This window comes from Lygodium microphyllum, chromosome 11 (genome assembly GCF_053477565.2).
Source record: "Lygodium microphyllum isolate KBCC chromosome 11, Lygodium_microphyllum_v1.1.10, whole genome shotgun sequence".
NCBI classification, from domain to species: Eukaryota; Viridiplantae; Streptophyta; class Polypodiopsida; order Schizaeales; family Lygodiaceae; genus Lygodium; species Lygodium microphyllum.
In genome coordinates, this window is record NC_141145.1 from 44,626,063 (window position 1) to 44,698,151 (window position 72,089).

A 72,089-nucleotide genomic window follows, 5' to 3' on the forward strand; every position below is an offset into this window, starting at 1 on the left:
GTGAGATTGACTTGGTGTATGTCAACACACAGGATCAGTTAGCTGACATCTTCACGAAGGCATTGGGTATAGAGAAGCTTCAAAAGTTTCGAAGCTTACTTGGAGTTGCAGAGATGCAGTTGAGCTTGAGGGGGAGTGTTGAGATGACAAGCTCAACACATGCGGACATTGATGATGGGCCGCCTGGTTAGATGGGCCCACACGTCTACACTTAGCACATCGGTGGTCATTATGACTCACACATGGCCACTGACTCATTACTTATTATATTCAGGTTGTTACGCCTATTTACAGCTAGCATAGTTATAGCGCCACTCGACTAGCGTAGTCGGTTATGCATTGTTTGACTTAGTAGGCAACTTTTCTTTATGTTGTATCTTATCTATACTTTGTGTATATTGTAAAGTGTGTGGAAGAAGAAGAAGAAATTAGCAAGAAAACGTTTTGGCCTCCATCTCTCTTATTGTCTCTTGAGTGAGCTTCTCCTTGTGCATTCTGTGTGTGTTCGGCGCATCATCTTGAGCAAATCCCCCCACCACGCGATTCCTGACATTCTGCAACTCTAAATAAAGGCAACCTTGTAACCAATCCTCTGGACTGCATTAATTTCAGTCTTTGTATATTTGCATGTCCAATAAGTTTATGCCATATTTCAATATCTGCAACTACTCCTTTTCGTTTAGTATACATAGCAACATCCATTGCAGGAATTCCAGCATCTAAAGTGAACATTCGGACAAATCTACTTCCTTTTGCGACCAACCTACACTTATCATTAAAGTCTTCTACAAAAAAACCTTTTGCATTGAATTAGACCTACAACCCCTGCTCTACCATTTGGCCAACATACACTAGAAGGATTTAAAGTCCTGCATCTCTCCAAACCATTCAACATGACTGGTCATATGATTAGATGCACCTGAATCGACATACCATACATCATCATGTGTCCCCTTTCCTATAACTGCATTCATCATATGCTGCATAACAAACAGATGCTCATTTTTGTCTTCATTCTATCATGAAGACAATGCATAGTTTCCTTCTGTAATTTACCATTGTGAATATCATTCTTCTTAGCATAGCAATGGGCTGCAACATGGCCTGTTTTGCCACAATAATGGCAAACAATAGTAGAATTTTCAGAATCTCTATTCTGCCACCCACCTCTTCCTCTAGAGCTCCCCCTATCTCTAAAGTTTCATTGGCCTCCTCAAACCTGCATTTCACCAAATTACTGATTGAACCTGTTTTGCTAGCTATCGCTACCACGTCCCATACGAGGGCCTCTTGAAGAGGATCTACCACGTCCCCTTCCTAAACTAGAGTAAAATTCTTGAACCTGTTCACCATTTTTTTTAGATGAATCACCTTGCATATTGATCTTTCGATAATCATGAGAGAGATCAACTCATCAAAATCTGGAAATGGCTTCCATACATATACTAAAGTAACAAATGATTTCCATGCATTCTCATTGTTAAGGCCACTCAAAGTGGAGGAAACCAAATCAACATCATCAAGCATTGCATCAATCGCTGCTAAAGCATCTACCATACTCATTGACAAACATTTTCCCTTTCTTCAAGGCATTCAACTCTTGCTTTAGTTGAATCTTTCGTGCCTTTGTATTTACTGAAAACATGCTCTCAAAAATTGTCCAAGCTGCATGTGAAGTTTCTACATTTCTAATATGTTCCAACATCATATTATCAATGACTGCAGGTAGCCAGTACATCACCTTTTTATCTTTTGCATTCCATTCTTTCCATGCTTTTAATTCATTTGCAGTCGCAGGGATACTCAACTCTGGCTCCTTTTCTTCACTTGAAACAAACTTACAAAGGCCCTTTCCAATGAGGAAGTTCGTCACACGGAACTTCCATGAAGGGTAGTTGTTCTTATCGAGCTTCTCAATAATGGGATTTCCATTGTTCTTTGCCATTATCACAAACAAGGATACAACAAAACAAGCTAGTCTTCTGCAATCTTTCACAACATGTGCACAACAATACACCAAGCAACCTTTTTCACTGATTGCTCAATAGTACATGTAATCTACAACCTGTTTGCAGATAAACCTTATGTTTGCTTCCTAAAAACACGTAAAAAATTACAGATTCAAAATTTGTAACCTGTACACCCACTTTCGGTGAATACAGCCGAAATCACAGTGTACCTTGAAACTGTTGTCTGCAACCTTGCGGCTCTGAAATGGAGCCTGAAACGGCCTCAAACACCCAAAAAAACTGCAGAAAATCCTTAAAGGGTTAATGTGCAAAGAATACAATGTTGTGCTTGCACACCAAATCTCACAGCAATCTAAGATTTTTGCTCTACTCTGCTTCTGATGCCTCCACAGGCATTATCCAAGAGAGAGAGTGGAAGAATGGGAGAGATTCTTACCCATTTCTTGCTTGCTTAAACCTTGCTTCTTCTCCTTCACTTTATCCTTCAAAATTAGCCTTCTTAGTGGCGTGACTCTGATACCATGTTAAGAATTGCGTGATGGGGGGATTTGCTTGAGCTGTTGTGCCAAACACACACTATATACACAAGAGGAAGCTCACTCAAGAACACAAGAAGAGAGATGGAGGCCAAAACGTTTTCTTGCTGATTTTTTCTTCTTCTTCCACATACTACACAATGTATACAAAGTATAGATAAGATACAACATAAAGGAAAGTGGCCTTCTAAGTCAAATAGTGCATAACCAACTACACTAATCGACTGGCACTATAACCTTGCTAGGTGTAGGTAGGTGTAACAAACTAAATATAATAAGTGATAAGTCAGTGGCCATGTGAGTGTCATAATGACCACCAACATGCTAATTGTAGACATGCAGACCTATCTAGCCAAGTGGTCCATCATCAATGTCCACACGCGTTGAGCTTGCTATCTCAACCCTTGGCTGGTAAGTGGTTCTTGCCACAATGCACACATTGGATATGTGGGCGCATTGGTTATGTCCATCCTAATCTCTACTAGCTCTTGTCCAGAGTCAGTGTCCTTCCCTTTATCCTGCGCACTTGGGCCTACTCTCTCACTTGGCATTGAGGCCCTCTCAAAAATCCTAGTACTAGACTCTCCTCGATTCAAGCCTCTGGAGCTTCTTTCCTTGAGCTAGTCATCCACTTTAATAGCTTTCTCAAAGACCCTTGCTAGTGCATCTCGTTGTTGCAAGCTTGAGTTGCCAGCCAAGGCTTTGTAGAGCTCTTCACTTTGTATTCCATTGGTGAATACCGTGGATACCACTCTTTCGGTTGGTCTCTCGCCCATTGGGATTCTCTTGAAGAGGCTCCTCACCTGGGTCACGTAATCTTGCATATCCTTTTTATCTCTTTGCTTGACGTTTATGAGTCGCACTAACAGGTTGTTGAAGTACCCAAGTTTGAAAAATCTATTGATGAAGAGATTTTTTAAGCCATTGAAATTGGCATGCTTTTTGTAGCATCCAAACTTGTGTACCAAGTCTGGCCCTTGTCACCTAAGCACAGTCCGAAAGCTTGGGCATGTTGAGTAGGATCGGTTAGGCCGTTGGCCTCGCAGACCTGCTCAAAACGTTCCATAAAGCTATATGGATCGTTGTTTGCTAGGTATTTGTCTAGCTGCTTTGCCACCACGGGGATTTTCAAATGGCTCTTAGAGCCTTGGTTTAGAATTTAAAAATAAGGTTAATATTAAAAAGATTAAACCTTATTATTTCTGATTGCACGAAAGCTATGATTGCCTTGCAGGTCTAGGCGAGATCGATCAAACATCTGCAAGGAAATCGTGATAGAGGTTGATGGGTCGTCTGATCCCTTATTTAGAACACCCATATTTAGAATAGAGGTATCATCAGGGAAAGCTCATTTGGTGGAGCAAAGGATACAAGGTGATTGAGCAAGAAGGCGGGACATTTATTTGGGAGATCAAGGTCTTCTGCCATCAATGCCTACAAATTTTGACGAGCATCCCTGTTGAATTCAAAGACGATGGAGGGATGGAGCCTACAGTCCACCCATTGAATATGCTGAATTTCGATTACCATAATTACGAGTAGAGTTCAGGATGGCGGGATATGTAAACCATTTATGGACGTACACCTTGTACTTTGATGGGGCATCCAGGGGTGCATGCAAAAAAGGAAGTGTAGGAGTTGTCATCCGAGACCCCCGACGACGCATTGTCATGAAGTTAGCTGCTTATCTCGGGATGAATTTTACCAATAATATGGCCGAATACAAAGCCCTGATTATGGGTTTGAATATTGCAAAGAAGGGTGGTATCCGTCAGTTATTGGTGAAAGGGGACTCTCAGTTGGTTTTAAATCAACTCAATGGGACGTACATGGTACGAAACCCCATCTTTTGTATGTACCATCATACTGCCATAGCCCTGCTAGACGAATTCGATAGAGTGTCTTTTCAGCTGATTCCACGGAATTGGAATCAGTTTGCCGATTCTTTGGCTAATTTTGCGTATGAATAATACCTCTTCTTTAATTGTGGCCCATGTCCCGATATATCTATTGATGGTGAGACAGGACCCGGTCGTTTGTGGGGTATGCTTTCTGAACATGCCCTCTTTGGCAGACGATGGTTGATTTGGGTGATACATAGGGTAAGCGAGACTCATCTGCCTTTATTATCTTGGACCCATAGACTGATTAGACGACATGTGATGCGAACACCTCTTGCGATATACGCAGGAGGGATAGGTCATAATATAATGCACCTAGTTTAGGGCTACGAGCCTCTGTTCCCCTGGGAATGGTATGCTTTGATGTCTATCATAGTTGTTTCCAGGAGGATATTATGTAGTATTGTTTTATTTCATTAGGCCAAGAGGGCCGATTCAGTTTTGTAGTAAAGTGTTTGATTTCATTAGGCCAAGAGGGCCATTTCCCCGTCTAGTGCGGGTGCGTTTAATGGGATTTTTTGGTTTAAGTGTTGTGCTGGACAGGTTTCGTGTTTCGTGGAATTTGGTGGAGCCTTTGCTGCGATGGAAGCTTCTTGTGGCCAATCCAGGTGATATCTCTCCTTTACGAGTACCTTTCTTTCCTGTTATATGTGTATTTGTGCTTGTCGAGGGGATATATTTTTGTTGGGGACCGGCAACCAAGGCATGAAGTCCCAGGTTTAGGCTAAGTATGTTTGAGGGAGGTCGGAGTAGTCATTGCCTCCTGTAAAGACATTGTCAGGCATCGAAAGACCTGTTTTAGAAGGAAGTCCTAGTGGCCCTGTCCTGCTAGCCTGCTAGGCAGCCATTCTAGGAGTTCTTGTTAGTAGTGAGGCAGTTAGAGAAGCCTGCCAGAAGATAATAATGATGATGCCCAGAAACTCTGTACATCCTAAAAGATGAATATAAATACGAAGGTGTGTAAAAGGGGTTCTAACCCCTCTCAAAGAAAAGAAAAGAAATGAAAATATATAAACAGTTGATCATTGCCTTGCGAAGGCCTGGTAGGTTCCTGGGGACGAATCAGACCCGGGGCCGATACCTTGTCTTCCTAGGGGTGGCTTCTTGCCAAATATAATACCAAAACAAGGAAGGTTGGAGTGAAAATAAAAGTGAGCGTTAGAAAAGGATTAAGTGTCGCCTTGCGAGGACTTGGTAGGTTCTTGGGTGCCGAGACAGGTCCTGAGGCCGATGCCCTGTTCTCCTTGGGTCACTACGCTCAGCTCCCTCCTTTTTACATGCCCAAGTATGTTCATCCAATACAAACCCTAAAAGAAGAAATGTACTGCAAGAAAATACTCTTTGATCAGGCTATAGGAGTCCTCGCCTTGTAGGAGCTCCTAGTTGTGTTGTCTTTAGTTGGTAAGTAGTGCAGCCTACCACTTAGGGCAACCTCTTGGATAGGGTTTTTGGTTGGCTGTGTTGAAGCAGCTGGTTCGTGACTCACTTCGGATCTTCTATTAGATGATGCTAGGCCTACTCCTTGTGGATATCATGCCTTGGTTCTGTCCAGGGGTAGGGGAAGCATTGTGCTGAGTTTTAGTATATAATTATTTTGTATCAGTTTGATGCTTCTTTGGTTGTTTATGCGCAGATATGTTTGTGGATTCAACGGGCTGAGTCGCCCTATCCCGTGGTCACCAATGAGAGCGAAATTTAGGTGATGGGAAGTGCTTAAAAACAGCTAAAAATTATGAATATCAAGGGAAAAATATTCACTGTCAAAGGCGGCGGCTCGATCTAGGAAGATTTTAAGCGTCAAAGTGCTTTGAAGGCGCCCGAGCGACACTTGTTGATTTTTCATAATTTTTCAGACAGTCGTGCGGGTTGACACGAGCTACTGGCCAATGCAGGATGCTAAGCCGGACGCCCAGGATTTTTCAGAGCTCGATTCCGAGTCCAGACGGCGGAATGGCCAAGAAACCGGTCAAGATTTGAAAAGGTGGACCAAAGTTTGGCCAAAATGGGCATGACCCTTGGGAGCCCAAATTAAAAATGTAGCATGAAACTTTTGAGGAGAGAGATGGAAAAAATGTGAGGAGGATGGAGGCGCCATCACGCCCGAAATTTGCGCTCCATGCTCTTGATGGTGATCTCCAGTCTCAATGCAACCCATGTCAATCATCATTGGCCCTCATTCCCTCTTGGATGCTGATCATTTCGCCGCCCTTCGCTCGCGCAATGATGCCCTCTTTGAAGATCTCTGATTTCAGTCTTTCTCTCTCCTCCCTCTCTCTCTTCTAAAGGCAAGTTCATGTGGGAAGAAGGAAGAAGAAAGAATGATGGAGGCTTGTTCGGCATGGATCGGATTGCTCCACGGGCTGGAGATGGTGATTGGTGATTGTGCTGGACATGAAGTGCTGCTGATTTCCAAATTTACAGCCATGGATATGAAACCCGAAACACGCAAATAAGCGGTAATTTAAAATTTTCAAAGGAAATTTGAGCTTTTATGGTTTTTGATTGATGAAATGTTGTTCATGTGGGATAAAAATTGTTCATGTTGCTTTTTTCCATGAGTTCTTGCTGGTCATAATCAAAAAATCAAGAAAATATGCATCTTGTGGTTCAAAATAATATGCTAAAACACGAAAAACATGAAAAAACAAGGGAAAATGATGGTTTTTGGCATAAAAATGGGAAAGTAAATAGGAACATCAACTAAACTTTCATTTTTCTGCAAGAAGGAACTAAGGGCCATAGCCCATAACCTATCTTGAATTTTCAGTAATTAAAAATTGCAGGAAAATACAAGAAAAGGGTGGAAAAACCCTAAAAAATAGGGGAAAAATACATTTTGGGTTTCGAAAAATAAGGATAAATAAGAGCAATGTTTGTGAATGTTTGTGGGGATTGAAGCATGAGGATTTGCCTCAGTTCAACCCCACCTTCTTGTTCTAATGTGTCTTTTTCCGGTTTTTTCACATAAAATGATGGTAAAATGCCCATAAACCTATCCAACGATGCAATATTTAAACGGGGAAGGGTAGAGAAGTTGAAATATGTCTAAATGACGTGTGAAATGATGGGAAAGTTGCTGATTTCCATGCATAGCATTTAGGACGGATGATAATTAAAATTAAGAGCTTAGTAGCACGAGGATCACCTCGGTGCTAGGCCCATGCAACGAAGCACGAACGGTAGTTGGAAACCATTAAAAGAATGTTTTTGCACTTGTGCACGATACTGTTTTGCTAAATGTTTGAGCACTAGGCATCCACCAAATGTATAGAGCATGAAAAAGAATTTAAAAGTATCAGTGATCAGCTCCTGGACATGCATTGCAATTGGTTTATTAGGATATGACCTACGATGAGAGGCAGTGAGGTACCCATGCTATAGGCTAGTCGTGGGGTCTAGGGGAAAGAGAAGTAAGGACAATGGTACATTCTTGGACACGTTTATTTGGTACCTTGAGCGACTTTTGTGCGATGTGTCTATTTGTTGAGTGACGCACTGAGGGGCCAATCCCCAAGGTGTAGGAGAGTCGCATAGGGTTGACGGCATTCAGTCATAGGAGGAACCCCATGTGTATGTGATTCGAGCCTTTTGGCTATGTGAAAGGGACTCCCTCTGAGGAGTAATATTGGGTAAGGATCAGTTGGACTACAACGTATACAAACGCAATGTTTAGGAAGACAGAGATTTTGATAGACGCTCCTGGCCGCGAGGCCGAGGGGTTGTCTTGTGCGTAGTGGCGAGGCCCGGCTAGTGCATGAGCCAGTGCCGGCCCGTTTTTTGGTCCATCAGTGGTGCGTCTACCGGGAGCCGCTTAAAATTGGCGGTTCTCGAATCTTGGTTGTTTAGGGACAAACTAGCAGTTTATGCCAAAGGATACAGAGATTGATCCGTTATTTATTGATAAGCATCGTCTAGCAGAAATCCAAAAGCAAGAAAGAGACGAAAGAGCTAGGCGACATGCTGAAATTTTTAGGAGATATTCCCCTAAGCGTAGCCGTACTGAACCCTTACGAGGGAGTGGATCTAGTGGTCTTGGAGCCACAAGCAGCAAGTTAGAAGAAGGTGGAAGCTCTAGTGCTCCCCTTTCTACCACAAGCCAGTCTACATCAAGTGCGGGAAGTGTAACCCCACCGTCCCCTATTCCTAGTGCAAATCCAATCCTCGTCATGGCGCAGCCTATTGCAATTCCAGCAGGAACGACGGATTTTCCAGCTTTAGGTTACCCGCTACCCATTTTTAATGGGTTAGTCGAGGAAGATGCGGAACTCCACATTAGGGAGTTTCAAAAGCTGATGTTTAACTGTCGCATTCAAGAGGAAGGACATTTAATGATGTTCTTCAATATGACTCTCAAAGGAAGAGCCGCTATATGGTATCATGGTTTAGAAGCTGGAACCATATTGAACATTGATGCATTTTATGGAGCTTTTCGAAGGGAGTTTGCCCCTGAGAGGGGTGGGCAATATTGGTTGCGTGTACTCAACGTGACCCGCCAAGAACCACACGAGGATATTCGTGCTTATGTGAAGAAGATAAAAGAGGTTTTCCGTAAGTTGGACACCTCTATTCCTATCCCCGCAGCTGCCCAGTTGCAATATTTCCTACATGGTTTGGACTTTAATATCCAATTGCAGTTGAGTAGTGTTCCCTTGGGGGATATAGATACTACCATTACACGAGCACAAGAGGTGGAATCCCGACTACAAGCAGCCTATGCTTCTCGAGGCAATTCAAACATGGGTTTAGTATTGGGAAATAATATGGCAATGGCCAATGGCAGTAGTGGCCAAGGGATAGCAATGGCTAACCCTAATGGGAGAGGGAACATGATGCAGAATGTCCCTTTATTACCAGCTCCCCCTAGCATGTCGATGCCTACGGGCAGTCAAATGGCTCCAAATGGTGGAGGCCAGGCGGTTAATTCTAATACCATGCCTGTGGCTCAACAACCAGTGCCTAATCGAATTGTTAGGCCGATGGAACGACAGGGTAATGACCAAGGCTATGAGTCGAGTTCTTCCAATGTTCTTGGCGAGGTTAAGGACATGATGAAGCATTATACCGACATGATTACGGAGCAGTATCGACAAATAGCCGTGGATGTCAACTTCCTTAAAAAACAACAAAATTTGATAGGAAGTAGATACCCAGAGGAGGGTGCACCGTCGAGGTTTAGTTGCAAATGGTGTGGCGGGCAGCACTATCCAAGAAATTGCCCAAATGTTAAGTGCGACATCTGTGGAAAATCCGGCCATTTAGCAGCTACTTGCTGGAGTAAGATCAGTTCCCTCCAGCGAGGAAGTCGGCAACCAGGGCCTGTTAATCATCGTGCCCAAGGAAATGATTCCCAGTGAGAGGACGGGCCTAAACAAATACTTCAATGACCAAAGACTACAGTGGAGGAGCTACCAAGTGGTAGTGGGGTTAGTTTGATTGAAGCTGTACGCGTTAATGATGGTGAAACCTCTAATTTGCGAGCTGTACTTACAAGAGGTCAAAAGGGTAGAGGAGCCGACAAGGATAAGCTTGTCGACGGAAACCCTAAACAAGGCGACAAAGGAACACAAGTTTTGGACCCTTCCATGGAAGGGGGACCTTTGAAGCCCGTAGAAAGTAAAGCCGATAAGGAACCACCAAAGAAGAAGGTGAAAGTTAAGAAAGAGGCAATAAAGCCAGTTCAGCGACCTAAAGAGCAGATGGTTTGGCGTGAAAAGCGAGCTCTATCGAACTATCATGAATTCGATTTGGCGAGCTCTCTTTGCGAAGTCAAGCCGGATGTGAATCTCTTACAGCTTATTAAGCTTTCCCCAGGAGTACGTAAGGAATTTAGAAAGATCCTACGTACCGGGTATATCGTAGAACCTTTGGGTATTGCGCGAGTTGGTGATGACTGGTTTGAGCATGCTGAGAAGCATTGCCCAAGGGTTGCAGCCTATGTCGATGGGATATTAGTAGATTATGCCATTGTCGACACGGGATCATCGGTTAACATTATGAGTTCTGAACTGATGGAAAGGTTGGGTCTTGCGATCCAGAAAGATACCTCCACAATTCCTAGAATGGAAGATGATAGTTTGAGACAGCCGAAAGGCTGCATTACTAAGGTCCATGTCACTGTTGCAAATGTAGAATGCATGTTGGACTTTAGGGTGATTCGTTTTGCAGGCCGGCCAAGTTACCAAGTATTACTCGGACGACCTTGGATCTTGCAAGTGGATTGCCAAGTGGATATACCCGCCGGTCGGCTAATATTCGGCAGAGGTGCCCAGCGTGTGGTGGTTGATGCTTATCCTGAGTCCTCGCAGAGTGAGAGAGCTCCTCTATCTTCTACAGAATTGGAGACATTAGAAGATTTATCTGCCAGTGAGACATCATCGAGTGATGAGTCCAAAGAGGGATCCACCACGTAAGACATCTATCAGATCACTTTGAATGAGCCGATAGAGGGCCAAGATCGTATAAGAGATGCAGATGTTATTGAGCTAGACCTTGGTACGCCTGATGATTCGCGGCCAATCAAATTAGGTTCTATGCTCAGCTCAGTAGAAAGGGAGGACTATGTGGCCTTGATCCAGGAATTCCGTGATATCTTTTCCTGGAGTTATGATGAGTTGAGAGGCATCCCTCCTAGTCTTGCTGTTCATACAATTCCTTTGAAAGAGGGCAGTCGTCCTGTACGGCAGAAAGTAAGGCGTATGCCTTTTGAACTGAGGGACGGCCTGTTTGAAGAGTTACAGAAGCTTCGAAAAGCGGGTTTGATTTTTCCTGTGCAACACACGGAATGATGTTCGCCGGTTGTGATAAGGAAGAAGAAGAATAATCAAATCCGAGTATGTGTAGACTTTAGGGAGCTGAATAAGCAGACAGTTAAGGACTACTACCCGCTGCCATTTATTGACCAGATTTTGGATCAATTAGTGGGTAGGGCGATATATTCATTTATGGATTGCTTTGCAGGATATAACCAGATGGCAATTGTAGAAGAGGACAAGTTGAAAACAACTTTCATCACTGTATTTGGTACTTTTGCGTACCATGTGATGGCCTTTGGTTTATGCAATGCACCTAGTTCGTGGCAACGAACAGCAGATAAGACATTCGGTGACATATCCCCTGAAGAGTTGAAGGTGTTTATTGATGACTTAGGGGCTTCCACCGTGAGAGAAAGGCAGTTGATCATTCTAAGAAAATGCTTCGAGCACTGTAGACAATTTTGCATCGCCCTAAACCCACGAAAGTGTGTTTTTGGAGTACCTTATGGACTATTGCTGGGTCATGTGGTCAGTTCGGTAGGAATTGCGACAGACCCCGAGAAGGTCAAAGTTATAGTTGCCATGGGTCCACCACGCACTCCGAAAGAGGTTCATAGCTTTCTGTCTTCGGTTGGTTACTACCGTAGATTCATCAACGCCTTAGCAGAAAGAACGTTGCCGCTTACAAATTTATTGTCCTTTAGCTGTTCGTTTGTATGGGGTGACCCTTGTAAGGTAGCATTTGAGGATGTGAAACAGGAGCTAGCAAGAGCGCCCGTTTTAAAAGCACCTAAAAGAGGTGAGGTGTTCTATATATTTTCGGCAGCCACCATGCATAGTATCAGCTGCTGTTTAGCCTAAATTTGGGAAGAGAAGTGGTACCACCCGATTGCTTTTGCTAGTCGGAAGTTAGGGGTATCCGAAATCAATTATACTTACATGGAGAAATTGTGTCTAGCAATGGTCTTTGGAACCAAGAAATTCAGGCATTATATTCTCTATGAGAAAGTCGTGCTTTATACGAAGGTGGAGGGACTTCGACTATTGATGAATAAGTTACAGCCGCCTGATCGTCTAGCAAAGTGGTTAATCACTTTGCAGGAATTTGATTATGAAATCAAGAGTAAGCCACCAAGGTTGCAAGGCATCGTGGAATGTCTAGTGGACTTTGGGGAGCCGAAAGAATCTGTGGCTGAAGGTAGTGACATGGAGTTGTTGTTTAAAATAGACACAGCATCTATTCCCTCCTGGTATGCTGCAATAACGCATTATTTATCAACAGGAGAGGCGGGATCCGAATTATCTAAGGCTGAGAAAAGGAAAATTAAGCAACAAGTGTTAAAGTTTGCTTTGATCGCAGGTACATTATATCAGCAAGGGGTTGATGACATCTATCGCCGATGTGTGATGCCTGACGAGGTGCCATTTATTTTGGAAGAGTGCCATGATTCTGCTTGCGGTGGCCATTGTGTTGGACGGCTTACGGCACAAAAGGCTTTAAGAGCAGGTTATTGGTGGCCTTCCATCTTCCAGGATGCATTTGCGTATGTTAAGAGATGCGATATTTGCCAACGACATGATAGTCGAGAGAATAGGAAACGCCCACTCACCCCTATTATGGCAATACTTCCATTTGAGAAGTGGGGAATAGACTTTGTGGGTCCTATTACTCCGTCGTCGACTACGCAAAAGAGGTACATCATTGTCGCAATTGACTACTTCACAAAGTGGTCAGAAGCACGTGCAACAAGGAAAGATGATGCTAAAGAAACTGCTAGTTTCCTTTTAGAGCAGATAATATGCCGGTTTGGTCCGCCGAAAGAATTAGTGTCAGACCACGGAACCCATTTCCTGAATAAAGTGATTAAGGGTTTGACAGAGATGTGGCAAATCAAGCATAACAAGACAACCCCATATAATCCGCAAGCCAATGGGCAAGTTGAAAGCACCAACAAGCATCTTGTGGGCATCCTGTCCAAAATTGTGTCGGAAAAGAAACGGGATTGGGATAAAAAGTTATGCGTGGCAGTGTGGGCCTACAATACGACCTTCAAACGAGCCACTGGCCATACCCCGTTCAAGCTAGTATATGGGGAGGAGTGTGTCTTGCCTTTAGAGATTGAGCTGCCGACCATTCGGTTTGCCATCAATCATTCTTTGAGCGATGAAGATGCACTTTTTGAGCGCTTGACGACACTGGCACATTTAGATGAGCTTAAACTACAGAGCTTATTGCACCAAGAAGTGGCGAAGCGCCGAATGAAGCAGTTACACGACCTCTAACCCTGCTAGTAGTGATGTTGCTCATGTTGCAGCCCTTTGCTCTATTGCCATGTTATCTAGCAATCGCTACTCAGTGTGAGGTCTCCCTCTAGCACTCTCTTGATCTCCAATCAATTTCTCCTTACTAGGGCTAGCACTCTTTGGATCTCTCACATTTCCAAAATCTGGCGCAAGATCCTATGTAGCTAGGCCTTGTAGAGCCCTATGAGCCAGCTTCCTCTCTTCCTCGAGTTCTGCTATGACGCTCTTCATAGGTCTATCACGGTGTTCTAGCCGGGTTTAAACTCTGTATTTGTGCACTAACTATTGGAGTCTCATGAAAATCAGATAGGTCTAGCTCTTCATTGCTTCTATGGCCTGAGCTATCGTCTTCCATGTTCAGAGCTTTGTGGTTTGCCAAGTTGTTGATCAAGTTGATAAGACTGAGTAGATTTGCTTCTATGATAGTGCCTATCGTTGTTGCATCCGGATTTTTGGTTGTGTTCTTTGCTTGGGCCTACCTTTGGGGATTCGATCACCCATCTATGTCTTTGGGTCTTCTCTTACTAGTGGGTTCCTTCAAGTTCTTAAGTCTGGGTGAGTTCCTTGTTAATTACAACGAGTCCTCAACTTACTCTCACTCTGTGCGTGTGTGTGATCTTTTTCATTCATTGTGTGAAATCGAGCTTTTAGCTCTTTTCAAGTGTGCTTTGAGTGATGGAAATCAAAGTGGGTGAGAAAACAAAGTGTGTGCAACTCTGATACTCTTGTCTACGGGTTGGCGTGATAGGGTCATGTGTTCGGTTCCTAGCTGTTCTAGCTAGCTTCTCGGATTTTTTACTACGCTATCCCGTTTGGCTCACGTCCACGGTCGAGTTGGGGTCTTGCAATCAGCCCACAACACTAGACACCATTCCAAACTACTCAGCCACGATTTCTAGGTCTATAACTACTTGTGAGGCATTTGGTAGGTTCTTCCGGCGTGCGAATCACACTTCTCGTTAGCCGCGGTTTGTCAAATTTCTAGATTTTCTTTCTCAAGCTGTGTCCGATTCTAGGAATTGGACAAGGTCGGGTTCGATTGTCACAATCGAATAGGTGTGTCTGTTCGGATAGCTCGAGTTGGTCCGATTTTGGTGGTTCGATTCGATTTTTGTGTGTCCAATTCTGGGAGTCCGATTCTAGGGATTGGATATCCGATTTGACAGGTGTCTGATTTTAGAGTGTTTGATTTTGATGGTTTGATTGCGGCAATTGGACGGCTGAGCGTTTGATCAGACAAGGTAGTGTTCCCGATTCCTTCTCGTGCGATTCTTGGAAATGGATGGAGAGGGTGTGTCTGATTAGGGAGTGTTCCAATTTGGAGCTAGTCTGATTTTCAAAATTGGATGGGTACATCTGATCGGACAAAATGAGCTCATCCAAGTCCATCAATTTTGAGAATCGTACTGGTCACTGGGTCCAATTCCGAGAATCAGACACTAGAAAGCATTTGATTTTGTCGATCGAAGTGCGTGTCGATCACGTTTTTTGCCAAAAATCTTCTCTCAAATGTTGCTAGCACCTACAAGGACTTCTAGGAAATAAGGAGGAGTGTAAGCCAAGGGCATCCTATACCTAAATCTTGCTCAAAGCTCCGACATGTTCCAATCGACTCAATGTAGTCTTGTGCCTTGCAAGCTCTCTCTCTCTCTCACACACACACACACACACAAAGCCAAGACTGAAAATGAGGTCTTCCCTGGTCACTCAAGACCTTAAACCTTTGTTGGCTAGCACCTTAGCCTTTTTGATCACTCCACTTGCGACTCCGAGGCATCTAAGCACTCTTTTTTCCCTATTTTTCCTTGTTATTGCCCTGTTCATGACTGTTTTACAGCAGTGAACCTTAAGCTTCCCACTTTAATTTCTCCCTCCTATCCTACTCTAGATGCAACAAAAATCAAAAGCAAAGTATTGAATTGATTTCTACTACTCAAGTAATCACCAAAAACTAGAAACACTTACTTGTAGTATGAATTAAAAGACCCAAAACCTCCTATCTATCTCAAGATCTGATTTGGGGATGAAACCCTTACTTCGATGCTTGATTTGAAGTGTGCAAGTGCTCAAGCTTGAATTTGTTGGTCTCAGCAACAACGGAACCAAAATATAGAGGCGAGCAACCACCAAGAACCACGGACCACTTATTGTTCAAGCGTTTCAAGTAGAAACTAATGGCTACCTCTCACATAGTTGATGCATTATCCCTCCCTATGAGTGTAGTGAGCTTACCTTTATGATCGATTGAGTTGCTTCCTCTCTCAAGGACTCCAATAGCTCCATGATTCATGATGCACACTCAAGCATCCTCGAGCCTCTTCCTCCAAGCTCTATCCTCCATAGCCATGTGCGAGATGAGAGAAGAGAAGAGAAGAAGAAGAAGAGAGGAGATGGTGGAGTGCTTGACCTCCAAGATCCCTCACCCTCACACACTCACTCCCTCACACTCTCACACTCTCCCTCTCAAGCACTCACAAGCAAGCAAGAGAAGAGAAGAAGAAGAAGAATCCACTTTGCCACACACCAAAGAATGACATCTCATTCACTTTTTTGATTTTTATATATAAAACCCTAAACCCCTTTTGGGTGGTCATCCCCTTATCCCTTTTTCTTTTACATGGCAGCCTAGGGCATGGCCTAGGCCCTTTTTCCCATTGTCCTCCTATCTTCCTAGCTTCTTCCTACTGCTCGTCTACCTTTACACTTTGCATGGGCGCTCTTAAAATAAATCATGGTGTGCCTTGGGCTCTTTTATGAAAGTATTGACTTGCACTTTTTCTTGTGCGTCTGTCTCCTTGATTTAGGGCTTTTTCACACTTTGTGTTTCCTAATTTTTCTTGGTGCACCTTCATCTTCCATTCCACTTTTGCCCTGGCATTGTCTTCTACTTTAGATTTTCTAGATTTTTCACCTTTTTCGTCTAAGGGTTAATAGTCATCCCTGCAAGGTGGATTGTGCTCAGAGCTCTAGGTTGCATTACCCCTAAGCTCTTGGCCAAGAATGGTGTCAAGTTCGGTGAGGCAGTGTGGTTCAAGCGTGCAATGGTGGTGGTTATGGAGGGATTTCCAGGGGCAAGAATAAGGCTGGTCATGGAGGTGGTGGCTACATTGGAAGTTGGTAGAGGCCGACAATGTGGGGCTACTGCAGGCACACAATGGCAACCAAGGTGAGGATAGCGGCTATGGCAACAATATGGTGGTGCATGCTATAACTGTGGTGAGCAAGATCACCTTGCTTGTGATTGCACGAATGATGCAGGAGGGGGCCAGTGCTCTAGAGGGGGATTGATGGAGATTGAGATGAAGGTGATGCGAACAGAAGCTTTAAGCTTCTTAAAAAAACTTTTGACAACTAATACTTTTTTAAAAAGGAAATTAAACAAATAGCTAGCCTTAAAAACTAACTCTTAAGAAAACACCCACCAACTTTTTAAAGTGTAAACCAACCTTCTCGAATCTAGGGTTTTTAGGGACCAAATAGTTGGTTTATGTCTTCTGACAAAGACCGTCAAGCCGAAATACAAAAAGCAAAATGTGCTGAGAGGTCTAGATGGTGGTTGGAGATTGTAAGACGCTATTCTCCTCAAAGGAGCATCCAATTATGCATAAGTAGCAGTGGTTCTAGTAACCTAAGTATTGCGAGTAGCCCTTTGAGTGCAAATGGAAGTCTTGGCACTTCCCTTCTTCCAGTTAATCAACCCACAACAAGTGGGGGTGTAGTTGCACCTATACAAACTCCTGTTGTCAATCCGGTTGTAGCCATGGCACATACCATCGCAATTCCGACAGGTATACTAGATTTATCGGCATTAGGAGCACCGCTGCCCATTTTCCATGGGTTAGCAGAAGAAGATGGAGAACTCCATATTGATTTTCAAATGCTCATGTTTAACTATCGAATCCAAGACGAAGGACACCTAATGATGTTCTTCAAGATGACGTTAAAAGGAAGAGTGGAAGTGTGGTATCCCGGTCTAGAAGCCGAAACCATAACTAGCACTGCTCAATTCTTTACAGCTTTCCATAGAGAGTTTGCTCCTAAGAAGGGTGGGCAGTATTGGTTGCGTGTCTTGAATGTAACACATCAAGAGCCAAATGAGAATGTCCAGGCCTATGCCAAGAAACTAAAGCAAGTTCTTCCCAAACTTAATACTTATATTCCCATTCCAGCAGCTGCACAATTGTAATATTTCCTACATGGATTGGATTTCAATATCCAAGTGTAGCTTAGTAGTGTCGCTTTGGCCAACATTGACACTGCTATGACCCAAGCAGAAGGAGTAGAGTCACGCTTGCAAGCGGCTTATGCAGAAAGGATAAATTAGAATGGTAATAATTTGGCCTTGACCAATGGGAGTTAAGGGGACCCCATGTCAAATGCAAATGGGAGAGGGAGTATCATGCCAAATTTTCCTATGTTACCCGCTCCTCCTAGTATGACTATGCCCATGGCTAGTCCGGCAGGCCCATAAGTGGTGGAAGCCAAACAATGAATCCTAATGTTGTCCCAGTAGGTCAACGGCCAATTCCTAATCAAGTAGTTAGGCCGATGGGATGACAGATAAATGATCGCGGCTATGAGTCGAGTGCCTCTAATGTCCTTGGTGAAGTTAAGGGGATGATGAAGTACTATATTGATATGATTTCTGAACAATATAGATAAATAGCAGTGGACATCAATTTTCTTAAGAAGCAGCAGAATTTGATAGGGAGTCGACGCCCTAAGGAGGGTGCTAAATAAGAGTACCACATGCCTGAGTATGGAAAATAAGAGGCTAAAAGATCCAATGTGCTAAAAGAAACTATTTCTTGATCAGGCTATAGGCGTTCTCGCCTAGTAGAAGCTCCTAGTTAGTTGGGTGGGTAGGTTAGACCACCACTTAGAATGACCTCTTTGATTGTTCTTTTTAACTTGGATGTGCTGTAGCATTTGGTTAGTGACTAGCTTTGGACTTTCTGTCAGATTATGCTACGCTTAATCCTCGTGTATTTCATGCCTTGGTTTTGATACGGGGTAGGGTGAGAGCTGTGATGTGTTTTGTTGTGTATCTATTTTGTATCAGCTTGATGCTCTTTGTAGTTGTGTTTATGGGCAGATCTGTTCATGGGATTCAATGGGCTGAGTCGCCCTATCCCGTGGGGTCACCAATGACAGATGATTTTTGATGCCAAGAAGTGCTTAAAAATAGCCAAAAAATCTAAATTTCAGGAGAAAAATAGACTTTGTTGAAGGCGACAGTGGAAATCAGTACAATTTTAAGTGGCAATGCCCGAAAGTGGTTAAAAGACCCACTAGATGATAGTTGGTGAATTTTCATAATTTTTTGGCGTGTTAGAAGAGACCCTGGGAGATGCTCGACAGTGCGAGACTTCAAGAAGAACTACCAAAATTTTTCAAACTTTAAATCGGATATCGGACGATGAAATGGGGATGCCCAGGAGGCCAAGCCCAAAATGTCAAGTGTGAATAGGACTTAAGAGAGTCCAAAAGGCATGCCTCTTGGGGACTTGCTTTGGGAACCCAAACAAATCAAAAAACGTGGCGGCCATGCAGATGAAGGAGCCATCATCCATGATTGAAGAGAGGGGCTATGGGGGCTGAAAGCAACCCCTCAATTGATCTTAGGCGTGATGTACATTCAATCTATGCTTCCAATCACCACTCTCCGCTCCTCCATTGGCTGCCTAGTTGTGGAGATCAAAAACCAATCTTTCTCTTTGCTCCCTCTCTCTCCTGTATAGAGGCACTTCATGTGGCAAGAATCAAGAAGAGAGTCGGGTGATGGATGCTTGTCCAGGAGGCACTGGATTGTTCCAAGACAATGAGGCGGCTGAAGGTTGAAGATCTATGCTAAAATCCATGATTGTTGGTCGAAACAGAGTCTGAATTAAATATTCCAAAAACTCGAAACACGCAAAAAGGCAGTATGCTCTATTTTATGAAAGATTTTTGCTTGTTTTTAATCGTTCATGGTCTAAATGGTGTGCACATGGGCTGAAATTTTATTTGAATGTTCCTTGCATTATTTTTGAGGGCTGCAATCACTGTTATGTAAAACCCGTATTGATTTACAGCAGCTATAAATTTTCAAAACCCGAAAAAACACTAACGTTGATGGAAATTTATAGTTTTTAAAATTTTAAATGGGAAAAAATGAGTGGATATGGGATAAAATAGAGGAAAATGCTGAGTTTTAGTTGCAATGATCAATCATCAGAAAAAACTAGAAAATAATATTTTTATTTAAAAAATATTAAAAAAATAGGAAAAATAGAAAAAAAATAGAAAAAAATGGGTTTCTTACGTTTGAAAAAAATAAAAAAATAAGATCTATGTATGTGAATGTTTGAGGGGGCTGAAACATGAGGTTAAGCCTCAGTTTGGCCCTTTTCCTTTGTGTTAAAGTGTGTATTTATTGCTTTTACATACAAAAAATGATATAAAAGAACCTCTACACCTATGCCCCGCAGAAAAATTGAAACAGTGAGGGGGATGATGATGTTATACCATAGTTTAAAGATTGAAATAATTAAAAGTCTGATTTTTCTCTTTATGCATAACATTTAGGATGCGGTTTATTTGAAAATAATGGATCTAGCAGCATGAGGGTTGCGTAGGTTCCTACAACAAAGCATTGCATATTAGCGGAAAATTCATTAAAAGGGTTGTTTTTGCACGACACATAGGCTGATTTCATACCATAATTGTTTGTGCACAATCATCCACTTTTGCATGAATCATATACACATGGTATCTATTCCTGGCATGCATAACAATTGGTTGAAGTATAAATGACCCATGTTGGAGAGGGAAGGCACCCAAGCTGTAGGTCTAGACGGTGGGTCCAAGGGGACAAGTAAGTGAGGATTAGTACATTCCTAGAATGATATAATATTGGTACCAAGAGTGGAGTCTATTTCGTATGTGTTATATGTGTTAGCGACGCATCAAGGGGCCAATCCCCAAGGTGTAGGAGGGTCGCAGTGGGGCCGCAGCAATCAACGGAGGGGTGCCTCCTATGTTGTCTATGTGGTGAATTACACCAAAATCTGTAGGGTCTCCCTCTGAGGAGTCTAACAAGGTTAAGGGTTGGACTACAAAACACGATACAAAGGAAAAATGTACGTACGATGGCAAGGCAATGTGTCCTGTAGACACTCCTGTCCGCGAGGCCGTGGGGTTGTCTTGTGCATGTTAGAGGTCTGGCCAGTGCTATAGCCAGTGCCGACCCATTTTAGGTCCCATCACAATTGTCATTCTGTAAAATCATTTGAGTGGCATAATCTGAGTTGCAATGTCTGAGTTGCATACTCCCTCTGCTATGATAATAGAAACCCTACTGTGTGTTTCTCTATTTTCCTTGTTTTTCCCTCACTTAAATGCACCCAAATCACAAGCAACTACTTATACTAATCTAACCTACTTAGCTAAATCCAGAATACCAAAAAAACTTACATGCAAAGGAGATCTACTCCCTCTCTTTCTACCTATCTCAAGCACCGATTTGGAAAAACCCTACTTCAATGCTCAATTCAGAATGTGCAAGCACTCAAAGCTTAAATCCGTTAGTCTTGGCACAATGGAGGAAAAATGTGGGAGCTATCGCTCAACTGCCAAGACCCATGAATTGCTTATTGTTTCAAGTGTTTCAAGCTAAGAGAAATGGCTACCTTGTGAAAAATCAGAGTGGAAGCTAAGATTGAAGTGTGCACAAGAGGGAGAGAAGAGCTCACATGTATACGAACAAGTCTTGCTTATTTAGTAGCTCATGAAAGTACAACTTGGGTCACTCTCACTCATCAGTTATTGATGTAGACCCATGGGCTGTTTATATAGCCCAAGCTAGCTAGGGTAAGGGTTTCCCCTTCCCCTCAGGACCATTCACACTCAGCTACCCTTAACCCCTCCAACATAAGGAGAGTTCACATGCTTATACTCTCAACACCCCCCTCAATGCCAAGTTCATTAGATAAAGCACGACATGATACCCCCCCTTAATCCACAATGAGATGCCTTTATAAATCAAGCTACAAAAGATAGTTATAGTTAGAGAGATTACAAGACTCAAAAGAGTCGATCTTCAATTGATTGGGAGGCAAAGTTAGCCTCCGATTCCTTAGGTAATTCTAGAACACTAGGACACTTACTGGTGATATGCCTAGTGTTTTTGCATTTATTGCACTTCACTTTTTCTAGGTACTTCTTCCAGCAATTACTTACAATATGCCCTTTTTTATGATAGAAAGAGCACTTTGTAGAAACTGTATGGGCTAACACTTGCTCACGAGAAGTAGATGCTGAAGTGCCTTCGTGATGCTTCCACTTCTCTTCATCCAGACATGACTGGATGATACTTGCCAAAGTTGGATTTGGGATATTGGTAAGGGTAGTAACAAGGGTTGGAAATACCTTCTTTACAACCTTCATAAGGATGGCAATGGCATCTTCATCATGAATTGGTGCTTGAATGGAGACCAGTTGTGCCATGATCCCCTTCATATGTGAAATAAACTTACTTAGGTCTTCTCCTTGTTTATACTCCAAGCTAAAAATTTCAATCTTTAGAAAAATCTTGGAGTTCTTCCTTGTAGCACCATAGAGCCTTTCAAGCTCATCACATTTCTCCTTGGCAGTGGAGATTTGGTCAATATGATGAATTAGGGACTCATTCAAATGAAGCATGATGATGGCTTGAGCTTGCTCATCATCTTTTACATCAAGTGGATTTGATGGATTAATAACTTTGGTCCCTTTTATGAAGGGCCAGTAGCCCCATTCCATCATTTTATATTTCACCAAGACTTGTTAGGGATGGAAACCTTTTCCATTAAACTTGCAGATTTGAGGCCTAACATTTGCTTAAGCCATGGCCATAATAGGAAGGTCTTACCGATTTTCGTAGGCAATGGCAGTGTCTAGTCCTTTACAAATGGCCAAGTACAAACCAACTAATAGAATTGATAGCCTTACAAATGATAACCAACTTTAAAACTGTAAGGATGAAAAAGGTTGGAAATCATACATATGTTATACCTCAAGGTAAGATTTTGCCGGTCCTTTCTTTCGGACAACCCTTGATTTAAGTTTTACTATTTTCATGGGTTTCAATGAGGTGGAACTATGATTGAACCTCTGGCTCCTCCCCACCTTCTTGTGGTTTAGTGAAAAAAAATTGGTTGAGCAAGGTCAATTAATAACTTTGATGAAGAGTCTAAGGAGGTTTCAATCACATCAATGTTCATGTTTCCACATAGGGAAGTAGCACTAATGTCACTAAATGCATTTTCAGTGCTTAGAAGAACTCATCTCAAGATTAAGACCACTTGAGATGTTTAGGTATTTACTGTGTCAATCTTGGTGAGATACTTGATTGATTACCGATGTTGAGAGCAGACATCTCGGTGAGCTTATGATGTCCTTCAAGTGTTGAAGCTATTCAAAAATCAAGAATACACTTCATAGCATATGCTTTAGTGATTAAAATCATTGTTAATGATTCCCAGATTGAAAAAAATGAAAAATAGGAAGCTTGAAGCTTCTTGGCTATGGCTACCACCAGGAAATCCACAGTTAGGATTTTGCTGATCATGTGCAATAGAGAGGGAATTGCTCTGAACCCTCTTAGGTATAGATGGCCCTCTTGGGGGGCTATGAAAGCACCATAATAGCCACCTCCATTGTGCCTTGTGCTAGTCGTGGTTCAACTCGATGCAGGTTGCTACTAGATATTGTGTTGAATCTGCAACTGCTGCAATGCCTTGCTCCTGTGCCCACAATGTCAAGGTTTTTCATGCCATGCTCTTGCCCCTTGAGCTAAGGAAGAGATCTTTAGAGGGAATCTTGAGCTGAAATGCGCTCCTTTGCTCTCCCTAGGTCCTCCAATAGAGGTGGGTCTAGCTGGCTATGGTGGAAAAGAAGGTAAATGAGAAGGCAAAAGATCTTCTTGTGCACTTAGGTGTGTAAAGAGGCTGAGGGAAGCTAAAGGATTAGAGATGGCTTTGATACCATGTGGAAAACCAGAGTGGAAGCTAAGATTGAAGTTTGCACAAGAGGGAGGGAAGAGCTCACAATTACAAGAACAAGTCTTGCTTATTCAGTTGCTCATGAAAGTACAACTTGGGTCACTCTCACTCATTGGTTGATGTAGACCCATGGGTTGTTTATATAGCCCTAGTTGGCTAGGGTTAGGAAGTTCCCTTCTCCTCAGGACCATTTACACTTACCTACCTTTATCCCCTCCATCAAAAGGAGAGTTTACATGCTTACACTCTCAACATACCTCTCACATAACCATGTGCATTATTGCACCCTGTACCAAATGTATTTCAGCTCGAATCAAGTCGCATGCAAAAACTGCACCGCTAGATTTGCAATTTCTACAATGTCATCCACCATGTCGACTAATCTTAGCCTTTGTTGTGCTAGGCTGAGTCACCCTGAGTTGCTGAAGAGTTCCTCAGAAGGAACCATGAGCTGAAACCTCTTCTATTGCCCACACTAGCTCCTCCAAGGTCAGGGGGTCTGGCTGGCTATGGAGTTTAAAGGTCTAAAATGAGTGAGATGGAGATTGTCTTGTGCACCTAGTGGAGCTGAGATTTGAGGAAGCTGAGGGGATCAAAGGAGGCTCTGATACCACATTAGAAAGCAGAGTTGTAGCATTGGAATGTGTGCACAAGAGTAAGGAGAGAGCTCAAAGTACAAGAACAACATCTTGCTTACTAAGTTGCTTACAAGTACAACTTGGGTACACTCTCTCACTTTTGATAGTGACCCATAGGTTGTTTATATAGCCTCTGCCAAGCTAGGGTTAGGGTTTCCCCTGCCCCTAAGGCTATTCACACCCATCTACCCTTATGCACCCTTGCTTACAGTGGATTTCTATGCCTATATTCTAACATAGAGTGGAAACCAAGCAGGGCTTAGAGTCACTACTATTCCCTAAATAGATGTTTATGGAAGCAACGCCATGGTATAGCTATAAAGCCTTACACCCATCCCCACATAATGGACTATTGTTCTCAGCAATCTAAGGGTATGGCTTATTGACTCATTCTAGGGTCTTAACATAGCTTCTCCTAACAAGATGATTAGTGTCTACCAGTCTAGGACTTGATGCATTAGTGGGGTCTTAATGTTAGATATGCTCAATGCCCCACCCTCATAAGGTGCCACCAATGATCCATGGTGCTCAAAGTTGTAAGGCCCCCATTATGAGGAGAAGCCAAATGTGAGCCCGTACATTGGTTGAGTCCTGACTTGTATATCAGATGAGGTCTATGTGACTGGATGGCAAAAAGGTGACCATTGTGGGTCTAATCTTTGGGTTGGTCTGAGTAGCTAAGCTTTGCCGCAACTCGAGGCACATTGCATTGTGTTGCGGGGGCTAGACTGTAAAGGGAATATTCTCTGGCCGACTAGTGGAGGCTCATATGGTAGGTCGGTCATGCCGACCTAACCACCTTCATGGGCTATAAAGGCTAAACCCCTTCACAACCATCGATCATCTATCTTTCACCCAATCAGAGTTGTTCCAGCTAGCCTTAAGCTCTTCACCTATCTTCTGTCTAGATCGCCATCTAAGCTTCACTGTGGAAGCGCACAGGTGGACAAAGCCATCTCTGTATCAATTGTTTGGAGCTAAAGAATTTTTCTAATTCTCCTCTTACTTGTTGTGTACTCTCTATCTCTATCTCTTTCTCAGATCTATTCGCTGCGCCGTGTAATTTTTACATTTAATGTAGCCTTTTCTATTAGGCTAGTCAGTGTTTGGCACACTACGACTTGGGGGTCTTAACACAGCTTTTCCTATCAAGCTAGTCAGTGTTTGCCAATCTAGACTCCTTTGTTGATTTTTTATTCTTACTACCATACCAATCCACCCTTGGTTGAATTACATTTGAGTGGAGGTGTTGACATTCCTATGGTAAGTTAAGTGGTAACTCAAGGTGTATTGGAAGAATTGATGGGATTCTCCTTGAGCCATGTGGCGAAAGCCTCATTGCCACATTTGTGGGCTGCCGCTTCTAAAATCCAAGTGGCCTCTTTGAGAGGACGCCCTTTGAGTGATATGTTGTCTATGAATACAACTATGTTTGTCTTGTGTATAGTGCTTCCATTTTCTAAGGTAGCGAATCACTTCTAACATTTTCTTGTCATGTGTGCTCCATCTAGTTTGTGTATCTGTGAACTTCTTGGATTCATAAGCTGCAGGGTGCACATCTTGCACCAAATCTCTCCCAATGCCCTGATGCATTTGTGGATATTTCAAAGGGTTTGGTAAAGTTTGGCACTTTGACTACGGGGGATTTGACACATACATTTTTTCATTAACTCAAAAGTAGCTTGTTGTTCACTTCCCCATGTGAAATTTCCATCTCCTTTCGTTAGGTGGGATAGTGGAGTGGTTACCATGCTATAATCCTTGATGAATCTTCTACAAAACATCATGAACCCTAGGAAGTCCCAAAATTCTCTCACATTCTTTAGCATAGGCCAATTCTTCATTGCCTCTACTTTCTTGAGGTCTACTTTGATACCTTCTTCACCTACGATGAACCTTAGGAGTTCTAACTCCTTCATCGCAAACTCATACTTTTTTGGGTTTGGCATACAGTTTGTATTGTCTCAGCGTCTCAAAGACTAATCTTAAATGCTTCTTGTGTACCTCTAAGGTTTTGCTATACACTAGGAGTTCATCTATGTAGATAATGATAAAGACATCTATCTTGAATAGAGTACTCCATCCATTAGGCCACAAAAGGTACCCGACCCATTGTTTAGTCCAAACCCTAGGATGAGCCACTCAAAGCTTCCATAACGGGTATGAAAGGCTATTTTGGGAATGTCTTATTTTTCTATATAGATTTGATGGTATCCTAACCTAAGATCTATATGTTTGTAATATTTGGCTCCATGTAGTCTATCTAATAGGTCTTCAACATGTCTAGCTCCCTTTTGGATGGTAGGACTTTAAGTAGTTCAACTAGCATCGCATTCGCATATTCCTCAAGTGTTTCTTCCACTTATTTGTTACCAACTTGTGGTTTGGGATTCTTGGTGGCCTCTTGCTCGATAGGTTGGATCATACATAAATACTCCATGTCTCCCTGCTTCATTTATTTCTCCACCTATTTGGCATTGTAGGTCATTATGTGAGACCAAATATTGCTAACTTGCTAAGGTGGTACTTGGACTGGTGCTCCTGGTTTATTAAGTGTCGGCTTCACAATTTGCCATGAGACTCCATGCTTGCTCTTCTTCATCTACACTTTGATTGATGTCCTGCCTAGGAGTTACATTCTTTCACATGGTACTCTTATGCCCTCTCCTTGCATATCTAGCATCATTTCATTAACTCCTTTTCCAAACATTGCAATGACCTATTTGTCATAGAAATCCAAGAGTAGAATGAATTCAAAATCATCCATGGGTATGACTAGAAAGTTGAGTTTGACCTTCCATTTACCTACTTCCACTTACACCACAAAGACTTGTTTGACCTCCTTTACTTCTCCTCCTTGTGCAAAGGTTATGGTTAATCCTTCTACGACCTTAGATAGTTTAAATCCATGCTACATGCTTTAGTGTGATAAAATTGTGTGTGCCTCCTATGTCTACCATGATTTCTTGATCCCATTCACTCACTCTTCCCTTGAGGTATAAGCATTGTACTATTGCTACTCGAGATGCCATACACTGGGGATGTTCACTATTTATCCACACTCTTGGGTGTTCTAGGCTTTCTTCACTTCCACTGGGGATTTCCTAGATATGTGGGGGTTGTGGCTCCTCTCTTCCATAAGAACTAGTGACTGCTACCCTAGACCTACTTGTTGAGGTTGTATCTTCCATGGAGTATCTATTTTGATAGTGCGGTCCCCTGCACTTAAAAAATGTAACCCTTGTGGTTGAGGCTTGGGGTCTCCACCATGATGTATTTGATCCTGTAGACCCATAAGATGCACTAGGGGTCAGTCTATAATGGTTGTTTCCCCACCATCCAACTATTCCTCTTGGTACCATGATTGATTACAATGCGACTGCTAGGGTTGTTCCTAAGATTTGGCCTTGAATCTTTGAGATGGGGCCTATGGCGGGATTGGGTGTCGAGGTCCAAGAGTTTGTGATAAGGTTGATGTTGAATCTCACTGGACTCCCTTGGGATGTCCTCCTCCTATCTAGGTTGACTAATCTTTCAGCCATCCTCATGACCTTTGCTAAACTAGTTGGTTCCTATCTTTCAACATCTCTCCTAGCCCACTCTTGCATGCCAAATAGAAATCCATGTAACTTTGTGTCTGTGTCCTTGTTGGGTGATTGCAACATCAACTACCTATAATTTTTGGATAGTCTTACATCTTTCCTTGTGTTTGCTTGATATTTCTCCACTTATCTCTAACTTTGAATTTCTCCATCTTCGGGATGAAGTAGTCTTTGAGTTTCTCTTGAAGCTCTTCCCATGAAAAGACAATGCATCCTTGCTCCTGGACTAGCAATGTCCTCCTCTAAGTAGATGCTGCCACTTCTCCCTTCCTATCTTCAATGCTTTTAGCATACTTCAAGTATCTATCTACCTCCATAATCCATTTTTTCAAAATCGACCGGTTTCTCTCTCTCTCCTTTGTACTTGGTGGGTTGGGGTATCTTGAACTTACCATAGTCATCTTCTAAACTCTCATTCTCCTCTTCCTCATTGTTTTGCTGCTAGTCTTTCTTCATGTTCTTCTTCTTGCTTTCTACTTTAGCTACCTTCTCCTTGTCTTTATTTGTGGTCCTGATCTCTCCTAGATGTTTCCTCTTTAGCTAACCTATCTGCCAAACTATCCACATCTTCTTGTAGTTTATATCTCTTCTCTTCTTCCTATTGTTGTATCGCCTACTCTTTGTAACCCTGCTCCACTTCTAGCTTTCTTCTCTTTTCATCTTCTTCTTACCTAATTTGCATATTCCTCTAGATTGAGTCCAACAAACCTCACATGCCCTTCAACCACCTCTCTAGGCTGGCTACTTTTTCTTCCTGAGCTTCTCTCCATTCTTGACCTCTACTCTTCTTCTCTTCAACTACTAGGATGGGTACATTCTCTCTATCATCCTCCATGTTGTTGTGGGAAGTAGAGCCTCAACCTTGGTGTTGTCAATGCATGGAAGCCACATTTCACCTTCAAATGGTGGTTGTGTTGTGGGGGAAACTACATCACATCTTCATATGCTAACTTTTTTTGGAGTCACCATGCCAAGGGTCTTTTCATGCTAAGAGATGTTGCAATGGAAGTAGATGAGATATGGGGCGACGTGATGTGGGGCAACACAACATGGGGCATTACAACATGGGGTGTTGTGACACGATTTTGGGGCACTGGATCTCCTCTCCTACTTTCATAAGGACTCCTTCACTCCGAGCAAGAGTTGCTCTGATAACAAGTGTGATGCACCTACACTCAATCACTCACTCAACATTGCACAGAAAGGTAATAGGATATGTGAGAGTAAGGTATACTCTTGTATTATTCAATGAATGAAATGGTACAACATAGGCACATCCTAGGACTACACCCTCATGATATTACACATGGGAGGTTTCACCATTGGGTATAGGGAATTACATGTAGAGTGAAAACCAAGTAGGGCTCAGAGTTACTACTACTCCCTATATAGGTGTTTTTGGAAGAAATGCCATGGTATAGCTACAAAGCCTTTACATGTCCCCCCCCTCCCCTTCCCCCACCTGAAAATTCAAAGCCAAAAAAAAACCTTATTCTAAAAGACTTTTCTTCTTCATAAATCTTATATAAAGACCAAAATTCCCCCTTAAGAAACAAAGAACCCTCTCCCTCCTCCCCTTTGGTTTAGAAAAACTATTTAAAGGGCCTCCCTTTCTTCACAATTTATGTCATTGTTGGGAGAAGGTTACTCTTGAGAGAGAGACTGTGAGAGTAAAAGAGAGAGAGAAAAGAGATAAGAAAATCCATGTATTACAAGGAGATAGTAGTCATTCATGACACTTGTGAACCTCTTCATTCTAACAAATTTTCTCGACTACCATGGCCCTACACAAGTGCATCAACGTGGCGAGACCTTCGTCCACTCAAAATGCTAAAAATACGCCTATCGATATAGTGTATCTTTAATATTTTATTTACAAATACTCTTAAATAAGTCATATTAGTCAAAAATTGGTTGTAAAAAATCTCTTGAATTAGGAATGGGACTTATCGTCTCTTTGATAGCTTTTTATTCGCTCAATTTATTAAATCCTTGTGACATTGTGGAAAATATGTTTAAATTTATTGAAATTTAATAATGTAAAGTTATAAAAAATTAAGTTACATAATTATCATGGAATTATAATTAATTAATTAAACATAAGAAAACTTGGATAAGTAAAATAAGATATACAAAAATTAAATTAGTAGTTAGAATTGTATTTTTTTAATTAGTTAAATTGAAAAATAATATCTAGAAAAATAATAAGTAATTAGGATTTAACCTTGTGAGTTTATTAAAATTAAAATTTATTTTTTTGAAATGATTATACTTTTAGACTTTTTGTCCATAATAGCATTAAGGAGTCAAGAAAAAATAGTATTTTTAAGTATAGCTAGAAAATATGTTGAAATTGTAATTTCGTTATAAGTTACACATGTCGCACATATATTTGTGTAGTTTAGTAAAATGTGGATAATAAATTGTTAGTTTTTTTGTATTTATGCTTTCCAAATGGATTATTAATCAATCAAGATATCTTAATTCCAATCACGTGCATTCATACACATAAATTCTAAACTCAAGTTACAAGTTGGTTATTATTATTTGAATAAAGATTATTAGAATTTCATTGGAAAATTTATCTTGATCCTTGTTTGGAAAGGATCGGTTGTTTAATTGCTTTTGCTTGATTGATTTTGGTTGCAGTGAATCTTGAAAAATATTATAATGACATCCATGTCTTTCGACAACCAAATGGGATTGAGGCAGTTTGCCATCCCTAGGGCCATGCCTAAGATAATCGTCACCTAGAGTTGTAAATAAACTTCCTAAGGTAGTAAAATATGGGTTAGGTACATATGGTTGTTCATATGGAAAGGTTTTCCCCTAGGGTGAGAGTGAGAACCAACGGAGCTCTTGTGAATAGTATACTTGCTTAGATAACTAAAATATGCCATGTTAATAAAGGAAAGTAGGTGGACAATCTTCTTGATAAGACCATTGTCGTGATGTTATGAGGACACAGTGTGAAAAAGTATGGAATGCATCATCATCTGACTTCTTTATTGATCTAGAGAGTCAATGTGATTTGAGCCATTAGTACTAGTGTGAGTTGCACAGATTATCCAAAAATACTATATTTTTGGATAATTTTAGTCTATTTTTATATTATTTATTGTAAAAATCCAAAAAAGTTAGAAAAAGCTTCTAGATTAGGATGGCATGCAAAAAGCTAGTTGCTTTTTCAGCCAATTAGGGGATTTTCACAAAAAAGACAGATTGACGAAAGCGTGCGGGTTGTGATCGCTATAAACAGGGTGAAAATTGCAGATTGAACTGAAAGAAGAAGAAGAAGGAGTGATCTGGGAGATCCATGACTAGGCGTTTTTTTCGGAGCCAATGGAGCCATCAGATTTGGGTTCCAAGTAGCAGAGAAGGAGCTATAATTTTTATGCATGTTTTGTTCTACGAAGGAGCTCTAGGAGAACTAATGCCTAGAGATTGCTTCTGAGTAGTGCAAAGATTCCAGGTTCTTTCAATACATATTGATTCAATTCATTGTGCTCTGTTTTTGTAGTGTTTACCAATTGGGTATGCTCTATCTTCTCTTTCATCTCCTATCTCTACTTCCTTCTACTTTTGATCCCCGGTGGATTCGACCTTTCAACAAAAACCCCTCTGACATTGGTGAACCCGATGTAAAAGGTCGTCAGAAGAAGGAAAGATAAGATGGGAGAACCTTCGGATACAATTTCCAGTGATGTTTTGCAACAGTTGGTGCAAAATATGAATATGCTTATGTAGGTACAAAAACAACAATAGGTGATGCAAGCTTCAGCTCAAATAGAAAGTGTTGTGATGAATGCTTTGCAAGCAGTTGAGTGTGAGGTGAAGTTATTCAATGGCAGGAATGTATCCGCATATGTACATGCCTATGCTCAAAAGATGGAATTCTTTGGAGTGGCTCAATCTGCATGGAGCCGGTATTTTGTACGTGTTATTGTTCATGAACTGAAAGCACGGATCATTGAATTATACTTGCAGGATGCAGACTGGGTAGCCTTCAAGAAGACACTCAAGAAAGAATTTTATATTGAGGATACCAGTTTGATTACGCACAAGACTTTTTAGGAGTGGGTTATACAACCCAATAAGGGTCTTGTGGCTACAAAATTGTTAAGAGAATTTGAAAGTCAATTTGAGCAGTTGGATCTTGCAGAACAGCAAGCTCTTGCAAGTCAAAAAATTGAATTGTTTCTACAGGCAGCTGATTGTGAGCTTCAAGAGAAGCTTGATGATTTGCGGGCAGATCAGACTATAGAAACATGTTTAAAAGCAGAGTGGAGACATGTCAAGGAAGCTGTTACTGCGCTTGTGAAGAAGCATAGAAGAAAAGAAAGATTGCATGTCTCTAACTTTCCCACTGTTACGGGCAAAACAGTTGAAGTATCTAGTAAGCCACCCACTTATCTGGCTAACCCTATGGCTGTACCTACTATTGTTCCCTCTGTTAAGGAAGATGTCTTGGATGAATTGGTCAAAGGGATGCGGGATCTTCAATTGAAGGTTGCAAAATTGCATGAAAAAGGACAAGAGGAAAGGGGACGACAGTAGCCCCTAAACTTGGAAAAAGATGTATGTGGTGTGACAGTTTGCAGCATGAGAGAAAGGATTGTGCTGCCTATCAGGAGGCCTTGGCACGATAGCTCATATTTTGGAAAGATGGCAAGATCCATGCACAAGAAATGGGATTTCCTCTTGCTTTGAATTTTGGAAAGGGAGGTATGCAAAAGTTGTTGGAAGACTTAACTGTCTGAAATGCTTATGTGGCGGTACATGCTTCTACTTTTGGTCTACAGTTGGATAGATTGCATGGCCAAGTGATGGTTGGTCCAAAGGCTGAAATATGGATACATTCTTTACATGTAGCTGAAAAGAGAAAGGTCACTGATAGTGAAATGTCTCATGTAGGGCAAGACATTCATGGCATAAATGGTTGGGAATCACCGATAGATGCATATTTAGTGTATGCATATTTAGCAAAGGTACAAAACACAGATGTACTTGTGGAAGAAAAACGAAAAAGAGATGAAGATATTGCAAGGACATCTAAAAGAATGACAAGAAGAAGTGTGGATCAGCCTAAAGTTGCAAACCAACCACCTCCCGAGCATGTTATGGAAGAGGTCAGTCAGGAGCAAAAACAAGATAACAAACAAGAGGGCAAAAAGAAGGGCAAGCAGCCAAGATATAAGTTGCAATCTGACATTGAAACAACCACAGATCTTAAGAAGGTTCTTGAAGAACGGATCTTAAACAGTCGGGTGGAATTTACCTTGGGAGAGGTGCTTGGCATTGCCAAGTGAGAATTTCATGATGAGATCATTGACATAATTAAAAGGAAGCGTCAGTTTCTTAGTGATACCACTAGTGCATTGTTGCAATTTGAAGAGGAAACTAGTTTGTTGGGTATTCGGGCTGAATATGAGCATGAAGTAAGTATAGGATTGTCTATGAAAAATGCTACTAATCAGTGGACAGCATGTGGAAAAGAGAAGAAAGTGGCTGAAAATGCATTGTCTTATAGCAATATGCATGGTGGAGTAAGGCAAATGCAACAATATGGAGAAGAAACTCTAGGATTTATTCCTCGAAGTCACTACATAAGAAATCATTGGGCTAGAGCTACCACTGAAATGGTAGTGAAAATAAGGGAACGTGAAACTCCTTATGTTGCTTTACTTGACCATGGGTTTGAGATAAATGTCATTGAGCAGGGATTCCATGAAAATGGTGCATGGCATGTGGACACTGATCATGGTTGGCGTATGAGGGCTGCAAATAATTCTTTAGGGGAGCTCTATGCTGCATGTCCTAATGTAAAAGTGACGATTGGTGATGTACAGGAAGAGCAACACTTCTTTGTGTAAGATAATTCCTCATATGCAGTGATTTTGGGACAACCCTATATTACAGGTGTGTGTATGGAAACAAAGGTGCTTGATGATGGTTCTACTTATGCAAGAGTCAGAAGCAAGGATGTGAGAAAAGCATTCCAATTTCTTACTCTTTGTGTTAATCATCCTAGAAATCGTGATACGCTTCGAGAGTCTCCTTTGGTTCCAAATGCAAGGGAATTTAAAGACCTGGATTTTCATTAAGCATTGCTGTAATGCGGGGCTACAGTAGTGATGTTTAGAGGGTGTACTCGCCTCTTGATGAAATGAAGCATGTAGTTACTATTGGTAATTCTCAGTTTATAGCAAACAGTTCATGTTGGTTTAAGCCTATGGAAGCTATGTGTAGGGCTGAATGCATATCTATGAAATGGGCTATTAAGAAACTGAGAGCATTGGGGTTGTTAGCTGAAAATGATGGCATTTTAGGCATCTTTTATGGGCTGAATATTACTAACACTGGCTGAAATTTCAGCAACTATACATGCTGAAAATGAGGCTAAAAACAGAGTGTTGTCAGTATGTTCTTTGGGTATGTATGATGTTATAGCATTGTTTGCTTAGCAGGAAGGATTACAATGGGCTGAAGCACTTGTGGAGACAAAGTATAAGACAGTTGGCAAAAAGGTGAAACCAATTGCTTTGCCACTTCTACCAGAGAGTCAGGGTATGTATGAAACAGTGTCAAGGCAGCCAAGCTTACGAGATCCTAAAGATATAGGTCATCAGTTTACATTTGAAACATTACAAGAATTGAAAGTTGGTGCAGAAGGGTTTCTTTTGCCTGCTGAGAGAGACTATTTTATGCATATATTGGCTAGACATGGGAAGGCATTTGCATTTTAGCCAAGTGAAACAGGTTGTGTGGATCCAAATGTTGTCTCTCCTATGGTCATATTTACTGTGCCACATGTACCATGGAACTTGAGGCCTATTTGAGTGCCTAAAGCTTACTTGCCAAAGCTGATGGATTTGCTAAATGAAAAGATTCGCATGAAGATCTTGGAGCCTTCTTCAGCCCCGTACTCAAATTGTTGGTTTATTGTGCCCAAAAAGAATGGGGCTTTGAGATTTATTCAAGACATGCAACCGGTCAATCAAGTGACCATAAGAAATGTGGGTGTAGGTCCTGTGGTTGATGAATTTGCAGAGGCTTTTGCAGGCAGAGCGATCTATTCTTTGGTGATATTTACTCTGGTTGTGATAAGTTTCAGCTTGCAATTGAAAGCAAGGATATCACAACCATGAAGACTCCTTTGGGGTTAGTACGGATGTGTACTCTCCCACAGGGTGCAACAAACTTAGTGGCACACATGACAAATGCTATGAATAGGGTACTCATGGATTTTATACCATAATTTACTATGCCCTTCTTGGATGATGTTCTAATCAAAGGGTGTGCAGTGGATGAAAAGAATGAAGAGATGGATGTTCATGGATGTAGACAGTTTGTTGCATACCATATTGTAGATTGTGAGAGGATTTTGACACGTCTAAAAGAGGTGCATTTAACTCTTTCTAGACAAAAGTCTGTCTTTGGAGTTGAAGAGGTTTTGATTGTTGGACATATGTGTGGGCCTTATGGGCAAAGGCCATCACCAGCAAAAATAGATGGGATTGATAGAATGCGAGATGTATGCATGAATGTATCAGAGGTGTGTAGATTCTTGGGTGCATGTGTGTTCTATTCGATATGGATTCCTCACTTTGCACATGTAGCCGATGCTCTTTATCAGCTTCTAAGGAAAGGTCAAAAATTTCATTGGGAAAGGAAGCATCAGAAAGCAATGAAGAAATTGAAGCAACTCTTAAAATCTGCTCCTACATTGAGGAAGGCTGACTATTCACATGGAAAGCCTATCATTATTACTATTGATACAAGCCCAATTGGGATTGGATGGGCAATTGGGCAAGATGATGAGGAAGGACAAAGATATGCAATTCACTTTGGTGCTAAAGTATTGACTAAATGACAGAGAAGATATCCACAGGTTAAAAGAGAATTATGGGGGATTGTGACAGCCCTTAAATGTGATAAGGAGTATTTTATGGGTGCTCATGTAGTCATTGAGACTAATTGTTCGCTGGTATTGGGTATGATTACTAGTTGTGCTACCCCGGACATTGCTATGCTTCGGTGGATTGCATACATCTAATCTTTGAACCCTCAATTTCAGCATATTGCAGGAAGATATAACCCAGTGGAGACATGTTATCTCGAGCATGCTATGAGAATCAAGATGGGATGATGGATGAGGAGGAAGAAGATGAATTTCTTATGGCTGAAAATGATGTTGCAAGAGTGAATTTAGCAATGCAAGGTGTTGCTACAGCATTAATAGAAGCTTGGAAAACAAAGAGAAGACACTTTAGATGTTTTGCATATTGTGTAGAAGTGTCTCTGGAAGACAAATATGCATGGGAGTGGCTGAGAATTGGTCAATATCTCAGATGAGGAGTTTAAGAAGATCAAGAGGAAAGCCTATAAATTTTTCTTAAAAGATGGATACTTATGGAAACATACTAAAAAGAAACAGAGTATGCCATTGCGAGTTTTGGGTAATAGAGCTTCACAAGTAACTGTTATGCAAGAATTTCACGAAAGCTTATGGGTTGGTCATAGAGGTGTTTGGGGTACTTTTACAATGATCAAAGAAAGATATTGGTGGCAGGGTATGTATAAGGATGTTGCTCACTTTGTGGAAACATGTACGACATGTCAAATGTATTCATCTATGAGACATCCAGATGGATTGCAACCCACATATCCGTTGTCTCTTCATTTTAAGTGGGTGGTGGATTTGGTCACAATGCCTACAGTTCTTTTGCAAATGAGGTATCTTGTACTTGCTCATGAAGACTTGACTAATCAAGTGGAAGGGAAATCTTTACGTACTAAGACAACAAATGTTGTATGTACTTTTCTCTTAGAAGAGATTTTTTGACGATATGGCTATGTGGGAAAAATTACAGCAGATAGGGGTGAGCTAAATGCAGATGAGGCTCATGATTTCTTTGCACGGTTGGGGATAAAGCTTGCTTTAACATCAGCCTATAACCCTGAAGGACATGGAAAAAGTGAAAGAGGTCATCCACCTATTGTGAAGGCATTGGCAAAAGCATGTGGAGAGAAGGCAAAAGAGTGGCCATGATTGCTCCCTTATGCTTTGTGGGCTGACAGAACAACTCATAGTGCTGTTACAGGATATATGCTTGTAGAGTTGATGTACGCTCAAAAACCTATCATGTCGATAGAAGAGATGACAGTCACATGGAGTGTGTTACCTTGGGAGGAGGAGTTGAATCGAGAGGAGTTGTTGGCCTTACGCATTAGACAATTGGAAAGAAAGTCAGAAGACATAGAGGCAACAACTGCAAAGTTAAGGGCATCAAGGATATAGAACAAGAAACGGTTTGACAAAAGACATAGACTGAGACCAAGAACCATACAAGATGGGGATTGGGTATTGATTTATGATAGGAGTTTAGATAACCAGCATAGTGCCATGCGTAAAGTTTCCAAAAGATGGTTTGGACCCTATGTGGTAAGACAGGTGTTTGATAATGCTATTTATGCATTAAATGAGCTAGATGGGATAGCCATCAAACTTTCGGTAGCAGGGAAAAGGATCAAATTATTCAAAAGGCGGGAATCTACTACTTATGAGTTGCCAGAATTGGACGAAAATAGTGGTCATGATATAGGAGCTAGCTAGGAAGATATGGAAGATAAAGAAGTAAAGGATATGGTTGCAGAGGATGAGGAGGACTCAAAATTCGGTGACAACTAGGATTTTGGCACATACTGGAGGATGTGCAAGTTCAGAGGGGATGGATGTCGTGATGTTATGAGGACACAGTGTGAAAAAGTATAGAATGCATCATCATCCGACTTCTTTATTGATCTAGAGAGTCAATGTGATCTGAGCCATTAGTACTAGTGTGAGTTGCATGGATTATCCAAAAATACTAGATTTTTGGATAATTTTAGTCTATTTTTTATATTATTTATTGTAAAAATCCAAAAAATTTAGAAAAAGATTCTAGATTAGGATGGCATGCAAAAAGCTAGTTGCTTTTTTAGGCAATTAGGGGAGTTTCACAAAAAAGATAGATTGACAAATTCGTGCGGGTCGCGATCACTGTAAACAGGCTGAAAACTGCAGATTGAACTGAAAAAAGAAGGAGTGATCCAGGAGATCCGTGATCAGGTATCCTAGGGTTTTACCCCCCCTTCGTAGCCAACGGAGCCATCAAATTTGGGTTCCGAGTAGTAGAGAAGGAGTTGTAATTTTTATGCATGTTTTGTTCTACGAAGAAGCTCTAGGAGGAAAACTAATGCCTGGAGATTGAGTAGTGCAAAGATTCCAAGTTCTTTCAATACATATTGATTCAATTTATTGTGCTTTTTTTGTAGTGTTTACCACTTGCGTATTCTCTATCTTCTCTTTCATCTCCTATCTCTACTTCCTTCTACTTCTGATCCCCGGTGGATTCGACCTTTCAACAAAAACCCCTCCGACACCGTCCTACGATTTGGTGGACCTAGTTAGCCAAACAACTTCCCCCAAAATGAAGAAAGGGTCAAAAAATCATGACCATTCTAGGGTTGAGTCTTAAAACTAGCTAAGTAGCATTTAGGGGGTTAGTGTAAAACTAAGCATTATGGGTAGAGGGGTTCACACTCATATCCCCCTCATTTCTTACTCTCATTGAACCAAGTGCCATACTTGCCTACCATAATTTGTCTAATGTCTCGTGCAATTGGAATACTAGAGTGCTGCTAAAGATTATGGTTGTGTCTTTAGGAACCTACAAGTTGATCCTCATGGGATGAGACTGTATACTTTGCTAGTAAGGTAGACCTAGAGAACACCTAGTTTCCTAAGTCCACATGCTCATAAGCAGCACAAATGGTGACAGCTAGGATCAAATCCCTAGATGACTATCAATCTACCCTCCCTATGATTTAGGGTTGGGTATGTTTCAAACAAGATGGCAAAAGAATAGGCATCCAAGAACTTAAACTATTGAAGGAGGGCTATGTCCTAACAGTGAATATTGTTGATATGTTGATATGATACTTGAAATCAAGACCAATACTGTTTTCAAATCAAGGATACAAGCAATTTAAAATGGGATCATGCTACAAGGATTCCTGAAATGTATCATGGTAACAATAATCTCAAGCTATTTCCCATCTATGGAAAGTTCTAGAGTATGGATGACATGGGGCTAAAGTACAATGGTCACCTTTGGACCAAACTAATGACATCTAGCATGTCAATCCCTTATATTGTGCAAGTGAGTTACTACATGGTTGCCTTGGACTATCACATGATAAATTGGTTGCACTATACCAACAATCATAAATTTAAAAATTCTTTCTTCAAGAGTTTGTTATTAAGGAAAGTAGAGCTCATGCATGATGCCAAGAATGGCAACACTGCAATTTTATATCATTACTATCATATATCAACCATTTGCATAGAAACTTGAAAATGTGTGGTGTACTATGTCATGCAACATGATACCAATATGATAAGACCAATGCTTTATATTGGTCAACACACTCATGTAGTGTAACCTAGCACATCCAACTCAATAATCACCAAAAAAAAATTAAGAGTGTATCTGTGGTTTCAAGACTAGATAGGAGGGCAAGGCCACAAAAGGTGCAAAAGATATTAGTAACAGATCTCCTTATGAAGTCACCAATGGTATAGAGACAAGCTTCCAATGGTGATGTTGTGGGAAGTGTGAGTTTATAAACTCCTTAGGTGATTTGGTGTCTTTTGTTGAGAGTCAAAGGTCCACAACTTGTGGTTTTAGTCACACACATAGGCTATTCACTAAGTCCTTGAGAATTTGCAGATTTTGATGTATTATGTAGCAAGAGAAGAAGAGTGAATGCCTATGGGGAAGTGCTATGATGTGCTATTAGTCCTAAAAAAGATATCAATGTATACATTCTTTCATAGTGTCAGAGGTGGGTATGAAGTTGAAGGCCTTGACCACAAGGGTTTAAAAGAAAAGGATACAGAGAATGGGATTAGAAAAGAATAAGAAAAGAGATTGAACCAATTTGAGAATAAAGAAACTTTGATCAAAGTTGTCACAAAGCCCTTTGATGAATACAGTGCACAACAAATCAAGTCCAATACATGCACTCACTATACGAGTGCAATATCGTGTGTTGGGACAATTACCCAAAAGCTCTGAGATCAGAACTCAGGGATGACCTTGCTATAGGATAATACCTTACTATACATGGTCTTTATGCAATCATAGAATAATTTGTTATGAAAAAACATATATTTTTCAAGAATCGCGTGGTGGAGAGGGTTGCTCAAGATGCTGCACTGAACACACACAGAATGCACAAGGAGAAGCTCACTCAAGAGACAAGAAGAGAGATGGAGGCCAAAACGTTTTCTTGCTGATTTCTTCTTCTTCTTCTCTTCCACACTCTTTACAATGTACTCAAAGTATAGATAAGATACAACATAAAGGAAAGTGGCCTACTAAGTCAAACAATGCATAACCGACTACACTAGTCGACTGGCGCTATAACTATGCCAGCTGTAAATAGGTGTAACAACCTGAATATAATAAGTAATGAGTCAGTGGCCATGTGAGAGTCATAATGACCATCGACGTGCTAAGTGTAGACGTGTGGACCCATCTAACCAGGCGGTCCATCATCCATGTCCACATGTGTTGAGCTTGCCATCTCAACACTCCCCCTCAAGCTCAACTGCATCTCTGCAACTCCAAGTAAGCTTCGAAACTTTTGAAGCTTCTCTGTACCCAATGCCTTCGTGAAGATATCAGCTATCTGATCCTGTGTGCTGACATACACCAAGTCAATCTCACCTGCTAGTACCTTCTCTCTCACAAAGTGGTAGTGTACCTCAATATGTTTTGTCCTGGCATGGAACACAGGGTTCCTAGCCAACTGTATACTGCTCATGTTGTCATAATAAATGACAACTGGACCTTCCACCTGCACATCCAAATCAGCCAATAACTTTTGCAGCCATACTACCTCACATGCTGCAACAGCAGCACCTCTATACTCAGCCTCTATACTTGACAAAGCAACTGTAGATTGCTTTTTGCTGCTCCAAGCAACTGCTGCACTACCAAGAGAGAACATGTATCCGCTGGTAGATCTTCTATCAGACATACTACCAGCCCAATCTGCATCTGTGTATCCAAACACCTGTACATCTGTACCTGCCTCATAGAAAAGTTCGTAATGTAATGTGGACTTCACATATCTCAATATGTGTCTGACAGCATCCAAATGTGGCTTTCTAGGTACTTGCATAAACTGACTCACAAGACCAACAGCGTAGCTCAAGTCTGGCCTTGTAATGGTCATGTAGATCAAACTCCCCACTATCCTCCTGAACATAGCAGGGTCTTCTATCTCATCCCCAACATCAGCACTCAGCTTTACATTCTGCTCCAACGGGACTGAAAGTGGTTTGCATGCAGTCATACCATACTTGGACAACATATCCAAGCCATACTGTCTTTGGGATAGCCATATACCATCATCACATCTGATCACTTCAATGCCAAGGAAGTACCTTAGTTCACCTAAATCCTTCATCTCAAACTTCATCTTTAAACAACCCTTGACTTCAGCAATCCCACTATCACTATCACCTGTAATAATCAAGTCATCCACATAGATGACTATGATGACCAAACCTGCATCTCCCTTTCTCACATAAAGTGAGTGATCAGCATCAGAAACATAAAAGCCAATATTAACAAGATACTCTCTGATCTTGTCAGACCATGCTCTAGGTGCTTGCTTGAGCCCATAGAGTGCCTTCTTCAACCTGCACACATACGTGGGATGCTCTAAATCTTCATAACCTGCTGGCTGATCCATATACACTTCTTCCTGCAAATCACCATGCAAGAAGGCATTCTTTACATCCATTTGCTGCAACCTCCAACCTTTGGCTGCTGCCAAAGCAATCACACATCTGACAGTTGTCATCCTAGCAACTGGACTGAAGGTTTCATCATAATCTATGCCATATGTCTGAGCATAGCCTTTTGTAACCAGCCTAGCTTTGTACCTGTTAATAGAACCATCTGCATTGTGCTTAATCTTATAAGCCCACTAACATCCAATAGCTTTCTTTCCCTTCGGCAATGATACTAGATCCCAAGTCTTATTGGCCTCTAATGCAGCCATCTCCTCATCCATTGCTGCATCCCAATGAGCATGACCAACAGCCTCCTCAAAACATGTAGGCTCAACATCCTCAACTAGTTTCACCATATAAGCATAATGGTGAGCTGCATAACCTTCAAAACCAAATCTTTTAACAGGGTATCTCACCCTGCTAGACCTGCGTACCACTGGATCACTCAATGGAGTCTTTGCATTAATGCGTGCTCTCTGCACACTTGGAGTCCTCACTGAAGGAATGCCAAGCTCATCATCCAAGCTCTCTGAGCCACTGGAGTCTCCATCAAGAACTGCATCAATGCCTTCTGGCACTTTACTCTTTCCTTTGTCTTTACCTGTAGTGCTACTAGATGCACCTGAAGATGTAGAGCTACTCCTTAGTCTCCCAGACCAAGGACTACCAGATGATGTCTCTGGTCCGCTAAGAGTTCGTGATTCTTGCTTTTCAGCCTGCACATGAGTGTCATGATCATCATCATCATCCAATGCATCAACACTAGATGCATACCAACTATTCATTTCATCAAAGATGACATCCCTGCTCACTCTGAACTTACATGTGACAGGGTTGTAACAGCGATACCCTTTCTGCTCCAAAGAGTATCCAATAAAGACACACTTTTTAGCCTTTGGATCCAGTTTCTTCCGCAACTCATCTGGCACATGAACATACGCAATGCAGCCAAATACTTTCAAGTGTGAAACATCAGGCTTCTTACCTGTAAAACATTCTTCGGGGGTCATACCATGAATTGCAGCTGTGGGAGTTCTGTTCAAAATATAAACAGCAGTATGAACAGCCTCAGACCAAAGATGCTTAGGCATATTCTTTTCAGCCATCAAGGCACGTGCAACTTCTGCAATATGCCAGTTTTTCCTTTCTGCAACCCCATTTTTGCTGTGGGGTATACATGCATGTGAACTGTCTCTTTATCCCATGAGACCTCAGAAAATCACTGAACTCATTGGAGAGGTACTCTCCCCCTCCATCTGACCTCAAGCACTTTACTTTCAAGCCTGTTTCTCTTTCAACTGCAGCCTTGAAAGTTCTAAAGTGCTCAAAAGCTTCACTCTTTTCCTTCATAAAATATACCCACAGCTTTCTAGAACAATCATCAATGAATGTGACGAAGTATGAACTACCTCCAAGAGATACATTTTGTGTAGGCGCCCAAATGTCTGTATGCACAACATCAAGGACATTTTTGCTTACATCTCTGTCATGTGAAAAGGGTTGTCTTGCCTGCTTACCAAACTGACATGCTTCACATACCTTCTGAAATTCTGCAACTTTAAATGTAGGCAAACCTGTAACCAACCCTTTGGACTGCATTAATTTCAGCCTTTGTACATTTGCATGTCCAATGCGTTTGTGCCAAATTTCAATGTCTGCAACAACACCTTTTCCTTTGGCATACATGGCAGCATTCATAGTAGGAATTCCAGCATCTAGAGTGAGCATACGTCCAACTCTACTTCCCTTTGCTACCAACCTGCATTTGACATTGAAGTCTTCTACAAAGCAGCCCTTTGCATTAAATCTGACTTGCAGCCCTTGATCTACCATTTGACCGACTGACACCAAGTTCTTTGTAATAGATGGCACATGTAATACATCTGAAAGACTCTTTGTCTTACCATCATGCAAGGACAAGGGAACTTTTCCAATGTGTGAAATTGGGTGGCATGAGTCATCACCCGTCTACACATAACCTGCATTCTGCAAATCCTGCATCTCTCCAAACCATTCTGCATGGCTGGTCATATGATTGGATGCACCTGAATCAACATACCAAACATCTTCATGTATTCCCTTTCCTGTAACAGCATTCAGCATATGCTGCATAACGAACAAACGTTCATTTTTGTCTTCATTCTGTCATGAAGACGATGCATAGTTTCCTTGCTGCAACTTACCACTGCGGATATCATCTTTCTTAGCATAACATTGGGCTGCAATATGACCTGTTTTGCCACAGTAGTGGCACACAATACCAGAGTTGTTAGAACCTCTGTTCTGCCATCCACCTCTTCCTCTAAAGCTCCCCCTGCCTCTAAAGTTACCACGACCTCCTGAAACCTGCATATCGCCAAATTGCTGATTCAATCTGTTTTGCTGGTTGTCACTACCACGTTCTGTACCACGGCCTCTTGAAGAGAACCTGCCACGTCCCCTTCCTGAACTGGAGTAGAAAGCCTGGACCTGTTCACCACTTCTTTCAGATGTCTCACTCTGCATGTTGATTTCTTCAGTGATCATTAGAGAGACCAACTCATCGAAATCTGGAAATGGCTTTTTAACATATACAGAAGTTACAAAAGACTTCCAAGCCTTTTCATTGTTAAGTCCACCCAAGGTAGACGACACCAAATCATCATCATCGGGCATTGCATCAATCGCTGCCAATGCATCTGCAATGCTTCTTACCTTCAGTGCATACTCATTGATAGACATCTTCCCTTTCTTTAATGTATTCAACTCTTGCTTGAGTTGAATCTTTCGTGCCTTTGTATTTACAGAAAACATACTTTCAAGTATGGTCCAAGCTGCATATGAATTCTCTGCATTTCTAATGTGTTGCAGCATATTATTGTCAATTACTGCAGACAACCAATACATGACCTTTTTATCCTTTGCATTCCATTCTTTCCGTGCCTTTGTCTCTTCTGCAGTTGGAGGATCACTCATCTCCGGCTCCTTTTCTTCACCTGAAACGAACTCGTAGAGGCCTTTTCCAATAAGGAAGTTCGTGACACGAAAATTCCATGATGGGTAGTTGTTCTTGTCGAGCTTCTCAATGATGGGGCTTCCACTGTTCTCTGCCATTATCACAAAATTAATACCAAACAGCAAGCAAATCTTCTGCAACCCTTGACCTGTAGTGCACAACAATACACCAGACAGCCTTTTTCACTGTCTGCTCAACAATACATGCAATCTGCAACCAGTTTGCAGATAAACCTTGTGTTTACTCACTGGTAAACACCTTTGAACTTACAGATCTGAAATCTGTAACCTGCGCACCCACGTTCGGTCAATACAGTCGAAGTCACAGTGTACCCTGAAACTACTGTCCGCAACCTTGCGGCTCTAAAACGGGCCTTGAAACGACCTCAAATGCCCAAAATAACTGCGGGAAACCCCTAAAGGGCTAATTTGCAAAATATATAGCGCTCTTCGCGCACACCAAATCTCACTGCAATCTGAGATTTTTGCTCTGCCCTGCTTTCGGTGCCTCCACAGGCACTATCCAAGAGAAGAAGTGGAAGAATGGGAGAGATTCTTACCCGTAGCTTGCTTGCTCGAACCTTGTTTCTTCTCCTTCACTTCAGCCTTCGAAATCAGCCTCTCTCAACAGCGCGGCTCTGATACCATGTCAAGAATCGCATGGTGGAGAGGGTTGCTCAAGATGCTGCGCCGAACACACACAAAATGCACAAGGAGAAGCTCACTCAAGAGACAAGAAGAGAGATGGAGGACAAAACGTTTTCTTGCTGATTTCTTCTTCTTCTTCTCTTCCACACTCTCTACAATGTACTCAAAGTATAGATAAGATACAACATAAAGGAAAGTGGCCTACTAAGTCAAACAATGCATAACCGACTACACTAGTCGACTGGCGCTATAACTATGCCAGCTGTAAATAGGTGTAACAACCTGAATATAATAAGTAATGAGTCAGTGGCCATGTGAGAGTCATAATGACCACCGACGTGCTAAGTGTAGACGTGTGGACCCATCTAACCAGGCGATCCATCATCCATGTCCACATGCGTTGAGCTTGCCATCTCAACAATATTACTATATTTTCATTTTCACATGATGTGTGCCACTCAAATCACACTTCTAGAGGGTTGTCAGTGGGTTGCAAGGGTGCTAAGAGTTGCATAGAAAAAAAACCCATGTCATGGCACATGGAACAGGCCGGCATATACAAAAAAATCCACCACTTCAACCATGTTTTTACTACCATATATAATAGTAAAAATCCACCTTTATGTTGCCCCAAATTCATCTAGAAGGGCTCTTCATATGCTTCAAGCATCAAAGTTTCATGCTTCAAATTTAGAATATCAATATTTATCCTAAATACCTTGTTTATTATAGCTCATAAGAGTCATGAGATCACTTCTGTGTTGCCCCAAACAATACCTTGAAGGTCTAAGAGTGTTCAACCATGTTTCTTCTTGCTCAAAGCTACTATTTGCATGAGAACTTACCTTCTTTCTCTTCACAAGTGGTTTCATCCCTCCCTAGATAGTTTGTGCCTAATTTGCCCATGTTAATATTGCCCTTTTGCTCCTCACTTTTCTCCACTTCATCTTGTCCACAAAAGTCCCATAAGTCTCCACTTATTCCCCTACATAAGGTCACATGAATGCAAGCTCTTGGTCTCACTGACTTACTTGACTTACCTTATCCTCTTGAGTTCAACATCATTGCTTGTGACTAAATCATTGAATAAAAACTCTGTAGTGTCTCGTGACCTTCTACAACATTATTAAATTTACACACCATAGTGAACAAAATTTGAGAAAAGAGTAGAGAATACATAACAAATATGAGAAGAATAAAAACGTCTTTAATTTCAAATAAATTGATATAAAGATGGCTTTATCCACCTATGCACTTCCAGGATGGTCTAGACAGAGGTCTAGATAGATGATAGGCAAAGAAGTTAAGGCTAGTTGAAGAAGTCTGACTAGGTGAGAGATATATTGTTGATGGCTGCAACTTGATGCATTGTAACCACTCTATCTAACCCAAAGGGTAGATCCATAGAGGTCACCTTTTTCCCATCCAATCACATAGACCTCATTTGATATACAAGTCAAGACCCAACCAATGTTTGGGTTCACACATAGCTTCTCCTCGTAAAGGGGGCCTTACAACTTAGAGCACCCTTGTTAACGATATTTTGAGAAGGCAAACTGGAACTACAAGTGCAGGTTCTCTTTTTTATGTATTAGTATTTTTGGAACTTCAATGTATTACTTTTTGAAACATTAGTATAATTGTATTATTATTGTACTCATGGACATCATCATATTATCATGGATGTATTACTTTGTGAGAGCCAAGCTCACTCCTGTGTAGATTGTATCTATCACTCACAATCGTATTTTTCGCACCCGCAAGTGTTGCATGGGTTGTGCACATGTATGTGTGATTAGATTAGCATAGGCTTGGTCTATTTAGGCCAAGGTTCAAGCACGTAATGAGGATTGGCTAGACTAGAACCCAATTAATGGGTAGGATGCCCAAAAGAGAATACAAACCCTAATTCACATTTTTGAAAACCCTAAATGCAAAAGGGGTGCAAACCCTAACCCTAACCCTAATCTTTTTTCTATATAAGGGTGAGAGGTCTCACTTGTATAGGGTTCTTTTTGGAACATCCATACTATGGAAGCTTTGTTAGTGTGACTCCTTAAGCTTTCTATTCAATCTTTCTAGTCCATCATCTTGCTTCCATTGTGTTGAGAGTGATTGAAAGGGAGAGAGTGAGACGTGTGTTGAGCAAGGAATTGAGGGAAGGTGAAGCTCTTCATCATCGTCTTGCTTTTCTCATCTTCTATACTAGCTCTTTGACTCATTGGTATGCTTGGTGGTGGATGCGAAGGATCAATATCACTGGATCATGTTGATCATGGTCGTGGAACCATCTTCAAACCTTCAAGTCATCAAACGCAAGAACATAAGTTGGATGAGTTCATTACAACGTGAGCTAGTCTTGTGTTCTTGCTTTCTTAGGTTGGAGAGGAGGATGCTTGGTTAGTTAGAGTGGAAAGTTGAGAGACAAGGTGAGAGATTGTTGCCAAAGTGAGTTGCAGTTTTTTTTTGAAACAATAGAAGTCTATTCAAAGTCTCGATTGTTGGTGCATTTGATTCAACAACCTTGGATCATTAATGGCACCTTACAAGGGTGGTGCATCGAGTGTCTCTCACAAAACTAGCTTATCATGTCATATGTATAGACCCTTGAATGCATGAAAGTTATGGGATCTCTTATGACTTCATAATATGGGCATGAAACTTTTATGATATCCACCCTGTCCAAATTTGCACATCATTTGGCATGTGTTGGACTATATTCTCCTACAAGTTTAGAGCTTTCTTCATCCATCTCTATATCATCCTCATCATCCTTCTCAACACTATCTTGGAAAGTACTAGCATCGAGCCCCACTACCTCATATGCATCAAACTCATGTCTCTTGAAGATTTTGATCCATTTCATGTAATTGGAATCCTCAAAGCTATCCCATCCAACACATTGAGAGAATAGATAGCATTATCATGCACATACATCACCACATATGGACCAAACCACCATTTTGAGACCTTCCAAATAGTGCTTTCTAGTTACCTAATCTAGCGTCATAAAATAGCACCCAGAATCCTTCTTGCATTATCCTTAGCTTGAGTCTATGTTTTTTATCAAAATTTTGTTATTGTGAAGCATTGCTACCCTCAATACTATAAATACTATTTCATGTCTTCTAGTCTCCTCTCTAGTTATCGGATGCATAGAGCAAGTTGTTCTCTCTTCTCAACCCTTCCCTCCCAAGGTAACACACTCCATGTTAAAGCCACCTCTTCAATAAGCATAATAGGCTCTTGTGTATATATCAAATCAATAGGCATATATCCAATCACTGCATTATGTGTCATTTAATCAGCCCATAATGCATTTGGTAATAACCATGGCCACTCTTTTACTCTATCTTTCCATGACTTTGCCAATGCCTTGATGATAGGAAAATGGCCCCTCTCGCTCTTTCCATTTTTCTCTAGATTACACGATGCTAAAGTTAATGCAAGCTTAATTTCTAATTGGGAGAAGAATACACAAGTCTCATATGCATCTAGTTCCCGTATGTCACAATGTACTCTTACCTACATAATCATATCAGAAAAAAATACATCTTCCAAGAGATATTTGCATAGTACCTATGTTGCCTTAGTGCATAAAGTTCTTCATTTCACTTGATTAGTTAGATCCTCATGGAAAAGCACAATGTATCTCATCTGGCAAAGTCATGTGGGCATGGTGACCAAATCTATCACTCATTTATAATGAGTAGAAAAAGGATAGGTTGGCCAACCCATCTCTATATCTCATTGTTGAATGCATTTGATGAGTCCTACATGGTTACAAAAAGTGTAACATAATTATACATTCCCTACAACCAATACCTTTACTTATCTTCTCAAATGTGCCCCAAACACCTCTATGACGGCCAACCCACAAACTTTCATGAAACTCCTTCATTACCTCTAATTGTGTATCTTTATCACTTATGACTCGTAGTGGTGCCCCTTTCTTCTTCTTTACATGTTTCCAAATATATCCATCTTTTAGAGGAAACCCATAAGCATTTCTTTAATTCTTTTGTATTTCTCTTTAAACAATTCATCTCTCTTGGATGGTGTGATGAGGTACTACCCTATTTTTAGCCATTCCCCTACATATAATTCTTTTAAGAACATGTTTAAATATAAAACATAACACCTAAAGTGTTTTTTCTCTACTCTCCAAGGTTTATCCATCATTATGCACACTTTACTTATTGTTGTATTCACTATTTTACCAGCTATCCCCCTATCAGTTCATATGCTATAGTTGTTGAATTTAATTCTATCCTTGCATTTATGAATGATGTACTTGCAATGATAGCAATTGACAATTCAGCCCTACTAGTAGTACATGTATTTTTAGTGATAATTCACCCTTTTCTTCATCCATCATCCCATCTTCACCCTCAAAGCATGCTCTACACAACACGAATGTTGCAACTAGATTATTTCTCCCTACAATGTGATACAATTCATGATTTAATAATCTTTATATGCAATGCATCTTAGCATGGAAATATTTGGTGTAGCAAAATTAACATCATCCCCAATAATGATAAACAATCCATTTCAACAACCACATGTGAACCTATAAAGTACTCTTTATCACACTTAAGGGCTATCACAATGCCCCATAGCTCCGTCTTCACTTGTGAGTACCTCCTCTACCTTTCATTTAACACTTTTGCACCAAATATGATTTCATATATGTTTTCCTTCTCATTATCTTTCCTAATTTCCCATCCAATATCAAATAGGTAACTGTCCACTGTAATGATTATAGGATTTCCCTTTGAATGATTAGCCTTTCTCAATGTTAGTGCATGCATCAATAATCTCTTTAGTTTTTTCATGGTTTTGGTGTGATTTTTGTCCCATTGGAACCTTCAAAATGCTAAAGCAAGTAACTTGCATCCTTTCAATCCCATCGACCTTTGTTGACGAAGGCTTTCTACCATACAGCCTGCACATATGATCCACAATCAATACCTCTTCAACTCTAAACATAGACTTTTGACCTGAAAGAGTCAAAAGCACTTCCTCTAAGTGAATGAAAGTATTTTCACAGTTGGCTATATGACTAGGTGGCAACAAACTCTTTGCAACCATGCTCATTCATCTCTTCAATCTTCTTGACATCATTTGCACAACTCTTTATTGGTACATTGTCTAAGGATGGGATAGGTAGCTTTGGTATATAATCCCTCAATTCCTTATTGCATTCATCTCATATGCACCATAGATTTTGTTGCACCCCGAGAAAGAGTACACATCTATACCAATCCCAAGGTTGTTTTCATAGTAACGAGATCCTTACCCTCCAATGCCAACTATACTAGTCATACCCTCAGTATAAATCCCCCAAAGAATAAATCACTCTACTAATGAATTCCTTAGCAAAATCATTGACCATAGGACTTGCACCAACATTTCTATTTATCACATTTTTTTGACTAGCTACATATCTTGGATAAATATCAATACAGCATTCTTCTTGTAAATGATAAACCATTTATTTGAGTATGGCACTAGTGATTGCTCAAAATATTCATTCTTATCTCCTCATTTAGAAATTTTGTTATTTTGGGAAAATAAACTCATGATATAGGAATCGGCCTCAAATTCCATGGAACATGTGGAATGATAAATATCACCATTGGAGCTACTCCATTCAGATCCACATATCCTATTTCACCTCGTTGAAATGCAAAAAGCCTTTCCATGTCTAGATAACATTTGCTCAAAAAATTCCCTTTCTATAGGTAAAAGAAATGCATTACATCCAATTTTCAACTCTTTCAATGTTATGGTAGTAAACTTATGCCCAATGCCCTTTGGATATATCAAACTTAGCTGTCTAGACATTAACTCATACATCCCATCATCGAGGTAGTAGAGATATAGCAACTATCGTCTACAATCTCTTGTATTTTGTTTCCATCATCGCATTAGTCTATTCTTTCAATTATAAACCTTCCTATTGAGCAAACTGCTCTATGACTTGAAACATGTCCAAAGAGCAAACTCTTATATGACTTGGAATATGTCCAAAGAAGCAAACTCTTCTATGACTTGGAACATGTCCAAAGAGCAAACTCATAATACACTATTTTTTACCATATTTTCAAAATTTATCATTACTAAAATTGTAGCCATAATGTCTACAAAAAGAGGCCCTTCATATATGCCTGAAATGCCACCACTTGCAGTAGCTAATAAACTGTACTTTTTTGGCTTTATATATGCACACTCTTTTAGCTCTATATATGGAATCCATCCGCTAAAACATCTGAAACAATTTGCCATAAACTCGTTAAAACCAATAGAAAATACATCTCTTCCCACACTAGAAGGCTTCTTTAAAACAATACTACTGTAGCCCCGCATAATAGAGTGCTATGAAAACCCAAAATTAGAAACAATTCTTTTCCATCTTTGCTTCTCACTCTAACCAATACCTTTGTTTCCATATGAATAATACATTTTTTTCCATATGCATAGATGTGATATATGGTAGTCCCAATCAATTGGATCTCCCTCAAAGTGCCATGTTTCATTTGTGGGATAGGATGTTTCACAATAGTTCAAACTCGATTGAACTCCATCCAATCAATCACAATGACACCATACACGTATATTATGGCTTTACATAATTTGGGTCAATGAAAAACTCAAAAATATTTACAATTTTAACTTTTCTTATTTAGGCAATTCTCTTAAAATTCCAAATTAAGAACTAACGAAAGCACTAACCAAGCAACATAAATAAAATTGGTCATTTTCTTATACCACCAAATAGTGCTTTCACCCTCCAAGGTGCTCAAGGGAAATTTTTTCCCAATGGTGTATTTTTTAAATTGCATTGCACTTTCTCTCTTCTCAATTTCTTATAGGCCAAAAATGACCTCAAAATCTCCCCTAATGACCCCTCAAAGAAAATCCTTTGGGATGGTGAGCAATTGAAATAGGTGTTTCATTATGATGTTACTCTTCTCCTTACCTAACAGTTTGTGCTATTCTATGAGATAGATCTTTTGTTAGCCCAATATAGGCAAGAGGAGGAGGCATATGAGGAAGATGGGGAGACAGACCAAAAGGAAGAAGGAGAGGGAGGAGGTGATGTCACAAGGACCCAATTGATCCACCTACACGATATCGTTCTAATATATACTTTTTGGTATGTATTGATTATGTAACTAAATTGGTGGAAGCTAAAGTGCTTAAGACTGATTGGGGCAAGGATGTAGCTCTATTTCTTTATGAGAATATGATTACTTGTTTTGGATGTCCACTAGAGTTAGTTATTGATTGTAAAGGGAAGAGGCCCAATTGATCCACCTACACGATATCGTTCTAATATATATATTTTGGTATGTATTGATTATGTAACTAAATTGGTGGAAGCTAAAGTGCTTAAGACTGATTGGGGCAAGGATGTAGCTCTATTTCTTTATATTATTACTTGTTTTGGATGTCCACTAGAGTTAGTTACTGATTGTGGATCTCATTTTTTGAATAATTTAATCTCTAAATTGATGGATCTCTATAAAATCAAACATCGAAAGTCTACCCCTTATTATCCTCGAGCCAACAGTGATGTAGAGGTTACTAATCATATTTTGATGACCATCTTAACCAAAACAATAGCTGAGAATAGATGTGATTGGGATGAGCACTTACCACTCTAGGTGTATCGGACTGCCTACAAGGTAACAACTAATAAGACACCTTTTAGTTTGGTTTATGGGGCTGAAGTTGTATTTCCTATTGAATTGAAAATTTCTACTTTGCGTGTTGCACTATGTAATTGTCTTGGAGATCGAGAATCTCTTACTCATTGCTTGTGTGAATTAGTTAAGCTTAATGAGGATCGTATGTTTGCTTTACAGCATATAGAGGCATGTTATAAATTACGAAAAGCCTAGCATGATAGATGCTTGAAGCTTAAACACTTTCAAAAGAATGATTTAGTTTTATTGTATGATAGTTGTCACTATAAATTTCCACGGAAACTTCGTATCCGATAGTTAGGTCCATTTTAAGTTAAAGAGATTCATGATAATGGTTCAATGAATATTCAAGACTTAGAGGCAGTACATGAATCCTTTTGCATTAATGGTCTTCGCTTGAAACCTTTTGTGACTTAATTGGGAAGTTTGGATCAAACGGGGTAGATAAAATCATTTGACTATTTTTTCTTGCTCATTTTGATGTTTTTTTTTGTTTTTTATGGGTAGGAAAGTTCTTCATGGGATGCAGGTATGGAGATTTTGTGGATGGATGCCCTCAAACCTCGCCTCGATGATGATAGTTATAATCCTATACATGTGATATTTTATAGTATTCCTCGATTTCAAATGCATGATAGGTTTTTGTATGTTCCACGGGATGAGATGTGTCGTGGTGTACATTTTGTGACTATATTTTGTTACAGTATCACCCCCACTTTAGTTGCTGACCATGTCATCAGAGGTATCTTTATGTACATGCTCAGTTACTGTGTTGGTAGGGTCGGGATATTTTCGATGGTATGGTACCATTGCCATGCAGGAAGCTATTTGTTACACTTTTCAACGTCATGATTATGCTAGTGTATTTACCCCTAAATGTGGTATTTGTTAGTACTACTGGATGGATAGGGAGCAAAAATAGTTTGCTAGATATCAAATTATTGTCTATCATCTGACTCCATCATATTTAGATATTGCATTAGATTGATAGTTGTCCTTATTGGGACCACATTTGTCAGTACATGGATGCGATGACATGCTACTCTTTGGGATCTTTACCTGTAGCACCTATGCCTTATGTTGATGATGTCACTGACATTGTGCTCTATGAGATAATAGCAAATTCTAAGTAGCGTGGATGAGATATGTTGCATTGGTGGGTATTTATATCTATCATTTGCCCATGCAGAGTGACTAATATTATGTGCTAGATTAGATTCCTCTCAAGCGAAGTTGTTGAGCTGATGTGTTTGAAAGTTCAATTTAGTGATGCTTCCTAGCCTTCTAGTTGTTTCCTTTATGAACAGAGACTTAAACTACATTAAAATAACTCAAGTTCGAAAGAGTCTATCTATTTATTCTTCCAAATAAAAGAAAAAAAACCCCTAAAGATTGAAGGGTTGAAAAGGAAAGAAAGAAAGAAAGAAAGAAAAAAAAGAAGATAACCATCACCTCTGAGGTCTTGGTAGGCTGTAGGGATTTCCTTGACGGGTGCCCTACGTCTGATGCCTTGCATCTCTTTGGGGTAGGACCTTTTGAGAAGGAGAATAAATATATATACTCTTTTGAATTTGAAAAAAAAAACAAAAATAAAAAAACTAAAAGACAAAAATAATGAAAAAAAACAAGAATAATTGGGAGTTAGGGACCATTGATTGGTTGTTCTAGTAGAACATAGAGGGTTAATAGTTAAAACCATAGGAGTTCTATTTGGTATTGTAATATTGGTTTGCCTTGTTTGGGGTTCTCTGTTAAGAATGGACCTTCTTAGTGATGCTATTTCAGAAGCAATATTTCTAGTAGGAAAGTAGCATGACATTCTCTTGCCTAGAGGGATTATTGTTGCTTAACGACTCTAGAACGCTTCCTAGTTGGTATACTACACATGTCGTGGATGAAATTATGTTATGTTGCACCTATTTCAAACTCTTTGAATGCTCTCTTTACTTCCGTTGTTTACTTTATATCCCACTCATTAGATGGCTTTTCTATCTTTTTAGTGGCTAATAGTCTTTTCGGTTTGTTGTTTTGCAGATTTCGTAGCTATTCTCGCGAGGACGCTTGTGGCTTGGAGGGGGAGAGTATTTATTTTTCACATCATAGTTATTGGCTCATTGGCTTTGAGGCTTTCATGGATGATGCCGCCATTGGAGCAATACTTTGAAGACTGCAGCTATTGTATTAGTTCACAGGAGCTCACTAAAGCTAATGAGGGAGGAATGAATTTTGAGCTATTTTTACACTATTTTTCATGAAAATTGAAGGGCTTTGGCTTTGTACTATGCAATATTTTTCATAAAAATTTAATACAAACAAGATCATAAAGTCGTATTTGGTCATGCTAAGTTGGAGTTAGAAGTAGAGAGTTATGATATTTTAGATGGGAAATTTTAGGGAGTGGGAAAAACAGTAAGTGATAGAAAGTAGATGCAGGGAAATATTTTTAGTAAAAAGCATAGACATTTTAAAGATGGGAAAAATGCGAGTATAATTTAGCATGCATACATAACATTCAGGTTGAGAAGCCATGGATGGGGTCAAAAATAAGTCTAGAGATGTGGAAGGGTGGAAGTGGGGGGTTGAGCAAAAAGCAAGAAAGAGAGCGAAAAATGGGTGCCATGTTGCGTAAAATTGTTGATCAGTTTGCTATAACATTTGGCCTCAATTTCAGCATCATATGTTGCAAATAATCCCTATTCTCATCTCCTTCCTCATCATCTCGTTCTTGAAGAGCATTCTTGGGTGTAGGGAGAGAGAATTTTCAGCAAGATTAAGGGAAATTTAGGGGATATTAGAGAAAAAATGTGAGAGATTGAGATTTGAAGATTGTTGAGTGTGAAGGGAGAGGAGGATCAAGCACTAGCATCACCTAATATGGCTGAAGATCTTCCTTTCTCTCATTAATCAGGTATATCAAGTTCTATTAAAGATTGAATGAAAAAATGCATAGTTTGAATGATTTCTTATTGAATGCATTTAATTTATGATTTTTAGTTTAAAATGGATGAAAAGAAGTCGAATGCTTGCATTAGATGGATTAAAATGATAATAAATGGTGCAAAATAGGGCAAATTTTGAATTTGCAGGTCATAATTAAGGGATATTAGGAATTATGGGTGATATTTATAGAAAACTAATTGAAAAAAAGTAAAAACATAGTAAAACAAACCTAGGGATGGATCTTTACCTTCTAGAGATGAATTCATTAAGAGACATAAGCATTTTAGTAATAAAAATAGTAGTTTTTGTTCATAATTAGGAAAATTTAAGAATATTAATAAATGATTAAGGATAAAACCTAAAAAACAAAGTTGAATTATAATATTATGGATCTCCTCATCAATTCTTAGCTTTAATGGATCTCTAAAATTAGAGATATCCAAATTTTAGTGTTAAAAATGATAGTTTTTGGGTGTTTTTAACAAGTAATTAGTAAATATTAAGAGTAAATGAGAAAATTTATTGATGCAAAATGGAAGATGGGTTGCATTCATTATGGAGAATGTCTAGTTCATACACTTTAGGTTTTTGAGTTAAAAAATAATTATTATGAAAAAATTTATTTTTTGAGAAATAATAATAAATATAAATGAATAAGTCCTGATAATGAAGGAATTAGTAAAACAAATGAAAATAGACTATAGTTTATTTTATGTTCTTAGTTTGATATTAAAATTCTACATCTAATGGAATCTATTTGAAAGTACTTTCTTTGTAAAATGCTATTTAGGACCGAAGTAATTAGTATATATTAGTGATTTTATTGAAGTATTAACAAAAATTAATGGTAAATTAAGAGTTTTTAGAAAATTTCTTTCACTTATTTAAATGCTAAGTAAAACAAGTTTGATATGTTAGGAGTTGTAGTTCAAAATAAAAGTTAAAGACTACAAGTAACTTTAAGGGGACTGTTGGGTGAGTTGTTAGTTAAACTATATAAGGGAAAGATCAAATGTCTTTTATACTGATAAGTAGGGGATAAAGAGAGCATATAACTCCACTTCCAATCCTTAGTTAACACAATGAATTCACATATAGTCATCTTGCCAAATATATTTGGGGTCTTCTTAGGGGGGCATCACATTTGGATGAGTTTGCCTATAATAAATCTACTCATGCTAGCATTGCAGTTTCACCCTTTGAGGCTATGTATGGCTACATGGTACCCCTAACCACACTTATTTTCAATGAGAATATTAACCCTCATGGAAATAAAGAATTGGAAAGAATACTAGCCCTTCTTCAACAATGTAAGATGAATCTTAAAAAAGCACAAGATTCAATGAAGGTATATGCTGATGAGAAGAGGTAACCCTTGGAGTTCCAAGAGGGAGAGTTAGTTTTATTGAAATTACCCAAGTCTCACTATTGTACTTTAAAGGTTGGATCCAAGAACAAACTTGCTCACAGGTTCTATCGACCTTAGAGAATCTTAGAGTGTATTGGAGACTTGGCATATAGATTCAAACTTTCCTCTTCCACAAAGATTCATAATGTATTTCATGTCAATCAGTTCAAACCCTTTTATGGTACCCAAGTAGAAATAGTTGATGACTACCTCCTATGGATGAAGAAGGGCTTATTCATTACATTTCTAAGGAGATCATAGGTCAGCATGAAAAGAAGCTTTGCTCTCACTCTATCATTGAGTATTTGATCAAGTGGAAGGGTTACCACTTGAGGAAGCTTCTTGGAGGTCAAATTCTATTTTGGATGAGTTTTCCTATCTACAAGATGCATTAATGGTTGAGACATAGTCAACATGGGAGCCAGTTGTGCTACAAACAAAGTCTAGATAGCAATTTTTTAAAATAAATTTTAATTTTCTTAATTTTTAAAAATATGTCACCTACATGTACTCTTCAATAGCTACATTTTGACATGTGGCATGCACACATTCCCTTTGGATACTTCTATCAAAAGATATGGCATTTTTATTCAACCTCAAGTAAGTTACTCATGAATATATGTGTGTATCACGTGGGTTCAAAATAAGGTATTTTTAAAATACTATTTTTATATATTTTTTACATATAGAAAGATGTAATATAAAGGGGTTATTTATAGATTGAATAGAAATGGGTTATATTTTATTTAGAAAATTTTGATAAATAAGGATATTTATAAATCGGCCTTGAACACACGTGATGTAGAGGATATACATATAGTAACTTCCCCGAGTATTCAGCATGGCCTATTTTTAGAGCAAGATATCTATTCTTTATAGAGTTTGTTTCTTGAAGATTTGAAGGCTCCAATTTCTTTGCATTATGTATATGGCAGAGGCTTTCCTTTATGTCTTCATTTCAACAAATAACTCTTCATTAATTGATTCACTTTTTAATTTTTATATAGCTGAAATCAAAGTGGTACTCTATTTCATCCATCCTTCTTTGCCATTGTAAATGTGTTTTTGTAGGTAAAAAACCTTTAGGCACAAGAATGGATTATAAGAAGCTAGGAAGACATGTTTTAGTGAGAGAGTTATTAATAATACATTGTCACGCTAACATAGGTATTAAAGGTATGAGACGTGCAATTTTTGATATCTTTTATTATAATACAAGTATTGTCTCTCATCTCACCTGCTTGTACTTAGCTTTCATGGCTTCCCTCTCTTCTTTCATATCTTTCTAGTATTTCTCTCTCCTTATCACCCACTCTCTCTCTCTCCTGTTTTGTCTCTTTTTTGCTCTTCTTTCTCTCATCTCTCATCTCTCAACTCTCTCCTTGACAGTGTCTATTCACGTGACTACTATCTATATTTACTGAGAAGAGAGATACTATGATTACCATGTTTGTCAAATGTGAAGAGTTGGGTTGTTCATGCAAGGAGTTGAATAAACTTTACTTAGTTATCTAAAGTGATGATAGTATTTCTTTTTATGACATCCAATATATATTTAACATTTTAGTTTTTGAGAGTAGTATTTATGTGGCATGTGTTGACTTGCTAGCCTTTTAAGTAATGGTCTTTTTTGAATTGTATCATTGTATGTTTTATGGTTTACGGCTAGGTCTAGACCCACTAAGAAGCAGTTGGGGAATTTTCATAATTTTTTAAACTATCAGATAGGACTTTTGGAGATGCCCGACAGTGGGGGACTTTGAGACAGATGTGAGAGATTTTTCGGACCTCGAATCGGACGTCAAATGTGAGAAGGGGAGTGCCTAGAGCTAAGAACCAAAAGAGGCCAAGTTAAAAAATACTCAAGAGGGGTAGAACGGTGTGACCCTTGGGGCCCCCAAAAATTTGACAATTTAGGAGGGAGTGGCCATTTTTTGGAAACGAAAAAAGAAGAAGAAAAAACTCCTCCATGGCACAGTGTAGACGAATGGAGAAAGGGGGGGCCTTAAGCCAAGTTAGAGGTTGCAAATACTCATAGCAACCGAATAGCCATGGATTGTTGATGATTTTGCCTTCCAATCACCAGTCTCCATGCTTACAATCGCTGTCTGAAGATGGAGATCCAAAAATAGTCTTTCTCTCTCCTCCCTCTCTCTCCCCTTAAGAGGCAATTCATGCCCATGAAGAGGATTGAAGACCGCTTATCCAGCATGGTACCGGATCATTCCCAGATTGGTGGAGGGATAGAGTTTGCTGTTCGGAGGTGGAATGAGCATTGAATGAGGGCTGATCTGTAGTCCCACATCAAATTTTGAAACCCGCAAAGAATGAAAAAAATCGGTAATTCTATTTTATGAAGGAAAATTGCTTATTTTTTACATTTGATTGAGTCAATGTTATTCTTATGGAGTGAAAATTGGTAGGAATGCCATTCACTGTTTTTTCTATGCTTCCATGATGAAAAAATCAGAAAACATAAAGTCAAAATATTGGAAATAATTTTTAGAAGCCCGTAAAACACGGTTTTTATGAGGAAAATGGTGTTTTTGGTATTTTCAGGTGGGATAAACCAATACATGGGATAAAATGCTAATAAAGTCTATATTTCTATTGTTCTAAGAATCAAGAGCCACAGCTCTAAAAATATATCAATTTTTAATTGGAAAAATAGAGAAAAATAGAGAAAAATGGGGAAAAATAAGAGAAAAAAATAGGAATATGGCTTAGAAAAATACGAAAGAATATAATAAGTGGTTGTGGATATATGGTGGGGCAAAGCATGAGGTTTGGCCTCAGTTTGCCCTATCTTTTTGTTACAGTGTGTGATTTATTGCTCTTTATACACTAAATCATGACAAAATAATCTCTATACACCTATATAATGAACCAAAACTTAAACGATGAGGGGGAGTAGGATTTCGTGCAACAGTTTGAGGGTTGAAATAATACAAATTTTGATTGGTTTTTTAAATGCATAGCATTTAGGAAATGGCCTATTTGGAAATTAGGGATCTAGTAGCACAAGGTTTGCCTTGGTGCTAGATTCTTACAACAAAGCATACACGTATTAGTTGAAATTCATAGAAAGATTGTTTGCATACTAGCACATAGGCTAATTTCGAAACATAATTGTTTGTGCACAATAAGACTTCCACTATTGCATTAATCATACATGTGGTATCAACTCCTGGAAATGCATAGCAATTATTTGAATTATACTTGACCTATGCTTGAGAGGGTGAGATTCCCCTTGCCGTAGGTTGGGTTAGTCATTTGTTTCTTGGGGAAAATTATTGGTAAGTAACATGATATCTCCTGGATCTCGTTGACAAAGAGAGGAGTCTTGTGCAAATGTGTTTATATGTAAAGCAGCGCATTGAGGGGCCAATTCCCAAGATGTAGGAGACTCATAGGAGAGCTGCAGTGGGGTCACGGCAATCAATAGGTGGGGTGTCTCTTATCTATGATACGTGGCACTTATTGCCAATATATGTGGGATACCCCCTTTGAGGGGTTTTGGGGAAGGTGCTGTTGGACTTTTATCTAGTTACAAATGCAATATTAGAAGTACCTAGTGTGCATTTAGTTATTACAGACGCTCCTAGACCATGAGGCTGGGTGGTGGTGGAGGTGTCTGTTGTATACATGAGGTCTGGCTAGTGCCATAGCTAGTGCCAGCCCATTTTTGATCCCATCACAGATCGTTGGAGAGAAGTTGGATAATAAGAAATTTTCATTGTGAAAATTCAAGATGAATCTTTTTTTAGTTGGTAGAGGTTTTTGGGACCTATGTACAGGTGATGAGGCTGAACCTGAATTGCCTGAGAAGAACACAACCAATGATCGGAAAAGGGCTCATAAGCTATGGATTAAGAGAGCATGCAAGGTGCTACACTAGTTTTCATTATGTATAATCAATGTTAGGGCAATATAGATCACTGGATGTGAGTCCCCAAAAGATGCAATGGGACATACTCATGAAGAACTATGGAAATATGACACATGCATGTAAGATTCACCTGAAACAACAGCTCAACAACATGCCTAGGAATGGCAGGAACATCCAAAAATATACGACAGAGGTTAAGACCATGGCTGACCAACTTTCCACCATTGGATCAAAGGTATCCGAGGATGATATGATTGCTTGAATGGACTTGGCAAGGAATACAAAGCACTCGATACATCTATATCTATTAAAGTTGAACCCCCTAAATGGGATGAGTTTATTGCTTTGCTGTTGCATGAGGAGTTAAATCTTGGATTGAATACAGGTACTAGTGCATCTTAGAGTAGAGACACTATTTTTTACTCTAGCCAGCGTGGCAGAGGTGGCAGAGGCTGTGGCTCATTTCGAGGTCGTAGTGATACTCGAAACACTTATGGACAATAGCAGCATAGTAATTGGCATGGCACAAATACACAAGGACAACGCGGATCTGGCGGGTTTAGAGGCAGGGGGAGATAAACCTGAGGTAGAGGTGGTGGATCTGGATCACGGCAGTTGGACTGTCATTACTATGGTAGGTATGGGCACATTGCAAAGGATTGTTACAAGAAGCAGGGAGATATGAAGGAAAAGGGCAAACAACATGGGCACTATGCATCTTCTAGCGGTGCTCATGATGAGTAGGTTGACAGATTGTTTGCCATGCAACATGTGTCCAAGAATGCATCTAGATAGAATAGAGATAAGAGATGGTACATTGACTCTGGAGCTTCAAACCACATGACACCTCATGGAGAGTGGTTTGATGAAATGGTTGCAGGCTCACATGGTTATGTATGTACTGGGGATGACACCTAGCAAGACATTAAACACATAGGAGTTGTTCCATTGATTATGTCTGATGGCAAGAAGAAAAGCTTGCATGATGTATTCATGTACCGTCAATAACCAAGAATCTTTTTTCTGTGGGTTAGATGGCAGAAGAGAATTTGCAAGTGAGGTTCAATAAAGATGGATGCTTCATTGAAGAATACGGAAATGGATGCAAACTAATTACCAAAGGCAGAAGGGATGGCTAGATGTTTACATTGGATGCGACCATTCCAGAACTTAAAGTAGCCATGTTTACACATGATGAGAGTGCTATTCGAGATGCTGAGATTTGGCACAAAAGGATTGGCCATGCCAATGTACAAAAATTGAAGTCTATGCAGCAGAAGGAAGTGGTACTTGGATTGCCCAAATTCAAGTACAATGATTTTGGTCATGTATGCCCTGCATGTCAGTTTGGGAACCAAGCACAATTTCCATTCGTGAGGCATGTAAAGAATAGCTTGCAACCCTTATAGTTGGTGCACTTTGATTTTTGGGGTCCATCGCATAATGCTTTGTTTGGAGGTGCATGCTACTATGTATCTTTCATTGATGATTTCAGCAGGTACACTTGGCCTTACATTCTAAAGCATAAAGATTATGTGTTTGATGCATTCAAAGACTTCAAAAAGCATGCTGAAAATGAGTTGGGATGTCAAATTTCATGTCTACGATCAGATGGAGGTGGAGAATATGTCTCTAATTACTTTGACACGTATGTTACTAAATATGGGATCAGACAACAGTTAACTTGTAGCTATACATCGTAGCAAAACGGTGTTGCAGAGAGAAAAAATAGGGTCATGATGGAATCAGCTAGAGCTATGCTGAATGAGAAGAGTCTGCCAAATGGTTATTGGGGTGAAGTAGTGACGATTGTTGTCTATTGAGATATTTGCAATCACACCTACTTCAGTCCCTTTATGAGAAGCAATGAGGGATCATGACCAGAATCCCATATGCACAGTAGGAGAAAGTCCCACCACTCAAATCCTATAAAGCATTGTCCTTGTACTCTTTTTCTAATGCAATGATAGTACTCTTTTCTTTCCAGTAAACTGTCATGTCACTGTCAATACACAAGATTGTGTTTATGAGTCCAAGTCTCAATCTTGGAACCTAATTCACTTGTGTAACAATTTGTCCTAGTCAAGGTCAATGTCTTCATGATTTTCTTTGTCCTCTTTCAACCTCCATAGCTTCCACATCTGCCATGCTCTAGATCCCACATATTTCACATTGTCTATGTGCTGAATTGAACCCCTACAATAGGGATTCATGATGTTACACCCTATGAGAGGTTATATGGTCATAAGCCTGACATTTCACACTTGAAGGTATTTGGCAACATTGCATATGTGCATATATCAGATGAAAAGAGGAAGAAATTGGATCCTAAGGTAGTAAAGAGCATGTTTTTGGGGTATGCATAGGACTGGAAGGCCTATAAGTGCTATGCATCATCTACACAAGAGACATTGATAAGCAGAGATGTTTTCTTTGACGAGCTAGCTTCCTGGTATGGGAATTTAGTTGTAGTACCTACTAATGAATCAGCCAATATAAGTAATGCTGAAAATACCCCTGCAGTTAGTACTTCCATGAGAGTGGTCAAACAAGTGATATATAATCTACAATGAGTCCTTGGTCGGGACGGTTGCACAGTCGCACTTCTATGTCCATTGACATGGACATGTCAATGAGGGGGAGAGCAGATAAGGAAAAAGAAAAAGTGTTTGAGGATGTAACAGGACCACTTACTGCATTTTATGAGTTATCCAATAGTGATAGCTTGGACAGTGAGTTGGGGATTCCATTTGTCATGACACTAGGTGCTAGGCAGAATCGTTATGTGCCGCCTCATGAGAGGCAAGCTCAGAGTGAGCCACAGATACGGAGGTCTGAGAGAATCAGGAAGCCAATTGACATGTTGACTTACATTAGATATTTATCCCATCATTATGCTTATATGACGAAGGTGACAATTTTTAAAGAACCCACTAAGTCTGATGAGGCAGTTGTAGATGAAGACTGGCATGCTACCATGGATGAGTATTCAGCTTTGGCTAAAATTGAAACATGGGATTTGGTGCAGTTGCCTGATGCCAAAATCCCTATTGGTTGGAAATGGGTGTACAAGGTCAAATGCAAATTAGATGGGTCATTGGAACACTATAAGGCCAGGCTAGTCACAAAAGGGTATGCGCAGTAGTATGGTCTAGATTATGAAGAAACTTTAAACCCTGTGGCAAAGATGGCAACAACTATAACTATCATTGCATTGGCAGCAGTTAAATGCTAGAAGTTATGGCAAATGGATGTGAAAAATGCTTTTCTGAATGGTGAGTTGTAGGAGGAAGTTTATATGGAGCAACCTAAAGGCTATGGGCATCTAGATTTTCTAACACACGTATGCAGGCTAAAAAATGCATTATATGGGACAAAACAGGCACCCAAAGCTTGGAATGCTTGAATTAGCAATTATTTACAACAACATGGGTTTAAATTGAGTGATGTAGATCATAGTTTGTTTGTGAAGAAGACAAAACATGGCTATGTGTTTCTAGTTGTCTATGTCAATGACTTGATTATTACTGGAGATTATAAAAGTGGGATTGCTGAAATAAAGTCATGTTTGCAGGTTGAATTCAAAGTCAAAGATCTTGGTGAGCTGAAATATTTTTTGGGAATTGAGGTAGTGTTGACACCTCAAGGCATATGGCTGCTATAGAAGCAGTATGCTCATGACATGTTGCAGAAGTATGGTATGGCTAATTGCAAGGCTATGGATACACCTCTAGAGCAAATGTCAAGCTACAGATTGATGTTGGACATGAGATAGAGAATGTAACTATGTACAGACAGATGGTAGGCAACTTGATCTACTTGACTATTACATGACTTGACTTGAGTTATGCTATGGGGATGATTAGCCAGTTCATGCAGAAGCCTTGTAAGCCACATTTGGATGTAGTCTGGAGAATCATGAGATATGTAAAGAGTATGATTGAATATGGGTTGTTTTATGCATATGGGAAACCCCTTGACTTGATAGGGTATACTGACGCTGACTGGGATGATTGTGCCTATGACAAGAGGTCAACCAGTGGCTATGCATTTGGATTGGGCAACAACATGATCAGTTGGTAGAATAAGAAACAGCCTATAGTTGCATTGTCTAGTACAGAAGTTGAGTACCGTGATGCGGCCTTAGCGGCTTGTGAAAGTATTTAGTTACAGAAGTTACTACATGGCTTGGGAATACACGTGGACAGCAAAGTGAAGATGTATTGTGATAATTTGAGCAGTGTTATGCTTACAAGGAATCCCGTCTATCATGCAAGATCGAAATACATTGAAGTTCATTATCATTTCATCATAGAAATGGTACTAGCAGATCAGATTGACCTTATGCATGTGAAGACTGAAGACCAGGTAGCGGACATCTTTACCAAGTCACTTGGTAAAGATAAGTACATTTATTTTAGGCAACTACTTGGAGTATTGCAGATGGTTTGAGCTTGAGGGGGAGTGTTAGAAATCAAGCTCACGTATTTTTCATATCTCTCATGTCAATGTATGAGATGAACTCCAGCTAGATACAGCTGTTCATGTGTGTGCCATTGAATAAGTCAGTGTAGGGTTAAATCTAATTATAGTCAGATGATTGGTTAGTTAGATCTAGAGTAACACTTATTCTTATCCTTCAGTCTTGTATACCTAATGTGATATAATGAAGAAAATGAATGAGAGTTGATGCTCGTTGGTTTTGCTCCATTCTGTGTCTCACTCTCCTTCTCTTTTTACACACCTACATGTACTATATTGATCAACAATATTGGTAATCCAAGTTGTTGATTTGTTGAGTACCCCATTCCCTTGTAGACAGTACAAGAGCATTATAGTAAGCATACCACTCATAGTTACATATCATATTGTACTCTCCTTTATATACCATGAAAATTTTGAGAGGAGTATTAAATATATATTTTGATAGAAAGATTCCCATCAACTAAATTTTAGAAGACTCTTGAATTCTCAAAAGCTTTTAAAAACATAGGAATGTAGCTTAAGAAGATGGCATTTGGACAAAAGATGGGCAAGGTGCCCAAGGGGAAAGGGAAAACCCTAACCCTAAAAATCTATATAAAAGGGATGAAGATGAATACAAAAGTCTATTCTTGTGTGTGCCAACTTTTTGTCCACATTCTTGCCATTTGTGAGCTAAGGAGAGAGAGCATGTATGTGTGGAGAGGGAGTGAGGAAGAGTGAGGGACCAAGGGTGAAGCCTCCTTCTCCTTCTCATGTATTCTCTCTCATGCCCCACCTCATGCATTCTCCTTGCATGTGCAGGGCCATAGAGGATGAGAGAGGAAGTGGGTGATTGCACGAATCATGGAGTCAACTAGTGCCACCTTCATGTTTGAGGGAAGGCCTGGGGGATTCACTACAAGGGAAGGACTACTTGCCATATGCAAGAGGCTAGGTGAGAGCTAGCCTATTGCATCACGTGCTCAACCTCTTGAAATAATAAGCGAGTGCCCAAGGTTCCCATCGTTGGGTGTGGAAACTCAACATTTGGTTCCATTGCCGACCTAGGGGCACATTGAGCTCGTAGTCATTCATGTGTTTCATAAAGAAAAACAGGAGGGGCACACCTTACCAAATCCAAAATGCTTGTTAGGAGGGCACTTAGGTTTAATTGTTTCCTTTTAGGTTTTATGTTGTAAACATGTATGCATGAGCAAGGTAAAGTTGTGAAAATTTGTTTGACATTAAGCACGATGATTTTTTTTTGCCTTGTTAGATTTGTGGTTAGTAAATCGTAGCTAGTTGGATTGTAACTTTTACTTACTAGGCATTAACATTTCTCTTTTCTTTCTTTCTTTATATTAATGTGGGTCCTCCTTACATTTTTACTACCGATTTTTGCCACTTCCTCTTATGCACAATGCGGCCTGGTGTTTATTAGTGCTCGAGGACGGAGCACTTAGACCAAGGTTTTTCTATTGCAGGAGGTTACTTTGAATCGCTTTTGCATGAGATTAGGGTCTTCAATATTTTGTTGCGGAAATATTACACTTTCACTAGCAAACATAGCTCTTTTTGAGGTTCTAGAGATAGTGTTGTCTGACTTTGTGGGTCTTGAACTCCTCTCCTTGAACAAGTCATCCACTCATATAGCTTCTTTTAAGAACCTAGCTAGCACATCCCTTTGCAAGTTTGAGTTGATCACCACAGCCTTGTAAAGCTCTTCACTTTGGATTCTGCTTATGAACATAGTGGAGACCACTCATTTGCTAGATTGCTCTTCTGGCTGGGATTATCTTAAAGAGACTCCACATATGGGTGACACAATCTAGATATCCTCCTTTTCCTTTTTACTGATGTTCATCAATCTAACGATGACGTTTTCAAAGTATCCTACCTCACAGAATCTCTTAATGAAGAGACTCTCAAGGTTATTGAAGTTATTGCATTCAACATTTTCTAGACTAGTGTACCATGTCCATCCTTTATCTCCTAGGCAAAGTCTGAAATCTTGTGTACATTGAGCGAGGTTTGTGAGGCCGTTTGTGCCTCACATACTTGGTCAAAATACTTCATAAAGCTATATATGTCATTGTTGGGTTGATACTTGTCGAGTTGCTTAGTAACCATAGGTATCTTGGTCTGGCTCTTAGAATTTGAGGTGATTCCTAGTCCTACTAGCACAAGAAGTTGCTAGGGTTGCTCTACTCTATTCTACATCCATGTTGTCTAAGCATCACTTTGTGAAAAGATCACTCAACATAAGATCGGCCTCTAGTTCTCTCTTTCTCTTAGTGTTTGGTCCTATCCTATTTTGATTTGGCAAGCACTAAGACATGTTGGAATTCGTGCATTTCTATGCCTTGCCTCATCTTTTGAGCTCAGTGCTCTTGGTTGTAGGCAGCTATGCCCTATAGCACTTTCCTTGCCAACATCCACTCTTTCTCAATATCCGCTATGATATCCTTGACTGGTCTACCATGATGCTCCATTTTGGTTTGTAGGTCATACCAGGTTATATTTTTGCTAGATGATGATTGGGGATTCTACCAAGCAAAGCTTGTCATTTTCAAGGTTGGTGTTGGCCCTAACATGTTGCAAATTTCTTGAGTAACTAGGGTGTCTATTAGATTGATCAAGTCAGGTAGAGTTGCATCCCTAATCATACCTGTCATTGTTGCTCCCAAAGTGGATCGATGATTCAAGTTTCTTAGCATTTGTTGATTGGTGTCCTTGGCCACTATTCGATTGACTAGGGTCTCCTCCTATTAGTGAGTTCATTTAGCTTATCTTATCTTGTGTGAATTCCTTGTTATTTAAAATAATACTTAATGTTATAAGTACTCAAATGCTAGTGGTGAGCTCCTCAAAGTGCGTGTGTGAAATCAAGCTTTCTGTTTTTTTGGTGCACGTCAAATGTTTCATTGATACAGTGTGTGAATTCAATGGAAACAATATAGTGCAGCACACTCTTGTCCTGATCCTTTCATGCAGGTGACAACCACTCTAGTTGGGTTTTTTTGGTCCCTACGGTGTTATAGACATGTGGTATAAGGGATAGCACATTAGGTCAGTTAGTCCAAGTCTCTATCAAGACACAAGGCCAGTGGTCTGTGATGACCACAGTCATTTTCTTGGATTGTTAGGCTGTGATTCTTAAGTCAATCGACTCTATGAGCCATTCTACTCATTTGGAGGTCTACTAAGGTTTTGGCTAGCTTAGGCTTAGGCTCTACCCGCCATGGGGTGGGTTTGATGTGCCACAATTTGACACATAATTTTTTATGCTGAGAAGTGCTTAAAAATAGCCAAAAATTTTGAATTTCAAGGGAAAAATAGACTTCGTCAAAGGCAGCGGTGGAAATCAGTACAATTTTAAGCGGCAATTCCTGAAAGTGCTTAAAAGACCCACTAGACGATAGTTGGTGAATTTTCATAATTTTTTGGCATGTCAAACGAGACCCTGGGAGATGCCCGACAGTGCAGGACTTCAAGATGAACTACCAAAATTTTTTCGGACTTCAAATCGGGTACCTTACGATAAAATGGGCATGCTCGGGAGGCCAAGCCCAAAATGTCAAGTGTGAATAGGACTTAAGAGAGTCCAAAAGGCATGCCTCTTAGGGGCTCCCTTTGGGAGTCCAAAAAAATAAAAAAACAGGGGGGGTGGGGGGGTGCCAATTTTTTCAGCCATGCAGATGAAGGCGCCATCATCCATGATTGAAGAGGGGGCTATGGGAGCTGAAAGCAACACCCCCAACTGATCTTAGGCCTGATCTACATTCAATCTATACTTCCAATCGCCAGTCTCTGCTCCTCCATTGGCTTCCTGGTTGTGGAGATAAAAAACCAGTCTTTCTCTCTCCTCCCTCTCTCTCCTCCATAGAGGCACTTCATCTCGCAAGAATCCAGAAGAGAATCGGGTGATGGATGCTTGTCCGAGAGGCACCAGATTGTTCCAAGAGGCTGAAGAGGCTGAAGGCTGAAGGCTGAAGATCTATGCTGAAATCCATGGCTGTTGGTCGATACAGAGTCCGAATTAAATATTTGAAAAACCTGAAACACGCAAAAAGGCGGTATGCTCTATTTTATGAAAGAATTTTGCTTGTTTTTTATCGTTCATGGTCTAAATGGTGTGCGCATGGGCTGAAATTTTATTTGAATGTTGCTTGCACTATATTTGAGGGCTGCAATCACTATTATGCAGAACGCATATTGATTTATAGTAATTATAAAATTTCAAAACTCGAAGAAACACTAATGTTGATAGAAATTGAAAGTTTTTTTATTTTAAATGGGGAAAAATGAGTGGACATGGGATACAATAAGGGAAAATGCTGAGTTTCAGTTCCAATGATCAGTCATCAGAAAAAGACCAGAAAATACCTATTTTTCATTAAAAATAAATAGAAAAAATAGGAAAAAATGGAAAAAAATGGATTTCTTCCGTTCGAAAAAAATGAAAAAATAAGATCTATGTATGTGAATGTCTAACATGGCTAAAGCATGAGATTAAGCCTCAGTTTCAACCTTGTCCTTTGTGTTAAAGTGCATATTTATTACTTTTACATACAAAAAATGACATAAAAGAACCTCTACACCTATGCCCCGTGGCAAAATTTAAACGATGAGGGGGAGGATGATGTGATACCATAGTTTAAATGCTGAAATAATTAAAATTTAGATTGTTCTCTTTATGCATAACATTTAGGATGCAGCTTATTTAAAAATAATGGATCTAGCAGCAGGAGGGTTGCCTTGGTGCTAGGTTCCTACAACGAAGCATTGCATATTAGCGAAAAATTCATTAAAAGGGATGTCTTTGCACGACACATAGGCTGATTTAATACCATAATTGTTTGTGCACAATCATTGACTTTTGCATGAATCATATACACATGGTATCTATTCCTGGCATGCATAGCAATTGGTTGAAGTATAAATGGCCCACGCTGGAGAGAGTAAGGCACTCAAGCTATAGGTCTAGACGATGGGTTCAAGGGGACAAGTAAGTGAGGACTGGTACATTCCTGGATTGATATAATATTGGTACCAAGAGTGGAGTCTATTTCCTATGTGTTATATGTGTTAGCGGCGCAATGAGGGGCCAATCCCCAGGGTGTAGGAGGGTCGCAGTGGGGTTGTGGCAATCAGCCAAGGGGTGTCTCTTATGTTGTTCTACGTGATGAATTACACCAAAATGTGTAGGGTCTCCCTCTGAGGAGTCTGAGAAGGTTAAGGGTTGGACTACAAAACACGATACAAGTGCAAAATGTACGTACGATGGCAGGGCAATGTGTCCTGTAGATGCCTCAAGATCGAATAAGAGATGCGGACGTTATTCAGATAACCTTGAATGAGCCGATAGAGCCTCAAGATCGAATAAGAGATGCGGATGTTATTGAGTTGGAGCTTGGCACGCACGCCTAATGATTCGTGGCCAATCAAATTAGGTTCCATGCTCAGTTTGGAAGAGAGAGAGGACTATGTGTCCCTGATTCAGGAGTTCCGTGACATCTTTGATTGGAGCTATGACAAACTTAGGGGTATTCCTCCTAGTCTAGCTGTGCATACCATTCCTGTAAACGAATGGTATGCACAGCTGAAGGCAGGTTTGATCTTCCCAGTTCAACATACTAAATGGTGTTCGCTAGCTGTGATTAGAAAGAAGAAGAATAATCAAATCCATCTTTGTGTAAACTTTAGAGAGCTAAATAAATAGACTGTTAAAGATTACTACCCATTGTCATTTATTGACCAAATTTTGGATCAATTGGCATGTAGGGAAATATATTCGTTCATGGATTGCTTTGCAGGGTATAACCAAATGGTGATTGTTGAGCAAGACAAGCTAAAAACTACATTTATCACTGTCTTCGATACCTTTGCGTATCATGTGATGGCATTTGGGTTATGTAATGCACCTGGCTCGTGGCAAAGAATAGCCGATAAGACCTTTGGTGACATCTCCCTAGAGGAGTTGAAAGTATTCATTGATGACCTAGGGGCAGCCACCGTAAGAGAAAGGCAGTTGATTATTTTGTGGAAGGGTTTTGAGCATTGCAGACAATTTTGCATAGCTCTCAACCCATGGAACTATGTCTTGGAGTGCCTTATGGGCTATTGTTAGGCCATGTGGTCAGTTCCATAGGGATTGTGATTGACCTTGAAAAGATAAAGGTCATAGTCGCCATGAGACCACCGCATACTCCAAAGAAAGTGCATAGCTTTCTATCATCGATAGGGTATTATCGGAGGTTTATCAATGCCCTGGAAAAAAGAACGTTCCCATTGACGAACCTATTGTCCTTTAACTGTCAGTTTGCATGGAATGATGCTTGCAAAGTATCTTTTACTATGTGAAGCAGGAGCTTGCCAAAGTACATGTTTAAAAAGCACCTAAAAGGGGCGAAATGATCTATATATTTTCAACAGCAACCATGTATAGTATCAG